The following is a 70361-nucleotide window of genomic DNA, read 5'->3' on the forward strand; positions in this document are numbered from 1 at the left end:
TTGTTCAAGTGACCATACTACTCAAAGCAATCTACAGATTCAGCGCAATTCCTACCAAAATACCAATGACATTCTTCGCAGAAATAGAAAAAAAATGTAAAATGTATATAGAACTACAAAACCCTCAACAGCCAAAGCAATCCTGAGCAAAAGGAAGAAAGCTGCAGGTATCACATGATCTGACCTCAAAATATACTACAAAGCTATAGCAACCCAAATAGCATGCTACAAGCATAAAAACAGACACATCGACCAGTAGAACAGAATATAGAGCCCAGAAATAAATAAATCCAAATCCAAATTAATTTTCAACAAGGGCACCAAGAAAATACAATGAGGAAGGGATAGTTTCTTTAATGAATGGTGCTGAGAAACTGGATTTAGTCCCAAAAATGAACAAAGGGAACTATATTAAACTGAAAGGCTTCCACATAGCAAAGGAAGGAACCAACAAAATGAAAATACAATCTACAGATTGGGAAAAAAATTTGTAAACCTTGTACCAGATTGGATGTTAATATTCAAAGTTTGTAAAGAGCTCATACAAACATATATAACCTGCTTTTAAAATGGGCAAAGGACTTGACGTAGACATTTCTACAAAAAGCACATAAAAATATCTAACAGGTACATTAAAAGGTACTCAACATCCCTAATAATCAGAAAAATACAAATCAAGCCTGGGTGCAGTGGCTCACCCCTATAATCCCAGCACTCTGGGATGCTGAGGAGGGCAGATCATTTGAGGTCAAGGGTTCGAGAGCATCCTGGCCAACATGGTGAAACCACGTCTCTACTAAAAATACAAAAAATAATTAGCTGGGCGTGGTGGGGAATGCCTGTAATCCCAGCTACCTGGGAGGCTGAGGCAGGAGAATTGTTTGAACCCAGGGGTTGGAGGGTGCAGTGAGCCCTTGTCAAAAGAATATATCTATATCAGGGTGGCTTTCTGGAGTGTGAAGAGAAATTCAAGACTTTTCAAACCGATGTTAATCTAACTCTACCTATATATTCTCTTCTAAAATCTTTATTCCAGTCACAGGGTTTAAGTGCTATATTCACCACTAGGTGGTGGTAACACACCAGGCACAGCCATCACGGTGCCCAGTCAGCTAGAGAAGAGAAGCGGTGGAACACAAGATTGGAGGCAGGAAAGGCTGTGGCCATTTACCTCCCTGAACTAAAAACCCTCAGAAGGTAAAAATAAAGGCTACTGTATAGCCCTTTCAATAAGACATTATTGATAAGTTGGAACATTCTGCAATACGTTACTTCCACTGACATAATTGACAATCTGCATCCTACCTCAATAATTGACATTCTGCAACCTACCTCAATATTCTTCCATTTTTTCTTCACTAAAGATGAGCTACAAATACTTATAATAATACACCCCTAGACAAGCAGAGTTAACAATTAAAATAATCCCTACAAAAATGCTTTACAAACTCACAAGTGCCAGAGAAATATGGATTATGCTTGACTCTTAAGTTTTTATTCCAGGACAAGAATATTTAGAAGAGTGCTTCTCACTCCTGGGAATACCAAAGGACCACTTGGGGACTTTTTGCAGAAGATTCTCCAGATATTTAAGTGGGATTTACCCTCTGTGATAGTTCAATAAATATTTACTGAGTGAATGAGTGATTTAATGAATGAATACATAAGACAAGTGTGGAGTTGGTGAAATGAAAGGTACTGACTTAGAGATAGACTCTTCTGGCTGGACAGTAGGCTGTAGGAAAGAAGGGCAAGGGAAGAGGGGGAGACACAAAGGATCTCCAGTCAGTGACAGGCACTGTCCTTCCAGAAAAGTTGGAGTTTGGGTAGTTGCAGTAACCCTGAAACACCTGGACAGTAACAGACCATGTGCAAAAGTCAGCAGTTTGAGAGTTTCCCTCCGAGAATACTGAATTTATTAATCTCTGGTACCAGACCTTTATTCCAAGTTGAAGAGGCTTCTCCTACTTCTAATCTGTGGCTGGTAACCCTGCCTCAAGGGTAAATATTATCCTCCTAACCCTCCTTTAGAAACAAGAAACCCTTTTCTAAGTATTTGCTTTCTCTGAAGATATGTTGGTCCTCTCTGGCTATGGACTAGAGGAAACCTACAGAGCATAACCCAGGACCACTTCTGCCCAGGACAGTACCAATGACCCTTGGAATAAAGATTTTTTGCACTTCAGTCAAACATCAGAAGCACCTGAGGAGCTTTGCAAAATCGTGTAGGCTCTGAAGTCCAGTCAACAGTTTATGTTTCAAAAGCCTTCCCTGGTGATTGATGAAGAGCCAGGGTTGAGAAAAATAGCTAGAACCATACCTCAAAGACTTGCTCCAGAGCCAGAGGGCACTGACCGCTACACCAATGCCAGGTCACCCTGTTCCCTGTCGTGTTGGGCTTATACAATACTGAGTTTTCAGTAGCTTGACCAATACCAGAAATGTTGCAATATTAAAGGCAAATTCGACAGCCCAGCTGCTCATTTATGGTCGGCTGGGGGGACATCATTTTCTTTTTCCTAGCTTAATAATATTAATAACTAATGCTGATTGAATGATCACAATGTTCTAGATTCCATTAAGCAATTTATATGCATTTATTCCATTTAACCCCCACAACCATCCTACGAGGCAGGAACTTTTATTACCCATATTTTACAGGTGAGAAAACTGAGGCCTATAAAGAAGTTGTGGATGGATCACTTAGTTTGGAAGGCGGCAGAGTCATGACCAGAACCAACTTGTGTTTGAAACCAAAGCTTCTGTTCCTCCAGAGCACATATTTCTGTTATCTATGGAGGCTTCATGAAAGAATCTGACTGACAATACCTATAGGTTATTGAAACAAAAGCCAACGCAGTTTGGAAGCAATAATAGTAGAAAATATAACAATCATTGTGTCATTTCTGGCTTTAGTAGGAAATAAATAGGTGGTGTCATCAAGGTGAGTTATTGCAAAGAGTTTAACAGCTTATTTATAAACCTATGGACAGCATTTTGTAAAAGCAACCAGAAAGGGTCTGGTACCCTGCAGCTGGTATATGTGGGGGCAGTGGAGGAAGCACTTGCTGGAAGCTGGAGAGAGGCAGGGCTCTATGAAGGGGGCCTCAGGACAGAGATTCACTGGGTAGAGGGAGCCACCCAAGAGGCATCTAGGGAATAATACCACAACCTGACTCTGCCTCACTCTTCTCCTGCACTCTGTTTCTCAGCCTCCGCCTGACTTCTCCCTTGGCCAAAATGCAGCCAAGGGGGCAAGAAAGCCCTTGACTAGTCCACCTGAGTCAGTTAGCCCACCCAGTTACAGAGCAGAATGGACAGGGGAGCAGGGAAAGGAAGTTGGTGCTACCCAGAAGACTTATATTGACTTAAAATATATCTTTAGGTCCGGGCATGGTGGCTGATACCTATAATCCCAGCACTTTGGGAGGCCAAGGCAGGTGAATCACTTGAGGTCAGGTGTTCGAGACTAGCCTGGTCAACATAGTGAAACCCTGTCTCACCAGGCATGGTGGAATGTACCTGTAATCCCAACTACTTGGGAGGCTGAGGCAGGAGAATCACTTGAACCTGGGATGGAGGTTGCAGTAAGCTGCGATCAAGCCACTGCACTCCAGCCTGGGTGAAAGAGTGTGACCCTGTCTCAAAAAAAAAAAAAAATGTGTATATATAATATATATATCATATAAATGCAGATATATATCAGAAAATTTCTATATCAGAATATATATATTATATAATATATATAATCTTTAGGTACTTTGGTTGAAAAATGAAAGGTATTACCCTCCAAAATAATGATTAGCAATCACAAATAAAACTGTCCTAGTAAGTACCTATTACAGTGTGCAATTTAACTGCATTATGTTGTTCTACGTTTATAATACCTCTTCAAGACATGCCTTATTTACTGGGTCTCTGAAAAATGCAGTACCTCTTCCAAGGTATGTAGTTAGTACCTGGCCAAGCTTAGAGTCTAACTCCAAAACCTGTTTTATTTTCACCATAAAACACTGAAAATGAGCCAAACTGAAAATGACTAAGCAAATAATTTTGTCTAGAAATACCTGAAAGAATAAGAAGAAAAAATATAGTTAATATTTTTTAGATAAATCATTTTTATAACATGATATTTCAAAGTATAAAAACATTGACGTTGCTCAGTCTTCTCTCATTTTTCTCTTTAAAAGGAAATACTCCAATGTAATGGCACACTCAAAAGAAGTTAATAATTGGCCTGTCTTGCTGAATCAGTTTAGACTTACCTAATTTGTTTTGTTGACTTTCACTCCTTCACTGGGGTGGATGGAGAGAGATATATTTACACAGGGCTGTGTTTTAATGTAAACTGAGGTGGGGTTCCTGAAGCTGGGCTCCCCAAAGGAACAGAATAGGCAGGGTATGGTGCAACCATGGCATGACTGCCTCAGACCGACTCGATGCCTTTCTCAAAGTCCCAATAACAGAATCAACCTTTAGCTGGCACATTTCCCAGCATAGTGCCATTTTAATCCATGAGCCCAAATTAGTTTGTCAGATGGGTTGGTGAGCTCTCTCCTTACATGGAGCAAAACAAGAACAGAAGGAAGGTTATAAGTCAGGAGAGAGGATGTAAGAAAGACCTAGATCTCAAAACATTTCAAGGAGGGAGCTCTTTTTTGTGTGTGTGTTGTGTGAGGCAATCTAGTGGGCAGACAAGGCAGAAACTAAGGAAACAGGAGATTCGTGACTAAATATGCATAATTATATCTGGCACTAGCCACAGGCAAGAGTCATTCTGTGAGCTCACCTGTTTCCAAGCCCATCCCAGATTCCAGTGCCCTTGCCTCTGAATGAATACAATGCTCCTTGTTTGATTAATGTTAGTTGCTTATTGTCTTACTAAACTTTTCATAGGACAATGTCTTATGTTCTCTGCTATACTGTAAATGTGTCCTTTATGTTGCGCATAGTACAATGTTGTGCCACTTTTAGGGTAATTGGTAGCTAAATGAATGAGTGGAATGAAGGAATGGTAGTTAAGAATCTTTGCAGACTAGGGCAGAGATAGAAGGTGTTGGGGGAGTCTGAGACAGGAATCAGGTTTCACCTCATAGCATTCCTTAGGAATGATTGCTCATTCAGACAACTCCAATTTCCTGGTTTTCTTCTTTTGGTTAAAATGTGTATACCTCTTCTCTCAGAGTCTGTTCCCTGGAAGCAGCTCATCTTCCTTGGGGGCTGTCCTTTACCCCAAGGCTGTCCTCACCTCCAGTGCTCCTCCACCATGCCAAGAGTCTCCAGGCCTCTGCTCCTTTATTTTTCCAGCTCTAGGGGGAAATTGCCTTTTGTGAAAAGTAATACATAGAAACAAATAAGAAACAGTAAAATTGTTTAATATATTTATGATTTCTTCTTGTGATTACTTACTGGATTAGAAAAAGAAATAGAATATATATTTATTTCCCAGAAAAAGTTTCTGCATTTAAATATCCTAAGAATCGAGTCTGTATAGGATTTGGAGTCCAGATTTGTGACTATTATAGAAGAGAAGGTTTCATACATGGTTTTTAAAATTGCTTTAGCCATAAAATTCTTACCACTCTTCCCTTGTGCTGTCCCTGAGGGGAATCAATAAAGAACACTTGAAATCTATTTCTAGATGATCGGAAAAGGTAGAACTCCAAACAGTGCCAGTTAGTGGGGTGCTAAGTTAGTTGGCTATCAGGCTGAGGAGATATGGAATCACTGGCTGTTAGATTTAAGTCAGTATTATGGTACACATTGGTGGGGGATAATCTATTAATGGTTAGAAATGTTGGTCTTGATAAAGTCTGGATTCAGATTCCACCACTGCTTAGCTGTGTGATATTGGATTAGTTACTTAACCTAGCAACACTTCAATTTGCTTATCTGTGATATGGGGATACTAATATCAACCACTTCATAAAGTTATTTTATAAAAATGAAACGACATAATGCATGTAAAGCTCTTAGCCTTGCATCTGGCACATGATAAACATTCAATAAATATTAGCTAACATTTGTATAATCCTATCTTTTAACAGTTTGAATTGATTTCCATTTATGCATAGTGCAGAAAGCTTATTATCCAATACAAATCCAAACTACTTTTGATTACTTTAGTTGAAGTTCACCAGGGAGACACCTGAAATCGAAGAAAGATTTGGGTTTGCTTGTTGCAACAAGAGACAGCATGACTTTGGGAACTGTGAGGTATCTCATAAGAGGATTTCAGAAAGAAGTTATTATAAGAGTTGTGTTTGTGTTAGATGAGTCTGCAAAGGGTTTAAGGAAGTAGAGCTTTGCCTAGGAATGTATGCTGTCAGGAAGCAGGGGCAATTCTATGATTGGGCATTTTAATAGCATTTATCAAGAAGGCAAGAGGAATAAAGTAGAAATGAACCTGTAATTGGTAAAGAAGCAGCAGTTACTCATTTAACCAGATATTGTAGTTATCTTTTCTGTGCAGCAAATTATCCCAAAACTTAGCAGCTTAAAACAATCACCAGTTAGTTGTCTCTCACTCTTTCTAAGGATCAGATATCCAGGAAAGGATTAGCTGCATAGTTCTGGCTCAAGGTGTTTCTTGAGGTCTCATTGAAGCTGTCCGCTGGAGCTGCAGTCCTAGAAGACGGGAGCCAAAGTTGAGCTTCCAACTCTTTCAAGTGGCTGTTGACAGAGCTCCAGTTTCTGTCTACAGGACTGCTCGTGACATGGCATACCCCATTGTGACGGAGAAGAGAGCACAGAAGGAATAAGGTCCAAAGAGTTTTATGATAGAGTCTTAGAACTACACATTGTCACCTCCACCTGATTCTAATCATTAGAATCAAGTCACTAAGTCCAGCCATCCAAAGGAGGGAAAGCTCTGCCTCCTGAGGGGAGGAGGATTCAAAAACTGCAGACATTTTTTTCACACTTCCACATTAGGAAAGTATGATGTTTGGTCACTTTTGTGATTTGAACAATGATCATGTAGGTTGACATGTGTGTATGCATGCTCTGACATGATTATAGAGTGGCCATGTTTTTCTTAATCCATTATGGTCACACAGCAGATTTGTGTAATGTTGGTATTTTAGGAAGTTATTTAAGTTTAACAAAGAACATCTGAACTTGCTGTGAGTGTCAGATCAACTCCTGGATTGGTCTGATTTATTTAGGGACTGATTTATTTCTCCTTACTGTCCATAATAGTTTCAACATTAAGGACTGTGGTCCTAGACACAACGGTATGGCTCACAGACCATTTTCCAGGTATTTCCTTTCTACTTGAGTAACAGAATCTCAGCTTTTTTTGCCATACATCTCAAGGCAAGTATCCCCTTCCCTGGTGCTAGTCTAGGTTTCACAGCTAGTTCTGGTGAAAAGTTGTGAAGGGACATCACCAGGATGTTTTCTACGAAAGATTGCTTTCCATGAAAAGAAGGAGGCATGTGAATGGGAATGTCCTATTTAGTACTTTTCTGGATTTTTGTGTTTGTGTGAGGATGAGATGTTTGCAACTGCAGCAGCCATCTTGCTAGCATGAGACGAAGGACAAAAGCCAGCCCAAAGTCCTGACATCACTAGGGTCCTAGACCAAGGCCAGCAATCACCAACCTCTAAACTTCTTGCTATTTTGGATTTTTTAAAACACACACACACACACACACACACACAGAGTTTTATTTTAGAGTATTTCTGTTTCTTGGATGAAAAATTTCTAACTGTCATAAGGAATCTCCTCAAGATAAATTTGATTGTTTGCTTTAGGAATTTTGTATAAAACAATAAAAGAGAATAAAAATTGTTTCTATGAAGAAACAGGAAAGCTGTCACTTTGTATGAGGCACAGTATAACAGAATTGCCTATGCACTTTGGGTGTTCTCATCATATTCCTACATAATCCCTGTATGGTATTAAAACATTCCCTTTTCACAAAAGTTTAAACTGAGATCTAGATGGGGTTAGTAACTTATTATGGTCAGCTGCTAAGTATCAGAGTCAGAATTCAACTAATGTCTATTAGACTCAGACCCCAAATTTGCTTGCTAGCACTGGCCTGATTTAAAGCAGCATGTGATTAAAGTATTATTCTAGTTGTCTCTCTGATAAATGACATTGGCTAGCATTCCTTCATAATATCTCTCATCTGTAGCGGAGAAATTGATAAGGAAATATGAGAAGACCAAAACTAGAGGAGCAGTTGAGCTTATAGAAATGCTAAGGGAATTCAAAGGGACTTAAAAAACAGATAAGCTTTAAAATATGAAAAATGCTACTTTTTAATCAAAAGTGACATTACAATTTTAGAGACTAAAACATGATGTTCAAGAAAATGTCTTTCATTGAAAGAATACAAAAATGTGGACTGGTAATTCTTCATAGAGTATGTTTTTGCTGAGAATAAATTAGCCTAGATTTAACGTTTACTCTTCTTTTTGGAAAGTAGAGTTATTTGGGGACAAAAGATTATTGATATAAAAGTTGATTAAACACTCACAGGAAGCAGTGAGCTAATGTGCAACCTCGAGAATGCATGCTTCTCTCACAGATCTTTGCAATCCTTGGGTCAGGAGATCCCCTCATGAACCCATTCCACTGGGGCCTTCTGATACACAGAGCTGCGTGGACTCCCAGCAGAGCAGCTGCTCAGGCAAGATGATGGAGGACATCAGAGATGCAGGATCCTTAGATATTCAAGTTCTCTGGGCTTTCCAGCAAAAGTTTACAACTCCAGCAAAGCGGGAGGTTAGACCCTGGTACAGAGATATGCAGGATCTGAACTAAACATTGGACCAAATGGATCTGATACACTTCTACAGAACTCTCCACACCAAAACAACAGAGTATACATTATTCTCTTTGCTATATGGCACATACCCTAAATTTGACCATGTAATTGGACATAGAACAATCCTTAGCAAATGCAAAAAAAATCTACATCATAACAAACACACTCTCAGACCATAGTGCAATAAAAACAGAAGTCAAGGCTAAGAAAATAATTCAAAACCATGCAATTACATGAAAATTAAACAATGTGCTCCTGAATTATTTTTGGGTAAGTAATGAAATTTAGGCAGAAATCAATAAGCTTTTGAAACTAATGAGAACAAAGATACCACATTCCAGAATCTCTGGGACATAACTAAGGCAGTGTTCAAAGGGAAATTCATTGCACTAAATGCCCATATAAAAAATTCAGAAAGATCTCAAGTTAAGAACCTAATATCACAACTGAAAAAAATTAGAGAAGCAAGAAAAAACCCCCAAACTAGCAGAAGACAAGAAATAACCAAAATGAAACCTTAACTGAAGGAAATTGAGACATGAAAAGCCATTCAAAAGATCAGTGAATCTAAGGGCTTGTTTTAAAAAAAAAAAAAAAATTAATAAGATAGACCACTAGCTAGAATAATAAAGAAGAAAAGAGAAAAGATCCAAATACACAATCTGAAATGATGAAGGGAATGTTACCACTGACCCCATGGGACTGTAAGTAACCATCAGAAACTACAACAAACACCTCTACACACACAAACTAGAAAATCTAGAAGAGATGGATAAATTCCTGGACACATACACTCTCCCAAGACTGAACCAGGAAGAAATTGATTTCCTAAACAGACCAACAACGAGTTCTAAAATTGAATTAGTAATAAATATCTGACTAACTAAAATAAAGCCTAGGACCTGATGGATTCACAAATTCTACCAGATGTGCAAAGAAGAGCTGTTATCATTCTTACAAAAACTGTTCCAAAAAATGGAGGAGACAGGACTCCTCCCCAACTCATTCTATGAGGCCAGCATTATTCTGATACCAAAAACTGTCATAGACACATCAAGAAAAGAAAACTTCAGGCTAATATCCTTGATTAATATCAATGCAAAAATCCTCAACAAAATACTTGCAAATTGAATCCAGCAGCACATCAAAAAGCTAATTCACCATGATCAAATAGGCTTAATCCCTGGGATGACCAAGGTTGGTTCAACATAGGCAAATCAATAAATGTGATTCATCACATAAACAGAACTAAAGAAAAAACACATTTTTATCTCAGTAGATGCAGAAAAGGCTTTTGATAAAATTCAACATGACTTCATGTTAAAACTCTCAATAAACTAGGTATTGAAGGGACGTACTTCAAAATAATAAGAGCCATTTATGGCAAGCCCACACCCAACATTATACTGAATAGGCAAATGCTGGAACCATTCCCCTTGAACACCAACACAAGACAAGGATGCCCTCTTTCACCACTCCTATTCAACATAGTATTGGAAGTCCTAGCCACAGTAATTGGGCAAGAAAAGAAATAAAAGGCATCCAAATAGGAAGAGAGGAAGTCAAGCTATCTGTTTACAGATGACATAATTCTATATCTAAGAAAATCCCATAGTCTCAGCCCAAAAGCTCCTTCAGTTGATAAACAACTTCAGCAAAGTCACAGGATACAAAATTAATGTGCAAGAATCACTAGCATTCCTATATACCAACAATAACCAAGCCAAGAGTGAAATCAGAAAGGAATCTCATTCACAATTGCCACAAAAAGAATAAAATACTTAGGAATACAGCTAACCAGGGAGGTGAAAGATGTCCACAATGAGAATTCAAAACACTGCTCAAAGAAATCAGAGATAACACAAACAAATGGGAAAAACATTCCACGTTCATGGATAGGAAAAATTAATATCATTGAAATGGCCATACCACCCAAACCAATTTACAGATTCAATGCTATTCTTATCAATCTATCAATGACATTCTTCAACTAGAAAAAGATATTTTAAAATTTACATGGAACCAAAAAACAACCTGAATAGCCAACACAATCCTAAGGGGAAAAAAACAAAAACAAACAAACGGGGGGCGGAGCAAGATGGCCGAATAGGAACAGCTCCAGTCTCCAACTCCCAGCGCGAGCAACACAGAAGACCGGTGATTTCTGCATTTTCAACTGAGGTACTGGGTTCATCTCACTGGGGAGTGCCGGACGATCGGTGCTGGTCAGCTGCTGCAGCCCGACCAGCGAGAGCTGAAGCAGGGCGAGGCATTGCCTCGCCTGGGAAGCGCAAGGGGGAAGGGAGTCCCTTTTCCTAGCCAGGGGAACTGAGACACACAACACCTGGAAAATCGGGTAACTCCCACCCCAATACTGCGCTTTAAGCAAACAGGCACACCAGGAGATCATATCCCACACCTGGCCGGGAGGGTCCCACACCCACGGAGCCTCCCTCATTGCTAGCACAGCAGTCTGTGATCTACCGGCAAGGTAGCAGCGAGGCTGGGGGAGGGGCGCCCGCCATTGCTGAGGCTTAAGTAGGTAAACAAAGCTGCTGGGAAGCTCGAACTGGGTAGAACTCACAGCAGCTCAAGGAAACCTGCCTGTCTCTGTAGACTCCACCTCTGGGGACAGGGCACAGTAAACTAAACAAACGCAGCAGACACCTCTGCAGACGCAAACGACTCTGTCTGACAGCTTTGAAGAGAGCAGTGGATCTCCCAACACGGAGGTTGAGATCTGAGAAGGGACAGACTCCCTGCTCAAGTGGGTCCCTGACCCCTGAGTAGCCTAACTGGGAGACATCCCCCACTAGGGGCAGTCTGACACCCCACACCTCACAGGGAGGAGTACACCCCTGAGAGGAAGCTTCCAAAGCAAGAATCAGACAGGTACACTCGCTGTTCAGAAATATTCTATCTTCCGCAGCCTCTGCTGCTGATACCCAGGCAAACAGGGTCTGGAGTGGACCTCAAGCAATCTCCAACAGACCTACAGCTGAGGGTCCTGACTGTTAGAAGGAAAACTATCAAACAGGAAGGACACCTACACCAAAACCCCATCAGTACATCACCATCATCAAAGACCAGAGGCAGATAAAACCACAAAGATGGGGAAAAAGCAGGGCAGAAAAGCTGGAAATTCAAAAAATAAGAGTGCATCTCCCCCGGCAAAGGAGCGCAGCTCATCGCCAGCAACGGATCAAAGCTGGACGGAGAATGACTTTGACGAGATGAGAGAAGAAGGCTTCAGTCCATCAAATTTCTCAGAGCTAAAGGAGGAATTACGTACCCAGTGCAAAGAAACTAAAAATCTTGAAAAAAAAGTGGAAGAATTGATGGCTAGAGTAATTAATGCAGAGAAGGTCATAAACGAAATGAAAGAGATGAAAACCATGACACGAGAAATACGTGACAAACGCACAAGCTTCAGTAACTGACTCGATCAACTGGAAGAAAGAGTATCAGCGATTGAGGATCAAATGAATGAAATGAAGCGAGAAGAGAAACCAAAAGAAAAAAGAAGAAAAAGAAATGAACAAAGCCTGCAAGAAGTATGGGATTATGTAAAAAGACCAAATCTACGTCTGATTGGGGTGCCTGAAAGTGAGGGGGAAAATGGAACCAAGTTGGAAAACACTCTTCAGGATATCATCCAGGAGAACTTCCCCAACCTAGTAGGGCAGGCCAACATTCGAATCCAGGAAATACAGAGAACGCCACAAAGATACTCCTCGAGAAGAGCAACTCCAAGACACATAATTGCCAGATTCACCAAAGTTGAAATGAAGGAAAAAATCTTAAGGGCAGCCAGAGAGAAAGGTCGGGTTACCCACAAAGGGAAGCCCATCAGACTAACAGCAGATCTCTCCGCAGAAACTCTACAAGCCAGAAGAGAGTCAGGGCCAATATTCAACATTCTTAAAGAAAAGAATTTTCAACCCAGAATTTCATATCCAGCCAAACTAAGTTTCATAAGTGAAGGAGAAATAAAATCCTTTACAGATAAGCAAATGCTTAGAGATTTTGTCACCACTAGGCCTGCCTTACAAGAGACCCTGAAGGAAGCACTAAACATGGAAAGGAACAACCGGTACCAGCCATTGCAAAAACATGCCAAAATGTAAAGACCATTGAGGCTAGGAAGAAACTGCATCAACTAACAAGCAAAATAACCAGTTAATATCATAATGGCAGGATCAAGTTCACACATAACAATCTTAACCTTAAATGTAAATGGACTAAATGCTCCAATTAAAAGACACAGACTGGCAAACTGGATAAAGAGTCAAGACCCATCAGTCTGCTGTATTCAGGAGACCCATCTCACACGCAGAGACATACATAGGCTCAAAATAAAGGGATGGAGGAAGATTTACCAAGCAAATGGAGAACAAAAAAAAGCAGGGGTTGCAATACTAGTCTCTGATAAAACAGACTTTAAACCATCAAAGATCAAAAGAGACAAAGAAGGCCATTACATAATGGTAAAGGGATCAATTCAACAGGAAGAGCTAACTATCCTAAATATATATGCACCCAATACAGGAGAACCCAGATTCATAAAGCAAGTCCTTAGAGACTTACAAACAGACTTAGACTTCAACACTCCACTGTCAACATTAGACAGATCAACGAGACAGAAAGTTAACAAGGATATCCAGGAATTGAACTCATCTCTGCAGCAAGCAGACCTAATAGACATCTATAGAACTCTCCACCCCAAATCAACAGAATATACATTCTTCTCAGCACCACATCATACTTACTCCAAAATCGACCACGTAATTGGAAGTAAAGCACTCCTCAGCAAATGTACAAGAACAGAAATTATAACAAACTGTCTCTCAGACCACAGTGCAATCAAACTAGAACTCAGGACTAAGAAACTCAATCCAAACCGCTCAACTACATGGAAACTGAACAACCTGCTCCTGAATGACTACTGGGTACATAACGAAATGAAGGCAGAAATAAAGATGTTCTTTGAAACCAATGACAACAAAGATACAACATACCAGAATCTCTGGGACACATTTAAAGCAGTGTGTAGAGGGAAATTTATAGCACTAAATGCCCACAAGAGAAAGCAGGAAAGCTCTAAAATTGACACTCTAACATCGCAATTAAAAGAACTAGAGAAGCAAGAGCAAACACATTCGAAAGCTAGCAGAAGGCAAGAAATAACTAAGATCAGAGCAGAACTGAAGGAGATAGAGACACAAAAAACTCTCCAAAAAATCAATGAATCCAGGAGTTGGTTTTTTGAAAAGATGAACAAAATTGACAAACCACTAGCAAGACTAATAAGGAAGAAAAGAGAGAAGAATCAAATCGATGCAATTAAAAATGATAAAGGGGATATCACCACCGACCCCACAGAAATACAAACTACCATCAGAGAATACTATAAACACCTCTACGCAAATAAACTGGAAAATCTAGAAGAAATGGATAATTTCCTGGACACTTACACTCTTCCAAGACTAAACCAGGAAGAAGTTGAATCCCTGAATAGACCAATAGCAGGCTCTGAAATTGAGGCAACAATTAATAGCCTACCAACCAAAAAAAGTCCAGGACCAGATGGATTCACAGCTGAATTCTACCAGAGGTACAAGGAGGAGTTGGTACCATTCCTTCTGAAACTATTCCAATCAATAGAAAAAGAGGGAATCCTCCCTGACTCATTTGATGAGGCCAACATCATCCTGATACCAAAGCCTGGCAGAGACACAACAAAAAAAGAGAATTTTAGACCAATATCCCTGATGAACATCGATGCAAAAATCCTCAATAAAATACTGGCAAACCGGATTCAGCAACACATCAAAAAGCTTATCCACCATGATCAAGTGGGCTTCATCCCTGGGATGCAAGGCTGGTTCAACATTCGCAAATCAATAAACATAATCCAGCATATAAACAGAACCAAAGACAAGAACCACATGATTATCTCAATTGATGCAGAAAAGGCTTTTGACAAAATTCAACAGCCCTTCATGCTAAAAACGCTCAATAAATTCGGTATTGATGGAACGTACCTCAAAATAATAAGAGCTATTTATGACAAACCCACAGCCAATATCATACTGAATGGGCAAAAACTGGAAAAATTCCCTTTGAAAACTGGCACAAGACAGGGATGCCCTCTCTCACCACTCCTATTCAACATAGTGTTAGAAGTTCTGGCTAGGGCAATCCGGCAAGAGAAAGAAATCAAGGCTATTCAGTTAGGAAAAGAAGAAGTCAAATTGTCCCTGTTTACAGATGACATGATTGTATATTTAGAAAACCCCATTGTCTCAGCCCAAAATCTCCTTAAGCTGATAAGCAACTTCAGCAAAGTCTCAGGATACAAAATTAATGTGCAAAAATCACAAGCATTCTTATACACCAGTAACAGACAAACAGAGAGCCAAATCAGGAATGAACTTCCATTCACAATTGCTTCAAAGAGAATCAAATACCTAGGAATCCAACTGACAAGGGATGTAAAGGACCTCTTCAAGGAGAACTACAAACCACTGCTCAGTGAAATCAAAGAGGACACAAACAAATGGAAGAACATACCATGCTCATGGATAGGAAGAATCAATATCGTGAAAATGGCCATACTGCCCAAGGTAATTTATAGATTCAATGCCATCCCCATCAAGCTACCAATGAGTTTCTTCACAGAATTGGAAAAAACTGCTTTAAAGTTCATATGGAACCAAAAAAGAGCCCGCATCTCCAAGACAATCCTAAGTCAAAAGAACAAAGCTGGAGGCATCACGCTACCTGACTTCAAACTATACTACAAGGCTACAGTAACCAAAACAGCATGGTACTGGTACCAAAACAGAGATATAGACCAATGGAACAGAACAGAGTCCTCAGAAATAATACCACACATCTACAGCCATCTGATCTTTGACAAACCTGAGAGAAACAAGAAATGGGGAAAGGATTCCCTATTGAATAAATGGTGCTGGGAAAATTGGCTAGCCATAAGTAGAAAGCTGAAACTGGATCCTTTCCTTACTCCTTATACGAAAATTAATTCAAGATGGATTAGAGACTTAAATGTTAGACCTAATACCATAAAAATCCTAGAGGAAAACCTAGGTAGTACCATTCAGGACATAGGCATGGGCAAAGACTTCATGTCTAAAACACCAAAAGCAACGGCAGCAAAAGCCAAAATTGACAAATGGGATCTCATTAAACTAAAGAGCTTCTGCACAGCAAAAGACACTACCATCAGAGTGAACAGGCAACCTACAGAATGGGAGAAAATTTTTGCAATCTACTCATCTGACAAAGGGCTAATATCCAGAACCTACAAAGAACTCAAACAAATTTACAAGAAAAAAACAAACAACCCCATCAAAAAGTGGGCAAAGGATATGAACAGACATTTCTCAAAAGAAGACATTCACACAGCCAACAGACACATGAAAAAATGCTCATCATCACTGGCCATCAGAGAAATGCAAATCAAAACCACAATGAGATACCATCTCACACCAGTTAGAATGGCAATCATTAAAAAGTCAGGAAACAACCTGGAGAGGATGTGGAGAAATAGGAACACTTTTACACTGTTGGTTGGATTGTAAACTAGTTCAACCATTATGGAAAACAGTATGGCGATTCCTCAAGGATCTAGAACTAGATGTACCATATGACCCAGCCATCCCATTACTGGGTATATACCCAAAGGATTATAAGTTATGCTGCTATAAAGACACATGCACACGTATGTTTATTGCAGCACTATTCACAATAGCAAAGACTTGGAATCAACCCAAATGTCCATCAGTGACAGATTGGATTAAGAAAATGTGGCACATATACACCATGGAATACTATGCAGCCATCAAAAAGGATGAGTTTGAGTCCTTTGTAGAGACTTGGATGCAGCTGGAATCCATCATTCTTAGCAAACTATCACAAGAACAGAAAACCAAACACCGCATGTTCTCACTCATAGGTGGGAACTGAACAATGAGATCACTCAGACTCAGGAAGGGGAACATCACACACCAGGGCCTATCATGGGGAGGGGGGAGGGTGGAGGGATTGCATTGGGAGTTATACCTGATGTAAATGACGAGTTGATGGGTGCAGCACAGCAACATGGCACAAGTATACATATGTAACAAACCTGCACGTTATGCACATGTACCCTACAACTTAAAGTATAATAATAATAAATAAATTTTAAAAAAAAAAAGACAAATGTTTATATTTGTTATAGCTCATGAGTACACAGGCATTTGATGAATTACCCTGTACATTTTCTGTACTTGTATTTTCCCCTAAATTTCTAAAAACAATAAAGACAAAATTTTTAAAAATATGCTTCAAAAGTTTAGGATATAAAATTATCACTTAAATGTTTAAAAGCATGAATATTATTAGAGTTACTTACCCAATTGTTGATCAGGTCATTTTTTTAAAACTTTAAATTCTGAAACAATTTTAGGCTTTCAGCAAAGTTGATATCCTCCACCCAGCTTCTCAATGTTAATAACTTACATAAAATCAGATTATGACTCTTAAAAACCATTAAATTTGCAGTGATATAATACTGCTAATTTAAAGACCTTTCAATCTTACCAGCTTCTCCTCCAATGTCCTTTTTCCGTTTCAGGATCCCACTCAGGATCCCATGTTGCATTTAGTGATTATGTGATCAGGTCACTTTGACCAAGCGTGCGGTATGACTTCTTCTACTTCCTTTCCTTCAAGAGAATGCTTTCCCGATGAATTTTTCTGCTTTTTCCAGAAATCTATGTTTATCTTTTAAATTTAAGTGTTAGAAAACTAATAGCAGATATTTAATTAAACTAAATGAGGTGTAGCAACATTGAGAAATAATTTCAGAAACAACTGGTATGATAAACAGAACCAATCATGCTTCGTTTGAACACTGACATACTTTTCATTGAGTATAAAAATTTACTTCAAGGAACAAATAGTTTAATGACTTTTAAAGTACTCCTTCAGAAGACTAATAAATGCAAACCACTTGTTTGGAAAATGTTTACAAAGTGCTGCCAGCCCTACATTGTCAGTATCTACCAGACCCTTAGTAAGGCTCCTAGTTTCTACATGCTGACTGAGCAAAATGCAATCTAAATCGAGCTTCTATATATTATTAGAAAGAGTAGTCAATGATGACATTGCTAGCAAAGCATATCCAGGTAATTATTTTATCCAGCTGTAAGTAATCTAAGGCTACTAGAAAATCAGCAAGCATGGTTAGATATATCCAGAAGCTGATTTGCATAACAGTGAAGCATCAGAAAACCTCAAAATGTGAAAAGGACAAAATTTTGGAAGTATTGGCTGTAAAGACACAACAAATTCCTCAAAAATAAAGTCTTCCATTCCTTCAACCAATTATGTTGAAGCAGATAAAAATGGCATTTGGGTGCTCTAGCAATGAAAAAAATGTGTTCCTCCCCGCCCTTGATCAGAATATGTAATTTTAATTATATTGAATTCTGTAATAAACCTATATATAGAGAGAGTGCAACAAAACAAACAAACAAACAAACAAGAAAACAAAGCTAGAGGAATCATGTTACCCAATTTCAAACTATACTACAGGATGACGGTAACCAAAATAGCATGGTATTGGTACAAAAACAGGCACATAGACCAATGGAACAGAATAGCGAACCCAGATATAAAGCTGTACATCTATGACCACCTGATCTTCAACAAAAACAAGCAATGGGGAAAAGTCTCCCTATTCAATAAATGGTACTGGGATAACTGGCCAGCCATATGCAGAAAATTAAAACTGGACCCCTTCCTTATGCCATATACAAAAATTAACTCAAGATGAATTAAAGACTTAAATGTAAAACTCGAAACTATAAAAACTCTGGAAGACAACCTAGGCAATACCATCCTGGACATAGGAATGGGCAAAGATTTTATGACAAAGGCACCAAAAGCAATTGCAACATAAGCAAAAACTGACAAATGGAATCTAATTAAACTCAAGAGCTTCAGCACAGCAAAAGATACTATCAACAGAATACAAAAACAACCTATAGAATGGGAGAAAATAGTTACAAACTGTGCATCTGACAAAGATCTAATAGCCAGTGCCCATAAGAAACTTAAACAAATTTACAATATAAAAACAAACAACCCCATTAAAAAGTAGGCAAAAGGCAAAAACAGATACTTCTCAAAAGAAGACATACATGTGGCCAACAATCATGTGGAAAAAGTTCAACATCACTGATCATTAGAAAAATGCAAATTGAAACCACAATGAGATACAATCTCATACCAGTCAGAATGGCTACTATTAAAAAGTAAAGAAAAAAAAAATGCTGGCGAGGTTGTGGAGAAAAGGCAATGCTTATACACTGTTGGTGGGAGTGTAAATTAGCTCAACCTCTGTGGAAGACAGTGTGGTGATTCCTCAAAAACCTGAAGTCAGAACTACCATTTTACCCAGCAATCCCATTACTGGGTATATACCCAAAGCAATATAAATTGTTTTATATAGAGACATATGCACACACATGTTCGTTGCAGCACATTTCACAATAGCAAAGACATGATATCAACCTAAATGCCCATCAGTGGTAGACTGGATAAAGAAAATGTGGTATATATACACCATGGAATACTATGCAACCATAAAAAAAGGAATGAGATTAGTCTTTTGCAGGAACATGGATGGGGCTGGAGGCTATTATGCTCAGTAAACTAACACAGGGACAGAAAACCAACTACTGCATGTTCTCACTTGTAAGTGGGAGGTAAATGATGAGCATGAACACAAAGAAGGAAACAACAGATACTGGGCTGTTCTTGAGGGTGAAGGTTGGGAGGAGGGAGAAGAGCAGCAAAGATAACTATTCAGTACTGGCTTAATTCCCAGGTGACGAAATAATCTGTACAACAAACCTCCATGAAATGAGTTTACCTATGTAACAAACCTTCACATGTACCCCTGAACCTAAAATAAACGTTAACAATAATGAGCAGAATTTTATAATTGTTTTGAGATAATTATCTTTGGCTACAAAGATTAATAACAAAGGTGATGCCAGTCTGAGTTTGGACAGGCAGTTAGTTGCTGGGCAGATATCCTCACAGAAGTATTTTTAAGGTTGTAATGACTTTTCGGCATCGTTGTGGTTTCTGTAGAGTCTTTCGTGGGAGTTTTTGTTATCTGGCATATTAGTGTGAGAAGCCTCTCTTCATAGCCCTCCCCATCTCTGTTTGTTGGGGTTTTTGTGTTTATTTGTTTGTTTTAAACATACATGATTCCATTTTGATTCTGATCACTTTCATATTTCTCTTTTTGATTAAGATTGTTCTCTGAAGGTATCACAGATCAATCATCCTGTAGTTAGGTTTTGATTGTCCTTCAGTACCCAAATGAACCTGCACTGAGTTGCTGCTCTGTTTCACATTGGAGAGAGTGATTGGCAACTAGAAGTCAATGTCAAACTCCATTTAGCAACATTTCAGCAATAAGGGAAATTTGAATGGACAGCTCTCCAGCCACTCCTCAGGTGGCTCTTCTCTTTTAAGATCGGATTATATGGGGATGAGAGACTATGGAAAAAAAAAAAAAAAAGATTGTGGAGAATCTATTATATTCTAAGCCTACTGGAACAGAAACTGTCTCAGAATCATTTTAGTATCTGACCCCACCACCAATATCCCGGCACCTAGACCCACTGTAGAAACTAATAAAAAATCTCATTGAATGAATAAAAGATTTATTGCCTGATTAAGTAAATGAATGGTCACTCACACTTGTGACATTTGTAACTTTTAGGAGAACTTGTGAACTGAGTTTCCCAGACTCCAGTTCGATTCAGTCAGTTCTCTTCTTTCTCAAAGCCCAGCCAAGCCTTCTTGATCCCATTCTGATCCTTCACACTGGAGGACTAGTCAAGCAGTTAATCACAGCTGGTGGTTTCTTCAGCTGCAAAGGGAAATGTCACTCTCACTGTGACTCAGCTCTTTTCCACTGCTTATAAGAATTGCTGTTTGTTGAATAAGTCTGGTCGAGTTTGACAAGAAAGGTCTCCTAGGAAGTGTTAAAATAAATGTGGTCTTGGTAAGGTGTCTCCTAGATATGTGAAATAAACAAAACAAAAAAAAAACACTTCATAAAATGAATTGTTTGGTTAATGGGCTATCCTTTGATTAAAATTGTAAGCATTTGGCTGGGCGCGGTGGCTCACGCCTGTAATCCCAGCACCTTGGGAGGCCAAGGTGGGTGGATCACAAGGTCAGGAGTTCGAGACCAGCCTGGCCAAGATGGTGAAACCCCGTCTCTACTAAACATAAAAAATTAGCTGGGCATGGTGGCACGCACCTGTAGTCCCAGCTACTCAGGAGGCTGAGGCAGGAGAATCCCTTGAACCCGGGAGGTGGAGGTTGCAGTGAGCTGAGATCACGCCACTGCACTCTAGCCTGGGCGACAGAGCAAGACTCCATCTCAAAAAAAAAAAAAAAAAAAAAAAATTGTAAGCATTTGATTTAAAACTGGCTGGTAGAACTTTCATTTACTAAGTAGTTTACATTTAGGTATCAGTATCGTCTTTGAAGTGTAAGAAGGTGGTCATCTTTTTGCTATATGCTTAAAAGGATTTGTGAGTGAGTGTTGGCTGGAGTGCCCAGACTCTGAATCTGTATGGAGAGTCACCGTTGCAGTACTTGGGCAGCCCCATGTCTAAATACTTTGTTCCTTTGAATATGATTATGTTTCCCTGCCTCTTCATGACTGGCCCCCTTCTTGGGATATTACAGAACTACCCTCAGTTGCCCAATGAGCCACTGATGTAACAGAATGTGTACCTGCCCTTACAGTGTCTTCCAGGACCCACTTTCTCATGTCCTGTGTTTTTATGGATACATTTGGTACTCCTATACACACACTTTCTTCACTCCTCCTTGTTGACCCTGCCTGGAGAGGAGAGATCCTATAATATTCCTTTCGGTTAGAGACCCCCTTTGTGTTCATTTCATAGGGCTGCCATAACAAGGTACACAAACTTGGTAGCTTAAAATAACTGAAATTTGTTCTCTCATAGTTTCTGAACACCAGAAGTCCAAAATCAAAGTGTTATCAGGATTGGATACTCCTGGAGTCTCTGAGGCAGAATCTGTTCCAAGCCTTTCCCCTAGCTTCTGATAGTTCCCAGCAATCTTTGGCATCCTTTGGCTTGTGGATGTATCACTCCAATCTCTGCCTCTGTGGTCACATGCTGTTCTCTTCTGTGTGTCTCTTTGCATCTTCACCTAGCCTTCATATAAGGACACTAATCTTTGAATCTAGAGCTCACTCTAATTCAATATGACCTCATCTTAACTACTTACATTACATCTGCAAGGACTCTATTCTCAAATAAGTCCACATTCTGAGGTTCTGGCATACATGAATTTTGGAGGAATGCTATTCAATCCAATACACCTCCTTTCTTCCCAGCTGGGTCTTACAAGAGCACAAGGCATCATTTGAGCTTTCTTGAGATTTTGCCCACACCCTAAGCCTATATATATATGTGCAAGCCCATTTATCTAAAGAGAAAAGAACTACAAAGCTAGGCTTTCGTCATTTGAATGCACATTTAAGAGTGGCAGCTCAGAGAAAATAATGTGCATATAAATTATTCAAAGCTTGCCTGGTGGTATCCTAAGAAGGGCAATTAGCTTGCGGTGGGCAGGCTTATCACTGAGGTTCAGTAATGATAATAAAAGTTAACACTTGTTGATCATAAACAGGTTTTTAGGGAATATTTCAAGCCTTTCATAAATGGTATCTCATTAAATCTTTGTAACAGTTTTGTGAAAGAAGTACTAAATTGGTATTATCCTCATTTTACAGGTGAAGAAATTGAGACTTGCAGAAATTAGTTTATCAAAGGTAACAATGTTCTTAAATGGATGTCAGAGTCCAGAGATGAAACTTTTAAACACTTCAATGTGGTCTCCTCATAAAAATTACATTGTCTTCTCCATTTGGCAGATGAGAAAAAATGTGGGTACAAGAAATTAAGTCATTTGTCTGAAGTGTTGTAGCCGATACATCTGACATGAAAATTCTGATCTGTTTTCCCTTAAATCTAAATTCTTTTTATAGCACCTGACTACAAGTTTGTTTCTACAGGGGCCCAGGTGATGACAGCAATGGAGGAAAGCAGGTAGCTGGCTCTTTGAGGATTCAGCAGAACAAAAAAAAAAAAAAAAAAAATGGAGATTGAACCATGAGTAATAATCTCAATGGTTTGTCCAAGAGTTTGCTAAACCCACACTAGCCTGACTATGCCTGAGTTTGAATTTGGGAGCCCTTTCTTTCCTTTTGATGCTGAGATTCTGTGAGCAAGAGACTGCCTTCGGCTCTCTGGATGTCCTCAGAGGACACAGAAACTCCCATTTAGGGGGCTTCATGATGATAATACTGACTATACTGATACTTAATGTAAACTACTTAGTAAATGAAAGTTCTACCAGGCAGAACTTTTAAATACTTAAAATTGTAAATATTTAAACCTAATACTTATAATTTTAATCAAGGGATACTCCATTACTTGATTAAATGATGATGGCTAAACTTAGAACTTGGTGTTAGGACTTAGACCACTTGCTGGCTTCCAGCTCATTTCCTTTCCTCTTTTTCTCCTTTTTCCTTCTTCTTATTTATCCCCTTTGTTCAACTATTTTATAAATATTTCCACAATCCACCAATAGGTTTCATATCACCCATGTAGCATATCATTTCCCCTTTGAGAATACCTTGAGGTTTATTTTAAATTGTGTCTCAGTCTCTTTCTCTAAAATGAACAATATCATCTGCTTTGTAAGAGTTTTATAATCAAATGAGATAATTATTTAGTGATCTAAGAAACATTAGCTATGATTAATTGAAGGAACATTCAGTTAAAAAGAGAAAGATATAGAGCATAATTTAATCAAGGTAATTTCTGGCAATTACAGACCATAATTTCAGATAAAAGGAGGTTACCTACTCTCCTTACACAACTGCACAAATTTGGCCAGATCTCTGACTTTCAAGCATCTTTTGATATAAAATATCCTGTTCTACTTTTTTCATAAAGCACTGAAATATTTCCGAAATTCTTCCATTTCAGTGTCCAAGTTACATTTCCAACACTAGGTCTCAAATATGGAAGTGACATCAACAACAACAATGCCAAAACCCTTTACCAGTCTATGCATTGATTTTTAATTTATTTAATTACTTCGCTGTAGTTTAGGAGGAGTTAAACCTTTTTATTTTAAAACTAGAAGTTGTTCATTTTGAAGAAATCCAGGACAAACCACAGCTTCTTGTCAATTTAGAGCTCTCTTACACAATTATAGCTCTGACCTCAATTTAGCCACCAGCTTCCTCATAGTTATATAATTCCTGGTCTCGTCCTGAGTCAGCACTGTCATAAGACTCAATCTTGTCACAAAACTTCATTCCGAGGACCAAAAAATATATAAGTATATACAAGGCCACAGTGTTGTCTGACCATAGTTCTTCAATAATGTCCAGGGCTCTTTCCTCCAGAGGTGTGTTTAGCTGAGTAACCTCAGATTTCATATCAGACAGGCAGCTACTCCTTAAGGTTCAATTGGACTCTTCCTTTTGCTTTTATCCCTTAGAATAAATGTACATTTTATACTCATACATTTCCATTTTTTCCAGGCAAATTATAGAAGAAGTGAGAGAGCACACCTATGTTATCTGAGAGGAAACTGGCAAAGACAAGCCAACCCTTTGAGGATGCTATGCTTTACCTCGATAATGACACAAAAAGTGAGAGGATGCAGTGCCAGTCTTGGAAGGACAGAAAGTACAGGGGCATATCTCACAAAGCATAGTCTTTGGAATGAACTAGGGTGATCTAATACATGGTTTTGAGCTGTGTTTCTTAAACTATCCGTGGTGAAGACACATTCTATTCCTCCTCCAGTCCATCACGGACTGATCCTTTTATAAAATATAATAAAAATGGATTACTAGAAAAATAAAATGAAAAGCAAAATACTACTCTATATTTTTATGACATTTAACAGATATAAACTTAATTTGTCAAGTTTCTATAGAAGTTTCTAAACACTCTTAGTTTTGAGGTCCATCTCCTCACGGACCACTCATAATCAGAGGGTTGATGCTGGGCTAGGACCATGCTTTGGGTGGCACTGCTAGTATGGAAGAATAGTGGTCCCAGATAGGCTTCACACTGGGTCACTTGGGAAGATGTCCCAAAACTTGTGTTTATTGAAAGGGGAATCATGTGGATGTTGTTCTGGTATTGTGTTTTGTAACGGCTTCTCAATTCTTTCTAACGTGCAGTGAAGTTGAAAAACATTGCTCCAGAATAACAGGCCTTGTTGTTATTTAAGCTTCATTTCTGTCAATTACTGACAAACAGCCAGATCTACATAAAGAATAATAACCCTGAAGGTACAGACAGCTTAGACATTCTATCCCTGTCCAGCTAAATTACATAAATAAAATTCTAGCTTTTATTTTTTAGAGATAGCCCTGGCAGTCATTAAAAAGACATTCTTTGCTCTGATATCAGCATTAATTGACCATTTGATCTAAATTTGTTTCCTGTGTGAATTTACCAGAAGGAGGTACATTTTACAGTATGGTACACATGGACCTGTGTGTAAAACCAGACTTCATTTTACTACCTGTGGGAACAGGGACAAGTTATCTAAAATCTCTGACTTCAGTTTCTTTTTTATTAAGTTCAGGAATACATGTGCAGGTTTGTTACGTAGGTAAACATATGTCATGGGGTGGTGTTGTGCAGATTATTTCATCACTCAGTTATTAAGCCTAGTACCCATTAGTTATTTTTCCTGATACCCTCCCTCCTCCCACCCTCTACCCTCTTATAAGCCCCAGTGTGTGTTCTTCCCCTCTACGTGTCCATGTGTTCCCATCATTTAGCTCCCACTTATAAGTGAGAACATGTGGCATTTGGTTTTCTGTTCCTGCATTAGTTTGCTAAGGATAATGGCCTCCAGCTCTATCCATGTCACAGCAAAGGACATAATCTCATTCATTATAATGGCTGCATAGTATTCCATGGTGTGTACGTACCACATTTTCTTTATCCAGTCTACCATTAATGGACATTTAGGTTGATTCCATGTCTTTGCTATTGTGAATGGTGCTATAGTAAACATACATGTGCATGTGTCTTTATAATAGAACAATTTATATTCCTTTGGGTATATACTCAGTAATGGGATTGCTGGGTCGAATGGCAGTTCTGTCTTTAGGTCTTTGAGGAAACACCACACTGTTTTCCACAATGGCTGAACTAATTTACACTCCCGCCAACAGTGTATAAGCACTCCTTTTTCTCCAGAACCTCGCCAACATCTGTTATTTTTTGACTTTTTAATAACGGCTATTCTGACTAGTGTGAGATGGTATCTCATTGTGGTTTTGATTTGCATTTCTTTAACGATCAGTGACGTTGAGCTTTTTTTCATACGATTGCTGGCTACATGTATGTCTTCTTTTGACAAATGTCTGTTCATATTCTTTGCCCACTTTTTTTTTTTTTCCAATTTAAGCAAAGCTTCTTTCTTTATTATCTAACATCAGATTAATTTTACCAAACTTTCTTTGCCCACTTTTTAATGGTGTTTTTTCCTTGTAACTTTAAGCTTCTTATAATGCTGTATATTAGATTTTTGTCAGATGCATAATTTGTAAAAATTTTCTCCCATTCTATAGGTTGTCTGTGTACTCTGTTGATAGTTTCTTTTGCTGTGCAGAAGCTCTTGAGTTTAATTAGATACCATTTGTCAATTTTTGCTTTTGTTGCAATTGCTTTTTGCATCTTCCTCATGAAGTCTTTGCCTGTGCCTATGTCCTGAATGATACTGCCTAGATTGTCTTCCAGAGCTTTTATACTCTTGGGTTTTACATTTAAGTCTTTAATCCATCTTGACTTAATTTTTCTACATGGCTTAAGGAAGGGGCCTAGTTTTAATTTTCTGCATATGCCTAGCCTGTTATTCCAGCACCATTTATTGAATAGGGAATTCTTTCCCTATTGCTTGTTTTTGTCAGGTTTATTGAAGATCAGATAATTGTAGGTGTGTGGTCTTGTTTCTGGGTTCTCTGCTCTGTTCCAGTGGTCTATGTGTCTGTTTTTGTACCAGTACCATGCTTTTTTGGTTACCGTGGCCCTGTAGTATAGTTTGAAATTGAGTAGCAGGATGCCTCTAACTTTATTCTTTTTGCTTAGAGTTGCCTTGGCTATTTGGGCTCTTTTTTGGTTCAATATGAATTTTAAAATAGTTTTCTCTAGTTCTGTGAAGAATGTCATTGGTAGTTTAATGGGAATAGCATTGACTGTATAAATTGCTTTGGGCACTATGGCAATTTTAATGATATTGATTTTTCCTATCCATGAACACGGAATATTTTTCCATTTGTTTATGTCATCTATGATTTCTTTGAGCAGTGGTTTTTAGTTCTCCTTATACAGATCTTTCACCTCCCTTGTTAGCTGTATTCCTAGATACTTTTTTCTTTTTGTGGCAACTGTGAATGGGAGCTCATTTGTGATTTCGCTCTCATCTCATCTTGATTGTTGTTGGTGTACAGTTGCTAGCGATTTTTGTGCATTAATTTTGTATCCTGGGACTTTACCAAAGTTGCTTATTGGCTTAAAAAGCTTTTGGGCTAAAATGATGGGGTTTCCTAGATATAGGATCATTTCATCTGCAAGCAGGGAGAGTCCAGTTTCTTAAATGCCTTCCTCAAACTACATTTTACTACCTGTGGGACCAAGAGGAAGTTATCTAAAATCTCTATGCCCTTGTTTCTTAAGTGCGTTCCTCAAAGGATCATTGTGAGTTTTCAATAAAATAACTCACAAAAATTGATTATATTTTAGTGTCTGGCAGGTAGTAGGATTACTCAAATATTAACCCTCACTCATTTGCAACGCTGACATCTATCCGATATGCCCTGGCATCTATTAAACTAAGTTGTGGATCCACTGATTGATCAATGTGCATATATTTTGGGTTGATAAATATTTTGAATATTTTGAATGTTACATCTACCAATCATGTTTCTTATGCAGAATCTGTTCAAAGTTATAGTGCCAGACATTACAAATTGGTACCTTGTTTATCAATTTTTCATGTACATGGTTAATGTGAATCGGATTCCAGAATCTAATCAAACTCAGATTCCAGAATCTAATCAAACTCAGAATCTAATCAAAATCAGGCTCTCAAACTTACAGAGCTGAGAATTTTTTTTAGACCCAAGATAACCTTATCATACTATAAGAATCCCAAGGAGATGAGATTCAATATTATCCTGGATCTTCCCTTAACCACCTTAAAAACAATATAAAACTGATGGAGCACCTGGCTGGAGAGCAAAACAGAAATCCCTGGTTCACTGTGAGAGCAGCATTCCCTTTGTTCTCGGAAGGCCCAGACAGCAGTGAAACTTTCACCAGTTCAATAAGATGAAAGAGAAAGGTTAATAAGTTAATGAGTGTTGTGGTTTTTATCACATTTTTAATATTGTATTAGGTTAGTAATTGCAGTTTTTATATTAAAAGTAATGGATTACTTTTGTACCAACCTGTTAGCAAATTGTTTGTGCCTCCTCTTCCTCTCTTTTACCTTCCTCCCCCATTCTTGCAAATACTCTACATTTCAAGGTTCATGTGATATAATTATTTTTGAAGACTTAGACTTCCAAAGACTTTCCAGTTCACCTCCTGGGATATGTTGATCCACGTTTGGATCCATTCTGGCTTCCGATCTCTAGCAGCCAGAAATAGCAACTCACTGGGGTGAATGAAGGAAGTCACAATGACGTCTGCTGGCTACAGCCTAAATGTGTACTCTTCACTATCCTTTGCATTTCCAATGATCAGTTCTTATTTTTCATGTCTAAGGTAATACTGAAGTTAGTCTAACCTCTCCCACAATGCAGGAATTTGGTCTGTATTGTTACTTGCAGATGGTTGTGACCTTTTCATGATAAGCAGCTCAAAACCTTCATAAGTTAACCTATTTAAGATTAGAAATCTCTTCTCCATATAGATACCAAGTTAGACTTAAGAGTACTCATGTTTCTACCTCCGGGCTTTAGAAAATACAAGGGGGTCCTTCCTCCTTCCTACAGAAACCCTGAGGAACCTCTTTTTTCCAAATAAAGGCTTGCCAATATGAAACAGGTTAAAGCAAAACTTCAAGAGTTGAGGTGTGGTAGGGAGTCACTGAGCTTTCTTCCAGGCTTGCCCCGACCACACTGCTGCAGCATGAGGTGAGGTACTAAGTATGTGCAAAGCTCTGCAATGAACAATTGGTCCAAGGCCACTTCTGGTGCTACCATACCATTCCAGGTGCCAACTCTATATTTCAGTGACATGAGTCCTGAGGGGACCTCCAGAAACAGATGCAAAGAGAGGACATTTAACTTGACTTAATGAGATACTGAGCACTTCCCAGAGCCATGTCTGTCTTCTTCGCAAGGTTGTGCCTCCCATCTTCCAGTTTTTAGGCACACTCTCTTTCTAGTTGCTGTGTTTTGATGCCAGTCCTTCCCTGCCAGAAACAACCCTTAGGCTCAGTCTCTGTAAAGAACTGCTAGGCCTTAGCGCCTTGGGGTCATTTGCAACATATCTTTAGTCGCATACATCACAAAACTGATTCTCCTGTGTGTTTTTTTTTTTTTTTTTTTTTTTTTTTTTTTTTTTTAGTGGGGGCGGGGGTGGGAGATAATGAGTAGGAAAAAAAACCCAAAAAACTTGGGTTTATTTTTTTTCACAATCCTTGACCTCCTTGAAATGAAATTCCCATCAGCCAGCACACTGATTTCATGAGCTGAGTGAAATGGAGAGTTTATGTGGAGCAGATGTGAAGCCCTCACGTTGTGAAAAATCTGCTTTGGATTCTTTTCTTGAGTAGGGTGTGTGTGCAGAAGCAAATTTTCTGAAACTACTAGGCACGATCTCACATGGCAGTTCTGAAAGCTGGCACAGTGTGCCTGAACAAGGATTAGCAAAAGCATGACAAATCTGGGCAGACCTGCAGAGGCCCGATCTCTGCCCTACTCCTGGCACAGCCTCATTCCCAGTTGACTTGGCAGAATTGATGGTATGAAAGAATGAGTTTCAGCTTGCATCCAGCCATAGGATTTACCACCTGAGTTTTCAGTGTTGGAGAAAGAAAATTTTAGAGACAATGGCAAGAATAAAACCCCACCCTCAAGGTTTGGAGTTTACTAAGGTGGAGTGTAAGTGAGCAGCATTCACCCTAATACTGGGTGACTAGTTATATGCCACTCAGTAAGTACAATTGCATAACTATTTATGCTATTAAGAATGATTTAGCAATAAACAGAGATCCTTTCTTCCCTTCTTAACCTTAGGGAAATACCGATTTAATTTTCAGTTACTGAGTGTTTGACAGTTTAATAAGCGCTTCCACACTTGTGCTTTACAGCAAGCCCTGAAGTGGGTATTATTTCCTCCCTTTGTGAAAGTTGGAGCATTTAGTTTTCTCACCATAAGTGCCTACCAGTCCCTACTGGAGCAGATACCTAGCTCTGCTGACTGCAGTGACTCTTTCACTTCTCTGCTGTCATTATGAGACTGGAGTGAGAACACTTCTGGACAGAGTCCGTAACAGAAAGCTGTTACCAAAGGGCGAAGGAGCAAGGCTGTGGGAGAGTAGTGCTGATAACATGACCCTGTAAGCTTCCCACACTCACAGACTCCCACACTTACAGGTGATGCAGAGTGTGGAAAGGGTGACCAACTAGGCTCCATTTGCCTGGGACTCTCCTGGTTTGGGAACTGAAAATCTTGCGTCCTGGGAACTCCCTCAATTCTGTGCACACCAATGGCTGGTCAACCCCTGTGTGGATCGTATTTTGCCTCTTTGGTTTCATCTAAATTTCTGGTAGCACTTCCAGGTTCAAAAGACTTAGTCCTCAAACTCTTAGGAAATTCTAGTGGCTTCCAGGACCTCACAGTCAATTGCTGCAAGACAGTTTTACTGAGCCAGGACTCCAAGACTTTTGGTCTCAAGTGGTTACATATTTGAATATTTGAGCAACCAATCCATAATAATAATAATAATAATCCAAGCAGCCAACTGTGGTCAAGTTAATAATAATGACATCTGCTACTGATTATGAGCCAGGCAGTATACTTCAGTGCTTTCCTACCGTCACCACCAATCCTCAGGACATCTATGTAACGTGGCTATTCATTAGTCTCATTTTATGAATATGGAAACTGAAGTCATACATATTCAAGCAAGGCTCCAGGTCCTGAACCAAGTGGATCTAATTCCAAAGCCCATATTCCTGTAGCACACTTTTCAAAGTTCCTCTAAGTTCCCCTGTATCTTGAACTGAGGAAACAGTTGCATGGGTGCTTTGAGGTAATCATTAAAGGCTTTTGTAAACTTTGGGAGTAGGACCAGGCTCACGGTAACTAGGAGATTGAGTACCCTGAGAGTTCCCCAGAATTTCATAGAAATATGGTGTTTAGAAGAAAGAGTCATCTGGTAAATCCTCTAAACCTAAAATTAAGACTTAGCTGCTATATATTCAAACTGATCAATTTTTTTTTTTTACCTTCCAAGATTCAGCTTTTGGTACTTTATCATCCAGTCAAGTCTCATGGAGACTGGATTAGGACCATAACACTTATTCAGATATTAAACTTCACATGATACATTATTTTGTGTAAAACAATTTTTAGATTAATATGCTACAAAGTTTTGCCAAGCCCTTAAGAGGGAGTTTATCAATTCAGTGCTTTTGCATTTGTGCTGTCACTACCCATGTTTGAATGCATTTACTTTTGCATAAGTAAACACGTTTTTGTTTGAAAGTTGAGACTAAGAATACCTGTTCTTGTCCACGCCTGTTTAACTTTGTCTTACCGTGCTGGCAAACATACTGGAGTTCTTCAGCATTTACTGCTAAAGCGATGGTGCTTACTCACAAGCCAAATCAACTGGCAATGCTCTTTCCTGGTGGATTTAATTTGGCTAATGAGTTATAGTAACAAATTCTAATTACAAATTCTGAATTTGACATAATATATGTTAAATTGGATGTACATTTACTATATTATATTGAGAGAGAGATTTGTGGAAAAAATGTATACTCATTTTCAAAAAGAAACTTTTGTTTGTATCTAAAAAATGAACTCTTAACAAATTTCATCTCCGGGTTGTTAAGAGCCCAGGTTCTGGATTTCATAGCTTGAACAGCTTTGCCTGAAGACTTAGAAAGCCTGCTTCACCGGATCACTTAACAAGAGTAAAATCTCCTTTGTGTAAAGTTTTCTTGGAGGTGATGGTGTACCAGTATGCTGACCACCTACTGTCAAAAATAACATCTATACTGGACATTCTCCTATCAAATAGTAGATCCAGAAGCTTCTGGTGCCATTGCAACTTATATTAAGAAATAGTGGTCTGTAATGGTTAAACAGCTACTGAAGAAGACCTAGGTACTTTCCCAAGTAAATGAAAACCCTCTGGCATTTGAGAGCCAGTATGCAGGCTGGATTTCAATTTCTCTTGAGCCCCTGCACTGTGTTACATTGGTGGCATAAACAAACTGTACAACGATATGAGACAACCCTGTGGTTAATGTGATTCGGGGTCAAATGATAATTTCTCTATGTGCAGACACAGAAAGTTTTACTTAATTTTCTATACCTAAAATACTTAGAAACCATAGTCATCCATATTGATATTTTATATCATCTCAACTTCTCCTGCCGAAACTTGACCCACTGTTGCAATTATTTTACATTTCCTTGGCTCTATTTTCATTAATGTTTAACTCCAGAAACCACATCAAGTCTTTGCAGAATGAAGTAGAGTATAAAGAAGTAGAAATGTACACATGCATCTCTAAAATCTCTAGGCAAATCACCCTGCACTTAAACACACAATACATTTTTTCATGATTGTGTTGAACTGATGTAACCTAACCTGTTTTTATATCCTTCAAAATAAGGTGGGCATGAATGCTTTCAGCCCTTGTCAGTAGCTTTGATTATCCTGTTTTTGTTAGATCCCTCCTCTTGGTTTGATCATAGTAGTTACTGTATTTCTTTTTATAAGTTGGTTTGCAAAGGGTGGGGCTTGCAGACCATTGGGAAGTTGTAACAGCTGTGAGTCATATTGTTGAAGGCAGAACTTTGGAGCCAGACTATTTATGTGAAGGAACAAGATGCTGTTATTTACAACAGAGTGAACTGAGATTCAGTCAGTAAAAGTCTTTGTTTGCAGAAATACAGATCCAAGACAAAGACAGGATGGGTACTGCTGGAAAAGTAAGTGGAACATTTCTATCTCCTCCTCATCATGACCTAATGGTGTGAGACTGATACTTAGAACTTTGAATCCATTAAAGTAATTAAACACTTGGAGATATTCCTTGAGGAATGAAATGCCTCATGAGCAGGCATACAGTGAGGGAAACACTGGGTACAGTGTTTCAGAGAATGTCAGTGGAAGCAGGGGTAAGTTGGAAATAGCGTATCCAATGTTAGCAAGACATTGGAGGAAAATAGAGAAATGTGATTTATATTGTCATTATTCATAATTTGATTTCAGGATAGCTGGGCAATTGCTCCAGGAAGCAAAATGTTTCCACAAGGACATTTCAATCGTCTCAGTAGCACGCGCTGCCCTCACTGCAGTAGTTCAATGGGAGACCAGGGTCTCATGCCCAGATGTTGGAAGAAACATTCCTGCCATTAAGAATGGAAAATGCTAATTCTGGGATGCAAAATGGACAAGAAAGTGTCATGATTTTTAGGTTTCTTACAAATGTAGTTTTTATCAAAATATATATTTTAAAATTCTTTACAATCAAACTATGTTATTGGTAAATTATGTTTATTGTTTTAAAAACAACAGAGTCAGCAGAGTTGGTATTAACTTTAGAAATAGCTTTACTTTCTTTTTTTTATTTGAAAGTAGGTCAGTATAATTCCTTGCTTTAAATGGGTACGTAATTGCTTAAAGGACTAAGTGCTTTTGTTTGTTTTGTTTTAACTTGAACAATTTTGCATTTAGCCTGCTTCAGGTTTTGGAAAAATAAAGATGACATGTGAAGTCTGGGTAATGTGACAAGTCAGGAAACTCTATGATGTTAGAATTTGAAATAATTTTTACTAGAATTGAATAGAACTGGAATAAAACCATCCTAATTTGGGTCAGAAATCCAGCAAAACTAGATTACTTAGGAATTTAATTTTGCACTACAGAAGCTAGCAACTCTATCCATGGAAATTAATGAATCTTAGAACTGAAAGGAATCTTAAAAATTTGCAACTTTAACCACCCAACAGATGCTTCAGGTCTGGTTACACTATTTCTAGAAAGTGGATATTCATCCTTTGTAAGAACATTTCTAATGATGTAGAAAGTAGCCTCAAGGCAGCGCTTTCCAATTATAATTAATAATACAATGTATAATATATAAAGACTATAAAAGCTATATAATTTTGATATATTGTCATGCAATAGTGTAGTTTGCATAAGGATTATATATTTCCCAAGGTGCTGTAGTGCCCCAGTGTAGTTCATGAAAGGAGTTTCCCTTTACATTGGGATTGATTTTTTTCTCTTTATAATAAATGTGTTCTTTTTCATTAAAAAAGTAAAAGATAACTGTATTAGTTTCCTAGGGCTTCCATAACAAAGTATCACAGACTGAATGGCTTAAACAGCAGAAATTTGTTTTCTTGTACATCTGAAGGCAAGTATTCTGAGATTAAGGTGTCATCAGGGTTGGTTTCTTTTGAGGCCTGTGTCCTTGGCTTGTGGATGACCCTCTTCTCCCTGTCTTCACACGATCTTCCCTTTTTGTTTGTATCCTAATCTCCCCTTCTAATAAAGACACCAGCCATATTGGATTAGGTTCCACCCTGATCACCACATTTTAAATTAATTACTTCTTGAAAGACCCCATCTCCAAATGCAGTCACCTTCTGAGGTACTGGGGGTTAGGACTTCAACATATGAATTCGGAGGGAGACACAATTCATCCCATACCAGTGAATATTCTAGAAAATTTGGAAAGTGAGAAAATAAGAGGGAAAAAAATCAATCATAATATCACATTCCCAGACTATCATTTTTTTGTGTGTGTTTCCTTCTATTTTTCCATCCATAGTTTATGTAGCCGTACTCATACAATATACAAATATTTTGATCCTATTTTTCCAACTTAAACATTTTTTCAATTTATTACAATTTATAAACATTTTTAAATGTCTAATTTTCTGCACTTACACAATTTATTTCATCATTCCTCTATTATTGTTCACATATTTTCCTTTATAAATAGTGCTGTGATTACATCTACCATATAGAGAGATTTTTCTAAAGATAGTATTTTCTCGAGGTAGGCTTTAAAAATGGAATTACAGGGTAAACATGTCACAACATCCTTAAGTATCTTGATGTACCATGCAAATTACTTTCTAAAGGGTTGACATGGGTAAGATGGCCCATTTTACTATTTCTCTGACAATACTGTGTATTCTCATTAAGTTCTCATTAGGTAAAAAGTCATTATCAGAGCACGGTGGCTTGTGCCTGTAGTCCCAGCTACTGGGGAGGCTGAGATGGGAAGATAACTTGAGCCCAGGAGCTAGAGTACAATCTAGGCAACAGAGTGTGATATTATATTAAAAAAAAATTAAAACTTTATTATAGACTTGAAAGGCAGAGAATTGTATCTAATTTTTATTTTTTAAAAAAGGCATTTTTATGAGTGAGAACAAATATGTCACAATCTATTCATTAATCTGTTGCAGTTTTTTCCATAGGTCCTTTGCCTGCCATGTTATCTCCCAGGGTGTAAGTGTGGTATGTGGAAGTGGGAAGGAGTGTTAGGAGTGAAGTTGTTAACGCTTCCTCTGTAAATTTGAGTAAGCATTGTATTTATCAAATGTGGTAACTTTTATCTATTTCGCTTTAATATTTTCCCTCAGTACTACTTGTTGTCAATGTGGAAAATTTACTATTTCTCAACACACAAAATTTTAATTCTTAGAAGCTGTTTCCTTTATGACTTTTTTTAACTTTTATTTTAGGTTCAGGGGTACATGTGCAGGTTTGCTACATAGGCAAATTGTGTATTGTGAGGTTTGGTGTACAAATTATTTTGTCACCCAGATAATAAGCATGGTACCTAATTGGTGGTTTTTCGATCCCTACCCTCCCTCCACCTTCCACCCTCAAATGGGCCCTGGTATCCATTGTTCCTTTCTTTGTGTCCATAGGTACTCAATATTTAGCTTGAGTACTTATGTACTCAAGGTACATAAATGAGAACATGTAGTTATTTAGTTTTCTGTTTCTGTGTAGAGGACCACATGCTCCCAAACGAGACGTTCCCGATAAGTCCTGCTCTTGCAAACAAAGCAGGGCGTTCCTTCCCTGCAAACAGGGAGGACAAAGGAGCCAGCTGCAAACAGCAGACCCTGGGGGCTGATTTATGTGTAAACATCTTGAAAATCCAGAAAGTCAGGGAACGGTCAGAAAAACAACAATGTGTCTTTGTGACTTGGCAACATTCTACAAGCGACTGTATAAAACAAAGCAGAGTGTGTCGTTCGGCGCGGCCCCCATGTTTGTATTGTCCTGTGTTGTCTTGTGTGTTCATTCCTTTGTTTAGGAAACATGCAGACCCCAACATTTCTGCGTTCATTCGCTTAGGATAATGGCCTCCAGCTCCATCCATGTTCCTGCAAAGGACGTGATCTTATTTTTTATATGGCTGCACAGTATTCCGTGGTATATATGTACCACATTTTCTTTATCCAGTCTAGCATTGATGGACACTAAGATGGATTCCATGTCTTTGCTATTGTGAATAGTGCTTTAGTGAACATATGCATACATGTGTCTTTATGATAGGACGATTTATATTCCTTTGGGTATGTACCCAATAATGGGATTGCTGGGTCAAATGTTAATCCTGTTTTAAGTTCTTTGAGAAATGGCCAGACTGCTTTCCACAATCACTGAACTAATTAACCTTCCCACCAGTAGAGCATAAGTGTTCCCTTTTCGCCCCAAACTCACCAGTTTATTTTTTTGACTTTTTAACAATAATCATTCTGACTGGTATGAGATATTACCTCATTGTGGTTTTGATTTGTATTTCTCTAATGATCAGTGATGTCGAGTATTTTTTCATATGCTTGTTGGCCATATATATGTTTTGTTTTGAAAAACATCTGTTCATATCCTTTGCCCACTTTTTTAATGGCGTTGTTTGTTTTTTGCTTACTATTTTGTTTAAGTTCCTTATAGATGCCGGATATTAGACCTTTGTTGGATGCATAGTTTGCAAATATTTTCTCCAATTCTGTATGTTGTCTGTGTACTCTGTTGTTGGTTTCTCTTGCTGCGCAGAAGTTCTTTAGTGAAATTAGGTCCCATTTGCCAATTTTTGTTTTTGTTGCAATTGCTTTTGGCATCTTTTTCATTAAGTCTTTACCAGGTCCTATGTTCAGAATGGTATTCCCTAGGTTATCTTCCAGGGGTTTTATAGTTTTGGGTTTTAGATTTAAGTCACATCTTAAGTTAATTTTATATATGATATAAGGAAGGGGTCTGGCTTCAGTCTTCTGCATATGGCTAGCCAGTTATCCCAGCACCATTTATTGAGTAGAGCATTCTTTCCCCATTGCTTGTCCTTTGTTTTTTTTTCTATCACTCTTAAGCATAAAAGTTATTCCATGCTCAATATGATTGATATTTACATCTTCATTGATTGATAAAATAGTTTGACTTTAAAAATAAATCTCTGGCCAAGCACGGTGGCTCACAGCTGTAATCCCAGCTCTTTGGGAGGCCGAGGCAGGCAGATCACAAGGTCAGGAGATCGAGACCATCCTGGCGAACATGGTGAAACCCTGTCTCTACTAAAATACAAAAACATATTAGCTGGGTATGGTGGTGCACACCTGTAGTCTCAGCTACTAGGGAGGCTGAGCCACGGGAATTGCTGAACCTGGGAGGCAGAGGTTGCAGTGAGCCCAGATTGCGCCACTGCACTCCAGCCTAGCGACAGAACAAGATTCCATCTAAAAAAAAAAAAATAACAAAAAAATAAAAATCTTAACAATCAATCCACCTTGAATTTGTTTGGGAATGTGGTGGGAGATTTCTAACTTCAACATTGGGTCATATTACACTGTAACCCATAACATTTTCATTAGTAAGGCAGAGGGTAAATATTAAAGTGAACTACTGATGGCTTTCAGCCACCCATCTGTTACCAGTGTATCATTTTTCACATTTAATCTTTTACAAAAGAGCCACTTAAGAATCCATAGGAGCTCTCTAGGACCGTTGTGTTTGTTGACAAGAGGAAGGTAACTTATTTTGCATCTGAATAAATTAATTAAAATATTTTATAGGAGTCCTAGACAGATTTGGAGGGAGGAAGGTGGAAACAGTTTCTCTGTGTGTCTCTGTCTCTGTGTCTCTCTCTCTCTGTCAAAATTCAATAATCTTCACAAAATCATTTAATTGAATAACTACAGCATAACCAGTTGAATAACTGGACGCCAGTCACTGGTATCTCCACACCTAGTTTCCACTACTGTAAGATGACAAGCTTTAACCTGCCTATCAAGCCCTACCAGGTGCAAGAACTGGGCTAGCCATCCTGGCTGACACGGTGAAACCCCGTCTCTACTAAAAAATACAAAAAAACTAGCCGGGCGAGGTGGCGGGCGCCTGTAGTCCCAGCTACTCGGGAGGCTGAGGCAGGAGAATGGCGTGAACCCGGGAGGCGGAGCTTGCAGTGAGCCAAGATCACGCCACTGCACTCCAGCCTGGGCGGCAGAGCAAGACTCTGTCTCAAAAAACAAAAAAAGAACTGGGCTAGGTGCAAAAGAGATACAGAGATGCAGACACAAATTCAGTCACCTGGGAACTCACAGTCATAATCTATATGCTTCATGATGTTCATGGTTCCCTTCAACCTTACCATGCTAATAGTCTCATTTCTTCACCATTGCTATGATTATATACAGTTATTAAATACTGGTTTAAATACAGACAAGCCAGCAGCATTTTCTGTTTTATAAATTTGTCTCTTGTGAATAAGTGATATACAGAGGACAATTTTGTTAATCTATTAGATTTGAAATTGTAACAAAATAACCTATTTTTTGGGGGAGGGATATTATGTGAACAGCAAACAAAAGTCAATAAGTTGGGAAAAGTACCTCAGGTCTAGTCCATCTCTGCATCTCATGTGCTAGGTGACCATGGCTTCAACATTTAGTCACTCTGGGCTGCATTTCTCATACCTTAAACAAAGGCATACACAAGGCTTATAATTCTAGTGTTTGATGAAAATCATTCTGGAAAACTTAGAATATTATATATGCTCTTCTGTTCATATATATACTATTCAGGCAGTCTGTGTTTAAAGGCATAATTTGGACCCATTATAACACTTGCCTATTTCTTAGGTTATTAAATGCAAAGCAGCTGTGCTTTGGGAGCAGAAGCAACCCTTCTCCATTGAGGAAATAGAAGTTGCCCCACCAAAGACCAAAGAAGTTCGCATTAAGGTAAGCGTGAGCCCTGGAGAACTTAAGCCAAAAGCGTTATCAAACTTATATTGAATATAGCACTATTGTGAGACTGGATTCTTAAATAAGGAGATGCTTCCCATGTTTGGAGTATTAATTCCTTTACTTGCTCTTGTATATTGTTAAGGATCTGGTTGTAGTCGATGTGAAATTAATGAGTTCATTATCCCTTTAAAAAACAATGTGCTTTATTATACCTTTGATTTGTTGAATTTTTATTCATATAGCATCTAATTAAAAAATGGTTAATAATCATAGCTAAAGACTTTTAAAAAAATCTTCTGGGAAGCAGATTATTTTGAGATTACTTTTCACAAAGAATGAAGAACTCACTTGTGCTTGGAGAAATGACAACTTCATGGAACATTTTCCTCCCTTTCTTTGGACAGAGCTTAACCTTGGCTTTGCATATCAGTTGTTGAGTAGGAATTGCTACCAATCTTTCTTTGACCCTCTTACTGTTACCTGAGCACTAGAGTAGCAGTAAGATTTTGCTCTTGTATGCCATTTCCTCTGTTCTTTGTTAAGAGAGCCCAAGAAGGACCTAGCTATAAAAATCTACTTTCGGGCCATCACATGGTAATATCTGCATTCTGGTTCCCTCGCAAGAGCACCAATTTATTATAGAAAGGCACCAAGAGTCAACCTAGGGTTTGAGGGAGCAATATTATAAGTTCCATCAGAGAGGGATCTTGTCTGATGGTTGATTTTTGGCTCAGAATCATCTAAGAGTAAATGTTGTTACATTAGGCAATGATATTGACTAAACAATTATAATTTCCTCAAGAAGTTAAATATTCTCCCAACAATGAAATGATCAGATTGTTGATTGGTGCAATGTTTTTGTCTTTGAACACAGATTTTGGCCACAGGAATCTGTCGCACAGATGACCATGTGATAAAAGGAACAATGGTGTCTAAGTTTCCAGTGATTGTGGGACATGAAGCAACTGGGATTGTAGAAAGCATTGGAGAAGGAGTGACTACAGTACAACCAGGTATATGCAGGTGTCAAGCCACAAGTTTGAAATAATTAGGCTTTGATTAGCCTATCAAAGGAAATAGCACACACTAGGAATTATTAGAGGGATCCTTAACACTATTCAGGGAAATAAAAGGATACAAGAATGGATTTTACTGAGTAATGTTTAATTTGGCAAAATCTCAACTTTTAGAAGGCAAACCTTATGGTTTTTATAAACCTTAGACTATCTTTTTAAAAGTTTTACCTACAGTATGGGCTCAATTCACATTTGTTAATTTCATATTTTAACATTAATGAACAGCATCTTATATCATGATTTTTTTTCCTATAGGTGACAAAGTCATCCCTCTCTTTCTGCCACAATGTAGAGAATGCAATGCTTGCCGCAACCCAGATGGCAACCTTTGCATTAGGAGCGAGTAGGTTTCAGTCATTTTTACTTTAATGTTATTCAAATTGTTCCTGTGCTAATTTTTGAATTGAGTTAATTAATACATGTATTTGATGTATCAAATAGTATTACTGGTCGTGGAGTACTGGCTGACGGCACCACCAGATTTACATGCAAGGGCAAACCAGTCTATCACTTCATGAACACTAGTACATTTACTGAGTACACAGTGGTGGATGAATCTTCGGTTGCTAAGATTGATGACACAGCTCCCCCTGAGAAAGTCTGTTTAATTGGCTGTGGGTTTTCCACTGGATATGGGGCTGCTGTTAAAACTGGCAAGGTAAGAAACAGGGTAGGCTAGTTTCTTTGTTTCTTATTTCCTTTTCTTAAATGATGTCCTTGGAATCTTGAAGAGTTTTGGGAAAAAAAAAAGATTTAAAAAATATATTGCATATCAGGCTGCCAAATCAACTGAAAGAAAAATATGAAATTCAGATTAGAATTTTTGGTTTTTTTTACGCTTGAGAATATTTATTGATTATATTTGCAAACTGCACCATTTCTCCATCTTTAAAATATGTCCCTTCCCCATCTATTAAGTTTGTTAAGGTAGAATGATCTCAGTATTTCAGGCTTTTTGTCAGAACTTTTACTCCTAGTTTCTTGTCAGCTAAGTAAGAATTATTGTATAACTACAAAATAGAGTCATAAGTACATTACCAACTCCTCAGAAAAAAAGTATAATTATGTCAAATCACCTGTTATAGATAATATAAAGATCAATAAAATCATTAATCATTTGGATTACCACCTATGATGCATATCAGAAATAAAATACAGTAGTGTTTGTTGCGTATAATCAGTAATGCTGTTACAGTTCACCAAAACTGATTTCTCAATATACATTTTTACATCAACTGTGATGTTAGATAGGATCCTTGGAATTTTAAATTAATCACATGAATTTCACAAGGAAATTGGAGTTCAAGGAATTAAGAATCTTTGACCTAATACAGTATAAAAGAAAAAACCTTTATCAAGAAACATAATTGAAAATTAAATTTCTAGATTTAATTTTTGTTTCTTCCACATCTCCTTCAGATTCAAATTTCTAAAATTTATATGTGTATCTAAATTTATTTATAAATGACTCAGAGTTATGATTTTTTAATTTATTCTATTAAAAAATGGGATATATGTGCAGAATGTGCAGGTTTGTTACACAGGTATACGTGTGCCATGGTGGTTTGCTGCTCCTCATCCTCTAAGTTCCCTCCCCTCATCCCCTATCCCCCAACAGGCCCTGGTGTGTATTGTTCCTCTCTCTTTGACCATGTGTTCTCATTGTTCAACTCCCACTTATGAGTGAGAACATGCGGTGTTTGGTTTTCTGTTCCTGTGTTAGTTTGCTGAGGATTATGGCTTCCAGTTTCATCCATGTCCCAACAAAGGACATGATCTCATTTCTTTTTAGGGCTGCATAATATTCCATGTTGTATATGTACTACGTTTTCTTTATCCAGTATGTCATTGATGGGCATTTGGGTTGGTTCCAAGTCTTTGCTGTTGTAAATAGTGCTGCAGTAAACATATGTGTGCATGTGTCTTTACAGTAGAATGATTTATATTCCTTTGGGTGTATACCCAGTAATGGGATGGCTGGGACAAATGATATTTCTGGTTCTAGATCCTTAAGGATTTACCATACTGTCTTCCACAATGGTTGAACTAATTTATATTCTCACCAGCAGTATAAAAGCTTTCTTATTTCTCCATAGCTTTGCCAGCATCTATTGTGTCCTGACTTTTTAGTAATCACCATTCTGACTGGCATGAGATGGTATCCCACGGTGGGTTTGATTTGCATTTCTCTAATGATCAGTGATGTTGAGCTTTTTTCCTATGCTTATTGGCCACATAAATGTCTTCTTTTGAGAACTGTCTGCTCATATCCTTTGCCCACTTTTGAATGGGGTTCTTCATTTTTTTCTTGTATATTTGTTTACATTCCTTGTAAATTCTGGATATTAGACCTTTGTCAGATGGATAGATCACAAAAATTTCCTCCCATTCTGTAGGTTGCCTGTTCACTCTGATGATAGTTTCTTTTGCTTTGCAGAAGTTCTTTAGTTTAATTAGATCCCATTTGTCAATTTTGGCTTTTGTTGCAATTGCTTTTGGTGTTTTTGTCATGAAGTCTTTGCCCATGCCTATGTTCTGAATGCTATTGCCTAGGTTTTCTTCTAGGGTTTTTATGGTTTTGGGTTTTACATTTAAGTGTATAATCCATCTTGAGTTAATTTTTGTATAAGATGTAAGGAAAGGATCCAGTTTGAGTTTTTTTTGTATATGGCTAGTCAGTTTTCCTAGCATCATTTATTAAATAGGGAATCCTTTCCCCATTGCTTGTTTTTGTCAGATTTGTTGAAGAGCAAATGATTGTAGATGTGTAGTGTTATTTCTGAGGCCTCTGTTCTGTTCCATTGGTCTATGTATCTGTTTTGGTACCAGTAGCATGCTGTTTTTGTTACTGTAGCCTTGTAGTATAGTTTGAAGTCAAGTAGTGTGATGCCTCTAGCTTTATTCTTTTTGCTTAGGATTGTCTTGGCTATATGGGCTCTTTTTTGGTTCCATATGAAATTTAAAGTAGTTTTTTCTAATTCTGTGAAGAAAGTAGCTTGATGGGGATAACATTGAATCTATAAATTACTTTGGGCCGTATGGCCATTTTCTTGATATTGATTCTTCCTATCCATGAGCATGGAATGTTTTTCCATTTGTTTCTGTCCTCTCTTATTTCCTTGAGCAGTGGTTTGTAGTTCTCCTTGAAGAGGTCCTTCATATCCCTTGTAAGTTGTATTCCTAGATATTTTATTCTCTTTGTAGCAATTGTGAATGGGAGTTCACTCATGATTTGTGGTTTTAACTGGAGGCCCTTTTCAGGTTTCACTTTTTGACCCTAACACCTAACATGTTCAAGAACATTCCTCTCCACAGGTCAAACCTGGTTCCACTTGCGTCGTCTTTGGCCTGGGAGGAGTTGGCCTGTCAGTCATCATGGGCTGTAAGTCAGCTGGTGCATCTAGGATCATTGGGATTGACCTCAACAAAGACAAATTTGAGAAGGCCATGGCTGTAGGTGCCACTGAGTGTATCAGCCCCAAGGACTCTACCAAACCCATCAGTGAGGTGCTGTCAGAAATGACAGGCAACAATGTGGGGTACACCTTTGAAGTTATTGGGCGTCTTGAAACCATGGTAAGACCCAAAATTTGAGAAGCCACAAAATACCCAAGTTATTAGATATGCACAAGGTAAATTTAATTCTATATAACTTTATTAATAGTTAATAATGGAAATATCTCTGTGATTGTCAGTTTTACTCAGGCAAAAACTGATAATCACATAGCGATTTTGCCTAAAAAGTCAAATACTTAAGAGCAGGTTCGCTGGATCAAAGTTAAATACCATATCATACAACTCTCAGCTGACCAGAGGGCAAGGTAGTTAACCCTTCTAGATAATTGTTTTAAGTATGACCTTCCTTGTGTATGTAGATTTCTTGGCAAAAGCGATTCTGTCTCTTGAATGTCAGCAAAGTAAGCATCAGAAGGTGACTGAGGAGAGGTGAAAAGGGATTATTCCAAATGTTGTGGTCTCTTCCCCCAAATCTGTGATCCATCGACCTTCTCACTCTTTACACCTGAGCTTTGTTTGCCCTCATCTGAATTTCCCTAGAATATGAACCTTCAGTTTTCTAACCATGCCTCCTGTATAGCAACCTGCAACACCAGACCTTCAGTTAGACCTGTAAAACAGATCCAGGGTTCCTGGGACTAGAAAGCTCCAGCCTGGCGTAGCATAAGGAGACTTGGAAAAATGGAATAAAGCCACTTTTGCTCAAGATTGAGTAGCAGATTAAATCACCTAATGCTTTTGGTAATTTAGGAATAAATAGTCCTTAATTTATCATTGTGTCATATTCTTTTCCTAGTGAATCACTTAGATTTATTTCATATCAACAAATAGCATTTTAGGTCGTAAGTTTATGAAGCCATACATGATACTGGATATATTATTAGAGCCTATTGATTTCCAGTCGCTACTTGATGAAGGCTGGTCTCTAAAAACAATGCCATCTGTCGCTCCAATCTAGCAAGTATTAAATTATTAATAACTGGATGAGCTAATGACCAGAAAATGAGAGATTAGTCTCAGAAATGCTCCCAAGAAAACGGACTCTTTTGTCCCACATTTTAGTATTTTATTTAATTTTGAGACTAAAAAAAGAAAACTATGCTAAATGATTTGGTATATTAATTCAATTTAGTTTAGTTCAAATGGCTTTCTAAGGCTTATCTGAAGTGGTGATATTGGTATGAAAATATCACAAGAATTTTCCCTGTGTTTTAGTCCATGGTACACTGAAAATGCCACGAACACTGACCACATTGATTGCCGTTTTCTGCCTTAAAGGGCAAATGTGTATAGAAATTTAATTAAGGACTAAAGTTGCACTGAAACATTTTTAAAGCAAGTAAAAAACAGAAGATGGCTTAATTTAATTCCATGACTTTGCCATAGTACATAGGTCATTTCAGAGCTTATGTTACACTATAAGAGACATAGGAAGCAAACGATCTCCTCTATTTTAAACTCAGATTGATGCTCTGGCATCCTGCCATATGAACTATGGGACCAGCGTGGTAGTAGGAGCTCCTCCATCAGCCAAGATGCTCACCTACGACCCGATGTTGCTCTTCACTGGACGCACGTGGAAGGGATGTGTCTTTGGAGGTGAGGAAAGCAAAGCCTCTGGATGGGGAGTGATGGCTTTCACTCTGTTGCTTGGCAAGTGGGAGAAGCCTGTTTCCTCAGGCCTTTCTTCCAAGAATGAGTATGAAGGGATCTAAAATGGAACTGTGACAATAAAAACACAAAAGATAATTCTCCACTGCTCACCTTGATGTAGGACTAATATTGGTGGACACATTTTTGATATTAGCATCTGCAACTGAAGTTCCCCAAAGGCCTGAATGAGAGACACCAGTAGTGTTTCTATAGGGATGAATTATGTGACAGGAAGTTCTGATTTAATCCATTTTTATTAATATATGCAAGAATGTGTATTAAAATGAATTTATTCGATTCATAATAGCACCAACAAAAATCCCGGACCCAAAGCCAAAACGAACAACAACCTAAAAAAGAATTGTCACATTTTATGGGAACAGTTCAGATTCACACTGGAAGGACTTAGATTATCACTCAACAATTAATATTGTTTTAGGAAAGATGGAGCCAGGGTCACTCTGCTCAAGGCAGGTGACACAGTGAATCCTTTTATTTCCCTCCTCCACAAAGTCTCGTTTTCTAGTGCCTTCATACAGAGCTGTACTGGGTGCTTTAGAGTACTTCCAATATTGGAGTCTGCCTTAAACAATATAAGAGAATAGTAACTGTTCAAGTACTTGTTAAGAGTATAAAAAGGAGAAAATGATTGTTCTTCACTTAGAGAAGTACATAATATAGTGAAGGATACAAAAACAAATATAAAAGAAAGATATGAAAATAAGTATAGCTATAGATATTATAAAACAAATTATGAGGAGCTTTTTCGCATTTATTCTACGTTAAAAGTTTTACATTAATATGTTAGTTTATTTTATTTCTCAGTAACTCTCCGAGGAAGCTACTTAATGAATAATAAAACTGAGACTTGGAACTATTAAGTTTTTTGCCCCTATAGCTCTCAAGTTGAGAACTGAAATTTAAAACTGGTCCATGGGAGAACAAAATTTTTCCTCTTTCTGCAACATTACTTGGGGCATAACAAAAGCAAGAGGCCAGTAGGTATGGATGAGATTTTATAGAGAAGGCTTCTGAGGGAAAATAAAACTTGAATTGAAGAACAAAACAATAAGAGATATAAGTTAAACCTCCTTGCTTTGACTATTTGTGGGAAGTGGGAAGATTATAGATTATTCAGGAATATTAGAGATACAATTCAATTATTCAGCAAATATTTGTTGAGTGTATACTGAGTACAGGCACCGCTGTGTATACAGTGTACCATTCCAGGAGCTAGGAAGGGAGAAGAGACAAAACATACCAAGTCCCTGATCTCAGGAAGTGTGAGAATCCTCTCATTTTGGTATAGAGAGACTGACAATAAATAAATGAATGCAGAGTACACCATATGGTTACAAGTGCAAAGGTAAAAATAGAGGATGGGTAATAGGCAGTGCCAGAGGACCAGGGTGGAGGTGGAGGTGAATGCTGTTTTATAAAGCTTGGGGAAGGTCTCCTTGATAAGGTAGCATTGAGGCAAAAACACAAATAAGATATTCAAAAATCTTGGGAAAGAATATTCCAGGAAGGGAACATAGTAAATACAAAAGGGTGTTGGCAAGAACCATAAGAATGGGGAAACGGTCAGTATGGCTACAATGGAGTGAAGACAGAAGAACAGTCACAGCTGGGATCAGAGGACCTTATATTATATGGGGCCTTTGGGCCATTGCAAGGTTTTAGGAGTTTATTCTGAGAGAGAAATAAAACCACAGAGGCTTCTGAGAGAAGTGTCACCTGATCTGACTTCCATTTTAACACTCTCCCTCTGGCTGCAATATGAGGAATACTCTATATGGGGCAAAGAGCACAAGCAGGGAGATCATGGAAGAAGTTATTATAATGCTGGAAGGAAAGGATGCTGGCTTGGAGTGATGGGGCTGGTGAGAAGTAATCAGATCTTGGATACATTTTGAAGACACAGCCAACAAGATTTGCTGAAATAGTTATTGCATGGCAAAAAGAGTAGAATCCAAGATTTTGGGGCCTAAGCGACAGGAATCATGTCACTATCATCATTTATTGAGAAGGAAGACTATGGAAGGAATAGACTGGGGGCTATGATGGAAGTGGTAGATACCAGGAGTGGTTTGGGGCAGGTTACACTCACAGAGGTATCTGAATAAAGATGTCTATAAAATGTAGGCAATCGGGTATGAGTCTGTAGCACAGGTAGAGGTCTAGGATGGGTATACAAACCTAAGTGTTTTAAGTGGAGTATATCGAAAGCCACAAGACCAGAAGCAGCCACCCTAGAAGTAAATGTAGATAAAGAGGAGAAATGGACCAAGGACCAAGCCCTAGGAATCTTTAGAGTTAGAGGTCTGAGAGATGTAGAGGATCCAGCAAAGATCTGTGGAAGAAGTAACTAGTGAGCAAGGAAAATGACAATGATGATGGTGATGATGTAGTATCTAGAAGCTAAGGGAATACAGTGTTTGAGAAAAGGGGAGCCACCAACAGTATCAATTCTACCTAACAGTTCATATAAGAGCAGGACTGAGAAATGACCCTTGTCTGGGTCAAAATGGAGCTCAAAGATTACCTTGATGATAGCTGTTACAGGACAGTGCTGGGGGCAAGAGCATAATCAGAGTGGGCTCAGAGAGGATGAGAGGAAAGGAACAGGATCCAGAAAGAATGAACTGGAGACAATTCTTTCTGTAAAGTAAAGAAATTTCTCTTTACAGAGCAAAGATATGGGGTGAATGGAAAAAGATGTGGGTATCAAAAGACTTGTTTTAAACCTTTGTTTCTTTTTAATTTGGTTTTATTTTTATTTTACTTTAAGTTCTGGGATACATGTGCAGAACGTGCAGGTTCGTTACATTGGTATACAAGTGCCATGGTGGTTTGCTGCACCCATCAACCCATCATCTAGGTTTTAAGCCCCGCATGCATTAGGTATTTGTCTTAATGCTCTCCCTCCCCTTGCCCCCCATCCACCAACACACCATGGTATGTGTCGTTCCCTTCCCTGTGTCCGTGTGTTCTCATTGTTCAACTCCCACTTATGAGTGAGAACATAGAGTATTTGGTTTGTGTTCCTGTGTTAGTTTGCTGAGAATGATGGTTTCCAGTTTCATTCATGTCCCTGCAAAGGACATGAACTCATTCTTTTTCATGGCTGCATAACCTTTGTTTCTTATGCTGGGGCAAATACAGCTTATTTGTACACTGCTGGGAATTATCTAACACAGGGAAGGTGATAGTACAGGAAAGAGAAGGAATAAACATAAGATAATAAAAGGTAAAGATTACTTAGTAATGTCTAAAGAGAAAATGTGTCCTTATTTACAGGTTTGAAAAGCAGAGATGATGTCCCAAAACTAGTGACTGAGTTCCTGGCAAAGAAATTTGACCTGGACCAGTTGATAACTCATGTTTTACCATTTAAAAAAATCAATGAAGGATTTGAGCTACTCAACTCAGGACAAAGGTAACTGTTTCTTGTGATGATCTTGTCTCTTCTCCACAGGCTACTTTTAAAATTTAGTACTTATAAATGTGCCTGTTTTCTTCATATTTTATTTCTAATTATTTAATCTAGCCAGATTGATACAGTTAATTACTTCTCTTTACCCACTGTATTAGTCTGTTTTCATACTGCTATTAAAAAAAAACTGCCCAAGACTGGGCCATTTATAAAGGAAAGAGATTCAATTGACTCACAGTTCAGCATGGCTGGGAGGCTTCAGGAAACCCACAGTCATGGTGGAAGGCAAAGAGGAAGCAAGGAACCTTCTTCAAGGCTGCAGGAAGGAGAAGAGGGGAAGCAAAGGGGGAAGAGCCCCTTACAAAACCATCAGATCTTGTGAGAACTCACTATCATGACAACAGCATGGGGGAAACTGCCTCTGCCCCCGATTCAATTACCTCCACCTGGTCTCTCCCTTGACATGTAGGGATTATAGGGATTACAATTCAAAATGAGATTTGGGTGGGGACACAAAGTCTAACCATATCACCAACTTAGTATGCCATTGTACTATATTAATCAAGTTTTTAAAATCTTTTGGATTTTGTTTGTTTACCTAGTTGATCTCATTGTGGCTATTTTTATTTCATCACAAAGCTGCTAGTTATTTCAAGTAGGCCACAACATTTCCTTATTTTACAGTTTTCAAAGTGCTTTCTCAAATGTGCATTTTTCAGATCCCTGTAAGCCAGGTATTATTTTTACCATTTTTAGATGAAGACTAAGGTTGTGAAAGCAAATAAATAACTCATCAAACCTCCTGGGGTAGTGCCAGGATACAAACTAATTGCAAAACTTGTGCTCTTTTGACCACATAACAAACTTCTCTGACAGAGCTTGGCAAGCTCTGGGTAAACATGGGTGTGATGATTTTTACTCTTGCTGTTTCTGAGGGTGTGGTTGCAAGGGTTGAGGTCAAGTATGAATTCATGCAAATTTTATCTACGACATCCACCTCATGGAGGTCTCAAACAGCAATCAAAAAGCCTGTCTACAAGATGAAATGACTTTCACTCATTGGGTCTATAAATAATTATTAAGCTTTCACTATGTGCCAAGGACTTGATTTCATTAGCAAAAGGATCTATATATTGAGATCCAAATTTTTACTAATTTTTTTTTTTTTTTTTTTTTTTACCTGAGAGCTTTACAATGTTGTGTTTTGTCTCCACATCTGGTCTAGCCTACAGGATCATCATATTATGAACATACATTTTTTTAAGCAAGTAAACAATGGGATTCTATAAGAAAAACTGTCAGAACCACTCAATACTACTTTACCCAGATAAGCAAAACTAAAAACTTAGTATGGCCTGCTTGGAAAATAATTACTATTTGTTTTCCAGAGAAACATAAATTCTGCTTTCAGGAATTTTGCTTCAAATATCATCTTAATGCAGGGACAGCCAAACTAATATTTGTAAACCTAAACTCTTCAATTTCCATCTACTTCCTGCACAGCTCCATTTGAATGTCCCACTTACATCAACTACACTCAAAATATTTTTTTCGCCAGTAATTTTTATCTCAGTCATTGTATTATGCATTCCCCTTTTACAGATGAGAAGCCATAGCATCATGTCTGACTTCTTTTTCACTCTTGCCTACCACATATAAACCAATGCTAAGCCTTGATGATGCAACCCTCGGTTTCTCCTTCAGCATCCCTCATTTCATTGCCCATGCTCATTGCTTTAATTCAGTCTAATCATTTCTGACATGGACACGGTAGTGAGATAATATATTTTGCCCCTTCCGTATTAAAATACATTCCAATTAGTCTCTCACTCAGCTGCCAAGCTCAAGATTCCCCAAAATGTCAATGTCTTAGCATGGTTTTGAAAGCTTTGTTATTGAACTAAAACCTATTTTTTTTTCAACAGGTAAGAATTTGGCATTCATTCTATCACCCTCTGCAGCAGGCTTTTGGGATAAAGTGAGGGAAGTAGGTCTCATCTACTTGCAGGATCTCTTGGGCATCCAGAAATCTAAGCACACTGGATTACCTTTCCTGTTCATATGTTCCTAGGCTTGTTCATGCTTTCTCCTCAGCCTGAAAACCACTTTCCTCTTGTTGGCATACTGAAATTATACTGATGTTTTCAAAATTAGCTCAGATACCCTTATCAGAGTTGCATAAGAAGAAAACTAATTGGTAAGGACTTTGAGTCCAAAGGATTTCCAATAACAGAATTTACTTGAATTTTCTATGACAGATAGAAAAGACAATTGTTTAAACTATCCTCTCTTGAAAGATATTAAAACAAATCATTAAAAACTCTCATTTTACATTTCAGCATTCGAACTGTCCTGACGTTTTGAGATCCAAAGTGGCAGGAGGTCTGTGTTGTCATGGTGAACTGGAGTTTCTCTTTTGACAGTTCCCTCATCTGAAATCATGTATCTGTCTCACAAATACAAGCATAAGTAGAAGATTTGTTGAAGACATAGAACCCTTATAAAGGATTATTAACCTTTATAAACATTTAAAGTCTTGTGAGCATCTGGGAATTAGTATAATAGCAATGTTAATATTTTTAATTTACATTTTGTAAGGCTGTAATTGTATCTTTTAAAAAAACATAGACTTGGATTTCTATGTTGTAATGGAGATTTTTAAGAGCTTTAACCAGCTGCTGCAGATATATATCTCAAAACAGATATAGCATATAAAGATATAGTAAATGCATCTCCTAGAGTAATATTCACTTAACACATTGAAACTATTATTTTTTAGATTTGAATATAAGTATACTTTTTAAACACTTGTTATGAGTTAACTTGGATTAGGTTTTGAAATCAGTTCATTCCATGATACATATTACTTGTTTAGATTAAGAAAGGCAGAAAAGATTAAGGGAAGGGCACATTTTTCAACAATTAAGAATCATCATTACATAACTTGGTGAAACTGAAAAAGTATATCATATGTGTATTTGAGGTTATTTGCCGACATATATTAATATTTTAGAAAATATTCCTTTTTGTAATACCGAATATAAACATAGAGCTAGAATCACATTATCATGTTTATCATAATGTTCAATTTGATACAGTAGAATTGCAAGCCCCTAAGTCCCTATTCACTGTGCTTAATAGTGACTCCATTTAATAAAGTATTTTTAGTTTTTCACAACTACACTGTTGTATTTATATATATCTATAACATGTTTAAAATTCTTAAGAAAATTTTAAAAATTGGTTTTTTTTATTATTATACTTTAAGTTTTAGGGTACATGTGCATAACATGCAGGTTTGTTACATATGTATACTTGTGCCATGTTGCTGTGCTGCACCCATCAACTCGTCAGCACCCATCAACTCGTCATTTACATCAGGCATAACTCAATGCAATCCCTCCCCCCCCCCATGATAGGCCCCAGTGTGTGATGTTCCCCTTCCCGAGTCCAAGTGATCTCATTCTTCAGTTCCCACCTATGAGTGAGAACATGACATGCATACAGCCAATAGACACATGAAAAAATGCTCATCATCACTGGCCATCAGAGAAATGCAAATCAAAACCACAATGAGATACCATCTCACACCAGTTAGAATGGCAATCATTAAAAAGTCAGGAAACAACAGGTGCTGGAGAGGATGTGGAGAAATAGGAACACTTTTACGCTGTTGGTGGGATTGTAAACTAGTTCAACCATTATGGAAAACAGTATGGCGATTCCTCAAGGATCTAGAACTAGAAGTACCATATGAAGCAGCCATCCTATTACTGGGGATATACCCAAAGGATTATAAATCATGCTGCTATAAAGACACATGCACACGTATGTTTACTGCGGCACTATTCACAATAGCAAAGACTTGGAATCAACCCAAATGTCCATCAGTGACAGACTGGATTAAGAAAATGTGGCACATATACACCATGGAATACTATGCAGCCATAAAGAAGGATGAGTTTGTGTCCTTTGTAGGGACATGGATGCAGCTGAAAACCATCATTCTCAGCAAACTATCACAAGAACAGAAAATTTTAAAAATTGTATAAAATGTTTTGTGGTGATATATTTTTAAACAGGCAGTTTTATGTTGTTATTGAGCTTTTATTTGTTAAACACAAAGTGTTGAAGCACCTGAAAACATAAAAATACTTTATAAGACACATAAGAAGTTGGGTGGTCATAGCAGAAATTGAGGCTTCCAATATTAGGGCATAATATAGATTGGACACTTCTACCATGGTAAATTGCAAAATGTCCAGGTATTTATGAACCAATTTCACATGATGAATATTTCCCAATGAAAAGTGTCATGAACTCAAGGAGTAAAATTTCCTTTTTCTTTTACCAGTTTGTCAATCTAGGCTTAATCTAGGTTTAAAAAAAATAGCTGAAAAGTATAAATAATTATTTTGAAGTATCTTCATCATCAACTGGGTTTAGCTATGGCAATTCTCAAAATACTATGAATAGTTACAGCTTATAAGAATTATATTTTATGTATTCATATATATCTGTATTTATATCAGTAAATAGATGATAGATAGATAGATAGGTAGATAGATAGATAGATAGGTAGGTAGATAGATAGATAGATATAGATAAGTATAGAAAATCTCTACCCAATAATCATTTGGAGACATTTCCTCTGTCCATTATCAATATCTATAGCTAGGATCCCAGAATCCATTAAGGAAGGAAAACTGTCCCCCGAAAAAGCATTTTTAACAAGAAAAATATGTAGAATGGATTAATTCCTTTAATTCTCTTGCCTCAAATTTTGAAAAACATGTAAATAAGGATACTGAAAGCAATATGTAAATATAGGTGCATCAAAAGAAATAAATCCAAGAAGGAATAAATTCATTTATATTCTCAGATCACAGCTTTTTAAATGAAATCCACTTTGTGCCTACTTCCTACAAATTATAATTTGACAAATATGCTGCGTATGTGACAATTTTATGTATTTAGTATTTATTATGATACTTTGTGGAATCATTCCTCATGTCTGAGCTTGTCATGGCCAAATAATGAAGAGAAAGACCTTCTACTATCTTTCTCAGGGTAACTTGCACATGAATAGCATTTTGAAAACACGGGTTCTAAGAAGAGATCAGGAAATCTGATTATTTTTGCATATTTCTTATTTCTGGTCAATGAAACCACAAAGCATTGTCAAACTGAGTTCTTGAATATAAATCAAAATATAAGTAAGCAATAAATAGCTAGAGGAATGCTAAAAGAAATATCCAGCTTCTTCTTTAAAGAATAGTCTAGACTTTTAATCATTTAACTGATATGTGGAGAACATTCATTGGGCAATTTTTTTTTTTTTTTTAATTTCAACCATGTATCAAGCACTGAGCTAGGTGTTTGGTATACAGTAATGAATAAAACAGATAAGGTCTCTTCGCTTGTAGAGCATATGGTCTAGTAGTGATAGCAGCTCCTCTCTGCTAGGAACTGAACACTCTTCGGGACACCCTGGCTGCAGAAAGGAGTGACCCACTGCAGGTCTCGTCTGAGCTATTCTGTCACTCAATAAAGCTCTGCTTCGCCTTGCTCACCCTTCAGTTGTCTGCGTACCTCATTCTTCCTGTTCTCAGGACAAAAACTTGGGGCCCACCGAAGAGCCGGGGTAAAAGAGCTGTAACACCAACAGGGCTGAAACATGCCCCTTGCTCACCAAGTTGCGGGCGACAAGGAGAGAAAAGAGATGGAGAGAAGAACTGTGACCCTTTGGGGAGCCCAGACCTGGGAGCTCCCTAAGCCAGGGCTGTAACACCCTCTTTGGAACTCTATGGTTCCTGATGTCTCCAAGCTTCCGGGCACCACTGCATTCTTGGTGTCAGCTGTGTAAGCTGCTTTTGGTATGTCTGGTCCAGCCACAGACTTGCAGGAAGCTGGTGCTCATGCCAGCACCTGGAGCTGCCCACCTGCTGCAGCCAGCCTGCCTGGCTGTGTGCAGTTGCCAGACCCCACACTTCCTCACACACCCCTCATCACTCCGTGACTGGCTCGCCCTTGACAGGTGTGGGGCCCAGACCAGTAGCATGAGTTGAGCATAGCCTGCCAGGTCGAGTGGGCAGAATGAGCCCAGCAGGCCAGAGCAAAACACAAGCAAAGGCACCATTGGCCACAGAGGTTTCTGGCTGGCAAGGAGACACCCCAAGGATCCTGTAACAGTAGGAGATTTAATAAGTAAATAAACATATAAGTATATTACTTCAATTTTTATAAATGATAAATAAGGCAATGATCAAGGTGCTGTGTTAGAGAGATAAAAGAGGGAAAACAGGAAGGTATTTCCAGCTTTCTATAAGGTATTTGAAGCCCTCTCTGAAGAGGTAAATTTAAGCTTACATGGAAGGATAAGCTACAGCCAATTCTATGAAGCGAGGAGCAAAATTTTCTCAGGTGAATGAACAACATGGCCAAAGGCCATTAATTTGGAAAAAAACTCACCCATTTATTGTTGGAAACTATAAAAGGGCCAGTGTTGCTGGTATTTGCTGCAAAACGTTAGTGATATTGTTTAGGTTCATGAAGCTGAAAAAAATGCCAAATCCTTGTGGATGTTTTTATCTCAATAATACATTTATCTCAATAACCAGCTTCCTTATCTACATTTCCAGAAGATAATGTGATTTGATTAGTGCCAAAATTGATATGAAATTATTTTAATTTAGAGGAAAAAAAGGACTATATAGGAAGAGCATTCCCAAGAGTACCCTCTTGCCCATGGCTTCAACTCCAGTCTCTGCAAAGATTTCTTCTTTGTTTCTCATTCCTCTTTACATCTAGAATTATTTATATTTTTATGTAATAAGCAACTAACCAAGGCCTCATAAACTAGTTTATAGTATTCATCTTCTTCATGCATAGGTATTTGTCCATTTTTTTTTTAATTTTTAAAAATATTTTTATTTTTTCTTTTGAAACAATTTTAGAATTAGAGTTTCAAAAAATGTACAGAGAGGTCTCACATATTCTTCACTTAGCCTACCCAATGATAACAACTTGTGTAGCTATAGAACAGTATCTAAACCAAGACATTAACATTGGTATAATCTGTAGAGTTTATTTAGGTTTCTGAAGTTTTACATGCACTAATTTGTATGTGTATGGTTCTATGCAGTTTTATCATATGTATAGATTCATGTAACCACTGCCACAATCAAGAATCACAACGGTTTCACAATCACAGCTTTCCTCATGCTACTCCTTCACACAGCCACACCCTTCCCCTCCCCACATCATTAATCCCTGACAATCACTAATCTGTTACTTACCCCTACAATTTTGTTATTTCAATAATGTCATATAAATGGAATAGTACAGTAGCAACCTTTTAAAATGGGCTTTTCTCACTCTGCATGAGGGATAAAAGCATGATATCTATGCAAGTTATTATGTGTATAAACATTTTTGTTCCTCTGTATTGCTATATTGTTATGAATGTGCCACAGTTTGCTTAACCATTCACTCCTTGGAAGACATCTGGGCTGTTTCCAGATTCCAGATTTGGGCTGCGATGAATAAAGCTGCTGTGAATATTCATGTACAGGTTTTGGTGTGAATATAAGTTTTTGTTTCTCTAGGATAAATCCCAAAGAGTGTAATTGCTGGGTCATGTGGTAAGGCATGCATAATTTTATAAGAAATTGCTGAACTATTTTCCAGAGTGCCTATATCATTTTATATCCCTACCAGCAACATATTAGTGATCCAACTTCCCTCAATTTTCTTTTTTTTTTTTTAATTTATTTATTATTATTATACTTTAAGTTGTAGGGTACATGTGCATAACGTGCAGGTTTGTTACATATGTATACTTGTGCCATGTTGGTGTGCTGCACCCATCAACTCGTCATTTACATCAGGTATAACTCCCAATGCAATCCCTCCCCCCTCCCCCCTCCCCATGATAGGCCCCGGTGTGTGATGTTCCCCTTCCTGAGTCCAAGTGATCTCATTGTTCAGTTCCCACCTATGAGTGAGAACATGCGGTGTTTGGTTTTCTGTTCTTGTGATAGTTTGCTAAGAATGATGGTTTCCAGCTGCATCCATGTCCCTACAAAGGACACAAACTCATCCTTTTTGATGGCTGCATAGTATTCCATGGTGTATATGTGCCACATTTTCTTAATCCAATCTGTCACTGATGGACATTTGGGTTGATTCCAAGTCTTTGCTATTGTGAATAGTGCCGCAATAAACATACGTGTGCATGTGTCTTTATAGCAGCATAATTTATAATCCTTTGGGTATATACCCAGTAATGGGATGGCTGGGTCATATGGTACATCTAGTTCTAGATCCTTGAGGAATCGCCATACTGTTTTCCATAATGGTTGAACTAGTTTACAATCCCACCAACAGTGTAAAAGTGTTCCTATTTCTCCACATCCTCTCCAGCACCTGTTGTTTCCTGACTTTTTAATGATCGCCATTCTAACTGGTGTGAGATGGTATCTCATTGTGGTTTTGATTTGCATTTCTCTGATGGCAAGTGATGATGAGCATTTTTTCATGTGTCTGTTGGCTGTATCAATGTCTTCTTTTGAGAAATGTCTGTTCATATCCTTTGCCCACTTTTTGATGGGGTTGTTTGTTTTTTTCTTGTAAATTTGTTTGAGTTCTTTGTAGGTTCTGGATATTAGCCCTTTGTCAGATGAGTAGATTGCAAAAATTTTCTCCCATTCTGTAGGTTGCCTGTTCACTCTGATGGTAGTTTCTTTTGCTGTGCAGAAGCTCTTTAGTTTAATGAGATCCCATTTGTCAATTTTGGCTTTTGCTGCCGTTGCTTTTGGTGTTTTAGACATGAAGTCTTTGCCCATGCCTATGTCCTGAATGGTACTACCTAGGTTTTCCTCTAGGATTTTTATAGTATTAGGTCTAAGATTTAAGTCTCTAATCCATCTTGAATTAATTTTCGTATAAGGAGTAAGGAAAGGATCCAGTTTCAGCTTTCTACTTATGGCTAGCCAATTTTCCCAGCACCATTTATTAAATAGGGAATCCTTTCCCCATTTCTTGTTTCTCTCAGGTTTGTCAAAGATCAGATGGCTGTAGATGTGTGGTATTATTTCTGAGGACTCTGTTCTGTTCCATTGGTCTATATCTCTGTTTTGGTACCAGTACCATGCTGTTTTGGTTACTGTAGCCTTGTAGTATAGTTTGAAGTCAGGTAGCGTGATGCCTCCAGCTTTGTTCTTTTGACTTAGGATTGTCTTGGAGATGCGGGCTCTTTTTTGGTTCCATATGAACTTTAAAGCAGTTTTTTCCAATTCTGTGAAGAAACTCATTGGTAGCTTGATGGGGATGGCATTGAATCTATAAATTACCTTGGGCAGTATGGCCATTTTCACGATATTGATTCTTCCTCTCCATGAGCATGGTATGTTCTTCCATTTGTTTGTGTCCTCTTTGATTTCACTGAGCAGTGGTTTGTAGTTCTCCTTGAAGAGGTCCTTTACATCCCTTGTCAGTTGGATTCCTAGGTATTTGATTCTCTTTGAAGCAATTGTGAATGGAAGTTCATTCCTGATTTGGCTCTCTGTTTGTCTGTTACTGGTGTATAAGAATGCTTGTGATTTTTGCACATTAATTTTGTATCCTGAGACTTTGCTGAAGTTGCTTATCAGCTTAAGGAGATTTTGGGCTGAGATAATGGGGTTTTCTAAATATACAATCATGTCATCTGCAAACAGGGACAATTTGACTTCTTCTTTTCCTAACTGAATACCCTTGATTTCTTTCTCTTGCCTGATTGCCCTAGCCAGAACTTCCAACACTATGTTGAATAGGAGTGGTGAGAGAGGGCATCCCTGTCTTGTGCCAGTTTTCAAAGGGAATTTTTCCAGTTTTTGCCCATTCAGTATGATATTGGCTGTGGGTTTGTCATAAATAGCTCTTATTATTTTGAGGTACGTTCCATCAATACCGAATTTATTGAGAGTTTTTAGCATGAAGGGCTGTTGAATATTGTCAAAAGCCTTTTCTGCATCAATTGAGATAATCATGTGGTTCTTGTCTTTGGTTCTGTTGATATGCTGGATTATGTTTATTGATTTGCAAATGTTGAACCAGCCTTGCATCCCAGGGATGAAGCCCACTTGATCATGGTGGATAAGCTTTTTGATGTGTTGCTGAATCCGGTTTGCCAGTATTTTATTGAGGATTTTTGCATCGATGTTCATCAGGGATATTGGTCTAAAATTCTCTTTTTTTGTTGTGTCTCTGCCAGGCTTTGGTATCAGGATGATGTTGGTCTCATAAAATGAGTTAGGGAGGATTCCCTTTTTTTCTATTGATTGGAATCGTTTCAGAAGGAATGGTACCAACTCCTCCTTGTACCTCTGGTAGAATTCAGCTGTGAATCCATCTGGTCCTGGACTTTTTTTGGTTGGTAGGCTATTAATTATTGCCTCAATTTCAGAGCCTGCTATTGGTCTATTCAGGGATTCAACTTCTTCCTGGTTTAGTCTTGGAAGAGTGTAAGTGTCCAGGAAATTATCCATTTCTTCTAGATTTTCCAGTTTATTTGCGTAGAGGTGTTTATAGTATTCTCTGATGGTAGTTTGTATTTCTGTGGGGTCGGTGGTGATATCCCCTTTACCATTTTTAATTGCGTCGATTTGATTCTTCTCTCTTTTCTTCTTTATTAGTCTGGCTAGTGGTCTGTCAATTTTGTTGATCTTTTCAAAAAACCAACTCCTGGATTCATTGATTTTTTGGAGGGTTTTTTGTGTCTCTATCTCCTTCAGTTCTGCTCTGATCTTAGTTATTTCTTGCCTTCTGCTGCCTTTCGAATGTGTTTGCTCTTGCTTCTCTAGTTCTTTTAATTGCGATGTTAGAGTGTCAATTTTAGATCTTTCCTGCTTTCTCTTGTGGGCATTTAGTGCTATAAATTTCCCTCTACACACTGCTTTAAATGTGTCCCAGAGATTCTGGTATGTTGTATCTTTGTTGTCATTGGTTTCAAAGAACATCTTTATTTCTGCCTTCATTTCGTTATGTACCCAGTAGTCATTCAGGAGCAGGTTGTTCAGTTTCCATGTAGTTGAGCGGTTTTGATTGAGTTTCTTAGCCCTGAGTTCTAGTTTGATTGCACTGTGGTCTGAGAGACAGTTTGTTATAATTTCTGTTCTTGTACATTTGCTGAGGAGTGCTTTACTTCCAATTACGTGGTCGATTTTGGAGTAAGTACGATGTGGTGCTGAGAAGAATGTATATTCTGTTGATTTGGGGTGGAGAGTTCTATAGATGTCTATTAGGTCTGCTTGCTGCAGAGATGAGTTCAATTCCTGGATATCCTTGTTAACTTTCTGTCTCGTTGATCTGTCTAATGTTGACAGTGGAGTGTTGAAGTCTCCCATTATTATTGTATGGGAGTCTAAGTCTCTTTGTAAGTCTTTAAGGACTTGCTTTATGAATCTGGGTGCTCCTGTATTGGGTGCATATATATTTAGGATAGTTAGCTCTTCCTGTTGAATTGATCCCTTTACCATTATGTAATGGCCTTCTTTGTCTCTTTTGATCTTTGATGGTTTAAAGTCTGTTTTATCAGAGACTAGTATTGCAACCCCCGCTTTTTTTTGTTCTCCATTTGCTTGGTAAATCTTCCTCCATCCCTTTATTTTGAGCCTATGTATGTCTCTGCGTGTGAGATGGGTCTCCTGAATACAGCAGACTGATGGGTCTTGACTCTTTATCCAGTTTGCCAGTCTGTGTCTTTTAATTGGAGCATTTAGTCCATTTACATTTAAGGTTAAGATTGTTATGTGTGAACTTGATCCTGCCATTATGATATTAACTGGTTATTTTGCTCATTAGTTGATGCAGTTTCTTCCTAGCCTCAATGGTCTTTACATTTTGGCATGTTTTTGCAATGGCTGGTACCGGTTGTTCCTTTGCATGTTTAGTGCTTCCTTCAGGGTCTCTTGTAAGGCAGGCCTAGTGGTGACAAAATCTCTAAGCATTTGCTTATCTGTGAAGGATTTTATTTCTCCTTCACTGATGAAACTTAGTTTGGCTGGATATGAAATTCTGGGTTGAAAATTCTTTTCTTTAAGAATGTTGAATATTGGCCCTGACTCTCTTCTGGCTTGTAGAGTTTCTGCGGAGAGATCTGCTGTTAGTCTGATGGGCTTCCCTTTGTGGGTAACCCGACCTTTCTCTCTGGCTGCCCCTAAGATTTTTTCCTTCATTTCAACTTTGGTGAATATGGCAATTATGTGTCTTGGAGTTGCTCTTCTCGAGGAGTATCTTTGTGGCGTTCTCTGTATTTCCTGGATTTGAATGTTGGCCTGCCCTACTAGGTTGGGGAAGTTCTCCTGGATGATATCCTGAAGAGTGTTTTCCAACTTGGTTCCATTTTCCCCCTCACTTTCAGGCACCCCAATCAGACGTAGATTTGGTCTTTTTACATAATCCCATACTTCTTGCAGGCTTTGTTCATTTCTTTTTCTTCTTTTTTCTTTTGGTTTCTCTTCTCGCTTCATTTCATTCATTTGATCCTCAATCGCAGATACTCTTTCTTCCAGTTGATCGAGTCGGTTACTGAAGCTTGTGCATTTGTCACGTATTTCTCGTGTCATGGTTTTCATCTCTTTCATTTCGTTTATGACCTTCTCTGCATTAATTACTCTAGCCATCAATTCTTCCACTTTTTTTTCAAGATTTTTAGTTTCTTTGCACTGGGTACGTAATTCCTCCTTTAGCTCTGAGAAATTTGATGGACTGAAGCCTTCTTCTCTCATCTCGTCAAAGTCATTCTCCGTCCAGCTTTGATCCGTTGCTGGCGATGAGCTGCGCTCCTTTGCCGGGGGAGATGCGCTCTTATTTTTTGAATTTCCAGCTTTTCTGCCCTGCTTTTTCCCCATCTTTGTGGTTTTATCTGCCTCTGGTCTTTGATGATGGTGATGTACTGATGGGGTTTTGGTGTAGGTGTCCTTCCTGTTTGATAGTTTTCCTTCTAACAGTCAGGACCCTCAGCTGTAGGTCTGTTGGAGATTGCTTGAGGTCCACTCCAGACCCTGTTTGCCTGGGTATCAGCAGCAGAGGCTGCAGAAGATAGAATATTTCTGAACAGCCAGTGTACCTGTCTGATTCTTGCTTTGGAAGCTTCCTCTCAGGGGTGTACTCCACCCTGTGAGGTGTGGGGTGTCAGACTGCCCCTAATGGGGGATGTCTCCCAGTTAGGCTACTCAGAGGTCAGGGACCCACTTGAGCAGGGAGTCCATCCATTCTCAGATCTCAACCTCCGTGTTGGGAGATCCACTGCTCTCTTCAAAGCTGTCAGACAGAGTCGTTTGCGTCTGCAGAGGTTTTGGCTGTGTTTGTTATTGCCCTGTCCCCAGAGGTGGAGTCTACAGAGACAGGCAGGTTTCCTTGAGCTGCTGTGAGCTCCACCCAGTTTGAGCTTCCCAGCAGCTTTGTTTACCTACTTAAGCCTCAGCAATGGCGGGCGCCCCTCCCCCAGCCTCGCTGCTGCCTTGCCGGTAGATCACAGACTGCTGTGCTAGCAATGAGGGAGGCTCCGTGGGTGTGGGACCCTCCCGGCCAGGTGTGGGATATGATCTCCTGGTGTGCCTGTTTGCATAAAGCGCAGTATTGGGGTGGGAGTTACCCGATTTTCCAGGTGTTGTGTGTCTCAGTTCCCCTGGCTAGGAAAAGGGATTCCCTTCCCCCTTGCGCTTCCCAGGTGAGGCAATGCCTCGCCCTGCTTCAGCTCTCGCTGGTCGGGCTGCAGCAGCTGACCAGCACCGATCGTCCGGCACTCCCCAGTGAGATGAACCCAGTACCTCAGTTGAAAATGCAGAAATCACCGGTCTTCTGTGTCGCTCGCGCTGGGATTTGGAGACTGGAGCTGTTCCTATTCGGCCATCTTGCTCCGCCCCCTGTCCATTTTTTTTATTCCTTACTCCCTCACGGAGTTAAATTCCCTTCATTCAGGAAAATCTCGATTACCTAGACCACCAGCTTTAGGTTCCAGTAGTTCTTTCCACCATGCATCTGACTTTGTCTATTACCCTATAGGGTACAGAAAAGTGACAGATGCCTTCACTGAAAGTCCATTCCATTTTACATGTAAAGTGTCAGAAAATAAGAATTATGTTCTAAGTTCTTTCTCAAAACAGTACCTAGTATTAAAAGAACATGTTGTACCCAACGGACACTAGGCAAATTCTTAGCTGATTCCACAATTGAATTGAGAGGATTATGTATTTCTGGCTGTGTCACGTGTCCAGGTCATTAAATGCATCTTCATGTGAGCCAAATAATTGAATGAAATGGTAAAGCATGTTTTTGGCAACAGCTCTTTCAGGTAGTCAAATTTTTTATTTTAAATTTGGATTTTTTTTCTGTTCTGTAAATGAATGAGACTGACACTTCAGATCCAAGTCAACATTTTAATTAAAAATAACATTTACTAGCATTAGGACAAATACCTAATGCATGTGGGGCTTAAACCTAGAAGACGGGTTGATAGGTGCAGCAAACCACCATGGTACATGTATACCTGTGTAACAAACCTCCATGTTTTTCACATGTATCCTGGAACTTAAAATAAAATTTAAAAAAATAATGTTTACTTGAATTTGCCATGGCATACTTGAAAAAAAAATGGATACATTGTTTTAATTTCACTAGCATTTTATAAATTTCAATTCAAGTTTTTGGCAAAGAACCACATAGTTATATAACTACCTGGCATGCATCATCTTAGTACTATTTATTCAGAAAGGTCTTTTATAAAACAAACTTTCCTCCAAAAAAAGGAAGTACAAATATTGTACTCCGATTGTGTATTACAACTTGTCAAAAGTGTGATGTGGTGACCTAATTCAGGAGATCTGGGTTTGAGTACAACTCTACCTCCAATTTAAACTCACAGTAACTATTTCCTGAAGTCTCATATAGCATTCTTAAAGTTTTTAACTAGAATAAGGGTTCTTTTCTTATTATTACTGACTTTTCTGTACCTACCATGGTTTTGAGAGGGTTTCTGAAATTGTCATAAAGTTGGTTGTTGGTTTTTCTTTACCTTCCAAAAGAAGACTGAGGAGCGTCTCCCTAAGGAATAAAAGGTGCTAACGCACTTGCAATTTGCTGCTTCAAACTAGGTGACTTGTCTAGTGCATTTGTTCTAGAAAATTAGAATCATAGACATAGTCTCTCCTGGAAGCCACTGAAAGTTCTAGGAAGCACTTGGCTACATTTGAAAGAAACACCCAAAAGAGATAGCTTGATCAAAGACGAAATCCCTCAGAAGAAACAAGAGAGGACTGGGTTCTAGGACCTCAGTCCCATCACCATCAGGAAGCCTTATTTTATCCCTACCTGCTTACAGGATGCTTGGTATGGCAGAATTCTAATCCTACTTTGGACTGTTGTCTCTTTGAAACTTACTTCCCTTCGAGCTTGTTGCCCTAGTTCATTCCTTTATCTCTTGCCTGTATTCCTGCAGTAACCACCAAATGCATGTCCCTGCCTACTGTAGAATGGCCTTGGAATTAATTTGAATGGCTTATTCAAATCCCCCAATCCCACCCATGGGAATGCTACATTGAGCACTCTCTTCCTCTGTGCTTTAAATACAAAAAGACTTTTTGAGAGAAAAGAGAAAGCAGCATCAAACTCATTCTCCACTGATATGGTTAGGCTTTGTGTCCCTACCCAAATCTCATCTTGAATTATAATTCCTATAATCGCCATAATCCCTACATGTCAAGGGAGAGACCAGGTGGGGGTAATTGAATCATGGAGACAGCTTCCCCATGCTGTTCGCGTGATAGTGAGTGAGTTCTCATGACTTCTAATGGTTTTATAAAGGGCTCTTCCTTCTCGGCTCTTCTCCTTCCTGCTGCCTTGTGAAGAAGGTGTGTTGTTTCCCCTTTGCCTTCTGCCACGATTGTAAGTTTCCAAAGCCATGCTGAACTGTGAGTCAGCTAAGCCTCTTTCCTTTATAAATTACCCATCCTTGGGCAGTTCTTTATAGCAGTGTGAGAATGAACCAATACATTCACATTCTCTCACTTCAAGCCTTAGAGCAGGATACCTCACAGTCCCAGCATGGATAGGATGTGTAGAATGGAGAGGAGATGCTCTGTTCATCGTGACCAGCTCTGCTTGAGCTCCAGCTGATTCTTCTTCACGTAGGAGTGAGGGTAATAGATCACCACCTGAAAAGGATGGCGGTAATGCCCAACACAGGTGCCTCCTAAGCTTAGGTCTTATCTCTACCTTCCTTTTTTCCATCAGAGCAGGAACTCTTTCTTATTCCTCCCTTTCCTTTAAGAAGACGGATACTTATCTTTCATTGGCTTATTTCTCTCTTAAAATCAAGGCAGAGGATTCAGGGTCTAATTACCATGGATTTACCTCCATTATCGTTCATTGGAGACAAGTTTGGTTCTAAGCTTTGTTCTACTTTGGGAATTACGACATTCTTCTAGTGAGATTTACTGAGTTTTGAAATGTTTACTCAATACTCACCAAAAACATGGTCTTTGTGACTTAATTTTTCATTTCTCTTTAGAAAATCACCAATACTTAAACAGAAATTTTGCTATCCTCTTGTCTTTCTTTAAGACGATTACAAAGAGAACTTCAAGAAATTTCACATACCTTGCCTCTTGTCTTATTCCCTTCAGGTATAGTTTTCCCACCGTCCCCAGAGTGTAATATCCGAAAGGCAAATCTGACCATGCCACTCTTGCTTAATAAATATTCAGGGGGCTCTACTTTGCCTCCAAGATTATTAATAGGCATCGAGGGCCCCTTGAGATGGGTTCCCATTGCTCCCTGTACTACCCAACATTCTCAGGCAACATTAAAATGCTGCACACACCATGCAGGGTTTTATTTTCTTTCTTTCTCTCTTGCTACTCTTCTTCCTTGAATATTCTCTCATCCTTCCCCTTTGTCTTGGCAAATTCATGCTTATTTGGGGGGGTTTAGTTTTACCTTCACTCCTCCAGAACATCTCTGATCTCAGGGTATCTGCAGTCTCTCAGTAACCTGGTATAAGTCTGTATTTTCGTGTACCATGTTATCATTTAGTTTTCTGTTTATGTGTTTGTTCTTTCACAGGTCTCTTCATTTACCTCCAGCTGCTGGCAGAGAAGCTAACAAGAATAGAGATTCGCTAGCGTTTCTTTCTTTTCTTTTTTTTTCTTTTCTTTTTTTTTTTTTTTTTTTTGAGGTTCTCAGTACTCGATTTAAAAAAGTAATAATTTTTCTGTTTCTTTTTTTAAATTTCAATAGATTTTTGGGAAACAGGTGGTGTTTGGTTACATGAATAAATCTTTAGTGGTGAGTTCTGAGATTTTGGAGCACCCATCACCTGAGCAGTGTACACCGTACCACCCTTCTCCCACCCTTTCCCCTGCGTCCACAAAGTTCATTGTATCATTCTTAGGTTTTTGTGTCCACATTTGCATTCCCACTTATGAGTGAGAACATACAGTGTTTGGTTTTCCATTCGTGAGTTACTAGAATAATGGTCTCTAATTCCACCCAGTTTTGTCCTTTCAGGATTGGTTTCCTCTGCAGGACTTAGGAGGGCAGGAAGGTGGCAGCATTTAGCTATCAGTGAGTTCATGCTGATGCTAGGAAGAGAAACAGAAATAACCACTCCTTTTTGAGTGTATCTTGGGACATTTTTCCAACTGCCTTGTTTGTTTCTCTTTTCCAGCAGAACTGAGAAAAATAAGGCCACAGTTGAGAATTTTGTGCTTGATGGAGACATCAAACCCAGAAATGCTGGACTGGCTGAGCAACTTGAGTAAAGCCCATCTTCCCACTTTTGTCATGCGGGCCCTGGGAACTGCTTTAGGAATGAGAAAAATGGACATAAAATGGTCTAATCAGTATGTAAATTATTATCTGGCTTACAGTTTCATAGACTAAGGGAATTATTGGGGGAGATTGCTTATATCTTCAATGTGACTTCAAGTCTATCTTTTTATACTTTATTTGCATTTATTAGTGTTTAATCCCACAGAATTATCCTATTCGCCTATTTTAGGTGTTCTAATTCTGGCACACAATTCCTCTACCTATACATTCTAAATATATAATTGTAGGTTGAAAGAATGGTTTTGTTCATTCAACCCTAAGCATTCAGTGGTTGCTACGTTCTTCAAGTTATGTTTTCTCAGTTCCTTACGTTGGTTAACTTCTAACTGATTAGGCTGAGAAGTAGAATTTCCATCACAGTAGTACTCATGCTGAGTAGTCACTGCTTATTGATTTGTCTGTTGGAAAACCTGAAGGTAGGACCTGTATCAGTCAGGGTCTTAGCAGGGAACCACTGTTTAATCAAGTTAGGGCTTGATGGGAGATAATTTAATAATTTTTTTTCCAGAGGTAGAGGCAGGGTTAATCACTCCAATAAGGGATGTTGAAGTATCCAGGGTTTCGCTACAGTGGGAAGCTATTATCTCCCCTAGGCCTGAAGGTCGATGACAAGAATGTTATTAGAATCTGGCAAGTGATGGAATGGAGCTATAGCCAAGGGGCTGCCTGAGAGGGGCAGTGGCCAAATGTGATTGAGAATTGCCGGTGAAATGATTCACCAACCACAGGCAGAGGCTGACCATCATAGGCCTCCTTTCGATAACTTATGTTTCATTAATGAGTCATCATCAATTTCTCTTTCATTTTGATAGCCCCCTCTTAGGCTTCAGATTTTGAGGTAACTCTTCTACTAGACATTTTAAAGTAGTAACTACTTAAATCTTACTCTAAAATCTTACATTTTAAAGTAGTAACTGTTTTTCTCATTGCTATTAACCAAAACCACACATTAATGCTGAGCTTCTGTTAAGTAAAAAATAACTAGGGATACCAGACTGAGTTTTCACAGCTCATTCAAAAGAAAAGCAATTTGACATACTTGTTACCCTTTGCAGGCTTAGCAAGAGAAAGACATGTGCTTGTTTATCGTCTAAACTAGCACTTTGCCCCTGATACTTCTCAAAGCTGAAGGACCCTCTAAGATCAAGAACCGATGAAGTAAGTCTTCAGATGTGATAAACTGGTGTTCTATAGGGAAATTAAAGCCAATGTGAAATTTGCAGTTGACTTTTGTGATGACTACCTTCCCCTTTTATAATCTGAGTGTATTATGCATTTATATATAAATTTGTTTTTTCAGGGCTATAGAAAAATGTGCTGCTCAAAAGCAGATTTCCATCTTGAAAAGGCAAATTACTGGGAAAAATTAATCTGTTTTCTCTACCAAGGTAACCTAGTAATTTATGAAACACACTTGGGACTCTAAGCAGGATATTTGGCACCACACCTTCTAATCACACCCACACTTTGTTGTGTAGCTGGATTCTGTTTTCTCATTGAACACATGGTTTGTTTCCCTAAAAATGAGAATGAAAAATCTTGTTCTTTGAGAAACAAAGTTGGAACTTCATGTATTTTTATGACATTATTTTGAGTATCAGTTTTGAGATAACTATTTCAGATTCTGGGAAGCAATGAGGCCATATCTGGTTTCAGAGTTGCATGGCTGTTACAGGCTCAACATTAGGTAACATATTTTGTTTTCAGTCTGTTTAAACTCCAGTATTGATGGGTTTCTCTCTCTTGAACTTTGCATTCACAATTCAGTATTAGGGAGGGTCAAGAACTTAAGTGTTTTCATCATTAACCATTAACTTTCAAAGCATCGTTAATCCTGTGTATAATTAGCTCAGCTTTCAGAAACAGAATTCAAAAATATGGTAAAAATCACCAGGACAAACTTTTAACAGTTTTCACAAGTATTCCCAAAGTGATTATCAAAGCCTCGAGTTTTAAAAAGAAGGGGCTTCCTTATGGGCTGGGTCCCCCCAACAGGGGGAGTTGATTAAGAAAATCTTACCACTTTCTTAGAACTTTATAGAAAAGAAGTCCTGTTAAAGCACAGGGGTAGTGAAAGGGGTGTTTAAGAAGTGGTCTCAGGTGAGGTTGCAATGGTCTCAACTGAGGTTTTGGGGTGCCAGTGGAGCCCCTTTGCCTTGGTTCCAGCAGAAGAGTGATGCATGCAAAGCATGTAGTTATGAGTGCCCCAGGTCCTTTTGGGTTTTAGCTGCTTACCACATGGTGAAAAGGGACGGTGATAGAAATCCAACGTGGACTTTATTATTATTATTATTATTATGGCTTTATATATAGTCAAAAGAGCTCACCTTCTTCTCCTAGCTCAGACATGGGTTTGGCTAAGGAAGGGGAAATGGGGTTGGAGAGGTTGGGAGCAGGGCATGCAATGCTCTTGTGAAGAAATAGGGACATGAAGGAGATATGCCCGCAACTCTCCATCAGGATGAAGGATTATTTCTATTAGCCTTTGAGCATTTGGATCCTTATGATTTTGGTGCTTCTCTGTAGCATTGGAGACATAGCAGGAGACTGCCTCCTGCTGGGGTCAGTATTTTCTGCATCCCGTGAATGAAAGTGGGAACAGCCTTGGGAACTGATGCCGAAGGTGGGAGAATCTGATGCCCTCAGTCTCCAGTGAACTAAAGTAAGAATTTTACTACTTTCAGTGCTTGGGAACTGCTGCAATACATGGGCTGCTCCAACTTACTTCCTTAAACCTCCACTCACCAGATTTTCAGTTACTGCACAGGTAGAACAGTGGTTCAAGTTCTAAATGTCACATGGCTGTCTTGTTTATTTATATGTTGGGGGTAGCCTGTGGAGTACTCAGGCCCTAAAGAAACCCTTTTGGATGAATAAACATGCCAGAGTCCTTATGCTAGTTCTACCTGTGAGGTGTTTGCTACAGTCTGAAAGTTTATGTAACCCCAGCATTCATATGTTAAAATTCTAAAACCTCCAATCCCTGTGATAGTATTTGGAGGCAGAGCCTTTGGAAGGTAATAAGGTCATGGGGAGAAAGGACTCATGAACGAGATTAGTGCTCTTATGAAAGAGGCTGGAGGCCAGGTATGAAGGCTCATGCGTGTAATCCCAGCACTTTCACAGGCTGAAAGGTAGGATCACTTGAGCCCAGGAGTTCAAGACCAGCCTGGCCAACATAGTGAGACCCTACCTCTACAAATAGTTTTAAAATTAGCCCAACGTAGTGGTGCGTGCCTGTAGTCCTAGCTACTCAGGAGGCTGAAGTGGGAGGATCACATGAGCCCAAGAAGTCAAGGCTGCAGTGAGTAAGAAAGTACCTTCCTACAAACCAGGAAGGGAGCCCTCACTAGACACCCAAACTGCCAGCACCTTCATC

The 70361-nt window shown here is 38.5% G+C and overlaps 1 protein-coding gene across 3 annotated transcripts; it reads left to right on the forward strand.

Annotated features, from left to right (window-relative positions):
- Positions 1–30007: 30007 nt before the first annotated feature.
- On the forward strand, positions 30008–52274 carry LOC105486373 (alcohol dehydrogenase 7 (class IV), mu or sigma polypeptide). Of its 3 annotated transcripts, none has more exons than XM_071093268.1 (9): positions 30008–30124; positions 39320–39421; positions 40302–40440; positions 40759–40846; positions 40945–41161; positions 43819–44079; positions 45483–45618; positions 48973–49111; positions 51448–52274. In XM_071093268.1, the coding sequence occupies exons 3-9, from the start codon at positions 40353–40355 to the stop codon at positions 51470–51472; spliced, it is 954 nt and encodes a 317-aa protein (XP_070949369.1). In that variant the 5' UTR covers positions 30008–30124; positions 39320–39421; positions 40302–40352; the 3' UTR covers positions 51473–52274. The 3 variants fall into 3 exon arrangements, with proteins under 3 accessions (XP_070949369.1, XP_011747540.1, XP_011747541.1); XM_011749238.2 differs by lacking the exon at positions 30008–30124 and adding an exon at positions 32985–33142; XM_011749239.3 differs by lacking the exon at positions 30008–30124 and adding an exon at positions 33216–33331.
- Positions 52275–70361: the final 18087 nt, after the last annotated feature.

The sequence above is a fragment of the Macaca nemestrina genome, chromosome 3, assembly GCF_043159975.1.
Source record: "Macaca nemestrina isolate mMacNem1 chromosome 3, mMacNem.hap1, whole genome shotgun sequence".
NCBI lineage: Eukaryota > Metazoa > Chordata > Mammalia > Primates > Cercopithecidae > Macaca > Macaca nemestrina.

Bases quoted from the DNA above. Each gene is read 5' to 3' on its own strand.
- LOC105486373 (XM_011749239.3), top strand. From the start codon at position 33,254: ATGAAATGCCTCATGAGCAGGCATACAGTGAGGGAAACACTGGGTACA. The intron at 33,332-39,319 runs GTAAGTTGGAAA...CCTATTTCTTAG, and splicing joins GAATGTCAGTGGAAGCAGGG to GTTATTAAATGCAAAGCAGC. The intron at 49,112-51,447 runs GTAACTGTTTCT...TTTACATTTCAG, and splicing joins CTACTCAACTCAGGACAAAG to CATTCGAACTGTCCTGACGT.